General features: G+C 38.2%; 1 protein-coding gene and 1 pseudogene across 1 annotated transcript; one reads left to right on the top strand and one right to left on the bottom strand.

The window, feature by feature from the left end:
- Window positions 1-13766: 13766 nt before the first annotated feature.
- SPACA1 (sperm acrosome associated 1) lies at window positions 13767-29546 on the bottom strand. The gene is made up of 7 exons (XM_004454503.3): window positions 29246-29546; window positions 24081-24137; window positions 20626-20727; window positions 19821-19927; window positions 19045-19180; window positions 14556-14676; window positions 13767-14005 (listed from the first exon to the last, which is right to left on the bottom strand). The coding sequence occupies exons 1-7, from the start codon at window positions 29457-29459 to the stop codon at window positions 13849-13851; spliced, it is 894 nt and encodes a 297-aa protein (XP_004454560.1). The 5' UTR covers window positions 29460-29546; the 3' UTR covers window positions 13767-13848.
- Window positions 29458-50512, top strand: LOC101420324 (repressor of RNA polymerase III transcription MAF1 homolog pseudogene; annotated as a pseudogene).
- Window positions 50513-72089: the final 21577 nt, after the last annotated feature.

The raw sequence follows: 72089 nt of genomic DNA, 5'->3' as shown, positions 1-72089 counted from the left end.
ACTGGGAGGACAGTGATAACACAGAGGAGATGTTTTTGCTCTTTTATGTATAAAAGAAACCTCAGTTTTACATATGTTGAGGTAATAGCAGTATATCCATGAAGAAATATCCATCCAGCAGAAATGCAAATGTGGAGCTCTGAGAATCTGTTCTTGTTGGAGATATAGAATTAGAGGCATCCAAAAGACAGATTAAAACCAGAAGAAAAGGGATGACAGACAGGTAGCTAGACAGCAGGAAAACAGTGTCATAAGGTCAAGGTGAGCTTTTATTTTTTACAAAATAGGAGCTGTTTGACACGGGAGTAAGTGAGAAGGAAGATAGCTATGGAAAGAGATTAAACCTGACTCCTGGGTTCATGTTCTCTTTATCTGTATATAAACACATCTAGCTTTTCTTAAAATCTTTTTTCTCTAAAATCTGTTCTTTTTTATTTCTTCCTGCTGCCAAAATACTCATCACATCCTGCCTTGATTTACACAAACTCCTTCTCATTGGCCTCTTTCTCATCAGTTCTCTGCTCCTGTCTTTGCCAAATGTTACTGCCAAGTCCATTTTCCTTTCCTGCTGTTCAGACTATGCTTCTCCCACTCTACTTTGGCTTCTCTTCACCTTCCAGCCTCCCCATGACTCTGCACCTGCTTACGATTCTTCCTCATCCTTCCCACATCCATCCTGCACCGCACCCCCTCTTCTTCCTCTGGCCCTGTCATCTCCTCTGGCATCTTTAACAATTCTATTCAGGCACTGATAAGTTCGGGCCAACACCCTACGTAATCCTCCCCCACTGATCTCCCAACTCGTGCCCATCAGCATAGCTCCTCTTCCTGCTGCAAAGAAACTCAGCACATCTCCTTCCTTTATGAAGCTTTCTAACTCCACTAACTGTATGCTGTGCCCTGCCTTCCCCAGAGTATACAAAAGAGTATTGTTGTACTGGACTCTTTCTTGTGCCTATTACCTCTAGGGCCTTATATTGTTTGTTCTGCAAGAACATGATTTCATTACTGTCAGATGATTTCTGTCCCTTGTAAAGCACTTCCTGCTGTTACCTTGGGGCACTGAATAAATAATACAACTCTTACAATTCCTCTTTGATGAGCGAGAATAAGCCCAACCTGGTTGTCCAAAAGTACCTTGAGTTTTGTTTCAGTAATGCCTGGAAGAAAACCATATCTGTCTAGAAAATGGAGAAGATTAATGTACAGAAGGGAAACTGTGATGTTTCTGTTGTCCTCAGCAACTCATGCTCACAGAAAAAAATGTATTTGAGTGAATACATTCATTAAGCATTATAGGTAGCTCAGCATAAACTTCTTTCCACTTATGGAATCATGCCTCGAGGACATATTCTACAATCATCATATTAAGAGGCAATTTGCATTGTTACCTCTGAACTTTTAGTCAGGCCAGCTCCACTTACTACATACGCTGCTGAAATTCATTTTTGGTAAAAATACTCATTATAGATCTTAAAGTATTTATTTCAAATAGACAGGTAGAAAAATATAATAAAGGAAATTAGTATTTGTGTTTCTCAGCATGATTTTAATGATTATTAATGAATTCTAAGTTTTCTTCTCAACAACAAAAAAAAGATGAGCACTTATTTTTAAATGCACTTGATTATTTCATAAAATGCATAAGTTGAACATCAAAAAAGGGCTTGCTCCCTTTTTTGCATTTTGTTTCTTTTAAATGTTGAAAAAAATATTTGATATCTAGCATCCAAGTTACATTTTCAATGATAATCAGAAAACTGCCAAAGACAAACTGTTTTCCATTATACAAACAATTTGATCACAGATAATAAAATTGTGCAAACCTCAAAGTGTAAATAACATGTAAATGGGTTCTGAGTTTCTTGAGACAGATGGTAGATCACAACAGTGATGGGTTATAAATTCTAAAAAGACTGTCCTCCAGAATGAAACAAAAAGTGACTGGAGAAGTAGGTTTAAAATGAAGTTAAGTGGAACCAAATCAGAAAAATCACATCAATTTTTAAAAGATCTCAAGAAGAAAATAAAAGAGCATATATATATATATATATATTAGAACCATTCTGGAAAGAACTGTAACATTATGCTTATTTAATTGAAGGAAATTGAAGGAAACTAGAATGTAATTCAACAAAATGAGTGACATTATCTGCTTCATTCCGTATCATGTTCAAGATGACAGAAAACTGCAGTATACTATATCAATCACCTTGCCGTTTGATGCTGGCCTAAAGGCATGCCTGCCAACTCTGGTTGTTGTTAAGAATTCTTAATCTGTTTACTTAGTTTTTAGCTGCATAATATGAAAGCAAATTAGGAACTATAATGTAGTGGAATTGAAGTCTAATTAGTGAGGTATTTCATTCCCAGTAGGACTCAAAGAAATCTAGGCTAGATTAAAGCATAGACTACACTATCTAGGTAAAGGAGTTTGTCAAATAACCAATAAAAAATGAACTCCAGGAAGGCATGAGCAAGTATGATGTAGCAAAAAATCCGGAATGATGTGTATTCTTGGGTTATTTAATCTAACCACTCTTGGTATGTTTTCTCATGTATAAATAGGGTACATTCACAGCTATGTTACTGTAATGATAATTAAATAAAATTGAATATGTAAAGTGCTTAATTCACATACTTAATATAAGAGCTCCATACAAGATAGATGATATCTTACCCTGGAAGAAAATGTGCTTGTTGTACACGAGGATTTGTGATGCTGTTAGATTTTTGTGTGCTTCCATTTATTCATTTATGGGCTCATTCATCCAATGTTTATTTCTTAATTTTTTTTTTTAAAGAAACTTTAGATTACATAAATGCTACATAAAGAATATAAGGGATTCCCATATACCCCACCCCCTCCCTGTCCTACCCCTTCCCACATTATCATCTTTCATTAGTGTGATACATTTGTTACAATTGATGAATACCTATTGAAGCATTGCTACTAACTGTGGACTATAGTTTACATTATAATTTACACTCTGTCCTGCACATTTCTGTAGGTTATGGCAAAATACACAATGGCCTTTATCCGTTATTGCAATGTCATGTAGGACAATTCCAATGTCCCAAAAATGCCCCCACATTAACCTATTCTTCCCTTGCCCTCCCCTCAGAACCTCTTGTGGCCACTGCCTTTATAGCAATGATAGAAGTTCTTCCATTGTTAGAATAATAATAAGTCTATAATAGAATAATAATAAGTTTACTTTAGTCCATTGTTCATTCTCCAAACTTGAGGATTTGGGGGTAACGATGCCCACTCTTTCTAGCTGAGAAGGAGCTGAGACCCCATGGGGTAGATGGATGGAACTGTCCTGCTTGCATTGCAAACACTCTTTGTTCCTTGGGATGGGCATTGTCCATCATCATCTCCTTGTTAGTTGTCCTGGGTGAGCCCAATGAACTGGAGCATAGGTGTTGATTGCAACTCACTGAGATTCAAGACTCAACTGGCACATGAATGGACCAAAGATTTAAGTCTCTGGGACATATTTAACAAGTATAGTGCTAATTATAGGTTCAAATAAAATGAGTAGAAGAGCCAGGTTTAGGGAAATTAAATAAGTCTAACCCTTTTACACTGGGGGACATAAATTCCAAAGTTAGGCCCACTGACAGGGTACTGAATTCCTGAGCTTGTCTGGATCATCCAACATTTATTGAATGTCAACTATGTAACATAACTGTGTAGATGCTGGTGACACAAACATGGTCTTTACACTCAAGGAACTCATAATAGAGGTTGCTACAAAACTATGCTTTTCTTTGGGAAGTTTTTCATAGTTCTCCCTTCATGGAATCTATTATTTTATGCTAGCAGAAGCAGGATATGGATGGTTCATGGTTTGTTTGTTTTTTTCATTTTAATCAAGCTGTGTAGCTGAAATGAGCTTGCTTTCAGACTCTGGTATCATTTCCTTTGTTGCATCACACCTGCCACCACATCTACAAACCATTCAGAATCTGTGCTGGTCCTTTCTGAGTTCATCCCATTCTAAGAAGTGTACCAAATGTACTAGATATCATCTAGAGGGCGGCAGTGGTTAGGGTGTCCGTCTACCACATGGGAGGTCTGCGGTCCAAACTCCGGGCCTCCTTGACCAGTGTGGAGCTGGCCCATGTGCAGTGCTGATGTGTGCAAGGAGTGCCCTGCCATGCAGGGGTGTCCCCCACGTAGGGGAGCCCCAAGCACAAGGAGTGTGCCCTGTAAGGAGAGCTGCCCAGAGTGAAAGAAAGTGCAGCCTGCCCAGGAATGGCGCCACACACATGGAGAGATGACTCAGCAAGATGACACAACAAAAAGAAACGCAGATTCTCATGCCGCTGACAACAACAGAAGCGGACAAAGAAGACGCAGCAAACAGACACAGAGAACAGACAACCAGAGTGTGGTGGGACAGGGAGAGAAATAAATAAAAAAAATAAAATAAAATAAAAAGATATCATCTAGAGCGGTCAGTCTAGCATCCACTGTCCCTTCATCTGAAAGCCCTGATTTTCCTTTAGGCTAATTCTTTTACCTCGTTCTTAGACTATATATTTAGCCTAGGAGTGCTAAACCTAACTCCATGCTCTAGGCAAACATTTGACTAGGGCCTGGCAAATCAGCAGATGTTTCATTCTGTTGGCCATAGTGAATAGATCAGGTCAGACAAAAGACTCAAGTCATTCCGATGGGAGTTGATCCAGGACTTTTGCTGAATGTATTGAGAAAGAAGATGCTAAGTTGATACAGCGTTAAGTTTAGTACATGGTAAGAGCTGTTTGAGAATGACACCAGGTTTTAGGAAAGCAAAGCCAGGAGAAAAAGAGAAAGATCAACAGTGAGACAGTCACAATGAAACTGCTTATACCTTTAGAACTAGCCATGCCTGATCTACCCAAGGAGTTTCCAGTTATATGGGCCATATTTCATTTGTCATTATTGTTTAGGCTGTTTTGAAGTGGATCACTGTCACTTTCCACTAAAAGAGTCCTAACGCACAATTCCCTTGTGCCTAGCTCCTTTTCTCTCCTCTATTTTCAATCTTTCTCTTAAAGTCTCATCCTTATAGTTCTATTCATATCCATACTGTAAAAGAAAAAAGGAAAACCCTCCCTGTCTGCCTTAGCCCTTGAACTAGTGCCTTATCTTTCCCTCTCAGTCAATCTTATCTAACCTTTTCCACTTTCAATACAGTGAATTCCATCCCCTTCTTGAAACACTCTGGTTTCTTCCTTGGCCTCCGTGAGATTGCACTCCTCTAAACTTATTTCTATTCCCTTAGATATCCCTTTCCAGTCACCTTTGGGGTCTTTGACTCCACTCGACCATAAACAGTAGAAGTCCTTGAAACTTGATGCTCCACCTATTCTCTTTACATGATACTCTTTCTCCCTAGGTAATCTCTTTTGCTTTCTTCAAACACTTCTGCTTCATCCTCTCTTTCTTCTCATCCTGGAATTCCAACCATGCTTCTGTTAGACCATTGAATATTGCCCTACAGCTTTGGATGGTCTTTATTCCTTCACTCTTTTTTCTCTTTGCATTTCAGTTGGAATAATTTCTTCAAGCTCACTGATTTTTTTCCTTTCCAAGTCTACGATGAGCCCATTGAAGGAATTCTTCATCTCTGTTATTGCATTTTACAAATTTCTATCATTTTCTTTTCATTATTTCTTATAGGTTCCATTTCTGTGCTGAAATTACCAATCTGATCTTCTACTGGAGCATTAACATATTAGTCATCATTATCTTAAATTCCCTGTCTGATAATTCTAACATCTGTGTCATCTTAGTCTGGTTCCGTTGATTGCTTTGTCATTTTAGCCTATTTTTTCTTGCCTTTTTGAATGCCTTGTAATTTTCTGTTGAACTCTAGTCATATTGTACAGGAAGGTACAGATTTAGATGTATATATTTTATGCTTGATAATGAGCACACTTTCTTTCTGTTAGACCTTTAGTGTGGAGGTTGTGTTAATTCAGAACAGAAGTTGGCTTAGTTTGAAACTTGTTGCTCTGATTCCCTTCAGTGCACCACAGGCTTCAGACTCCTCTGGGGAAAACTTATGTTTTAGGTGTAGACTAATTTGCCAAAGGGTTTTTCCCCATGTCTGCATTGGACCACTAATTTCATTTGAGGATTGTTGGCATGGTGGGGTAGGGGTGAGGTCTGTTTCCTCGTGTTCTGATTTAGCCTCAGTCATAGGCAGGCATTGTGGATGTGGATCTGGAGGTGTGCCTTCACAAGTGCTCCAGCCCCTTCTCCAGCTGTGGTACTGGTCCTTGCAGGACTCCCTGTCCTTCCCCTGGGGGTAGACCTTGTTTCCCCCTGACTGGGTTTCCACTAGCACCCTCAGGCTACTGTTTTTGTTGTTCTTCCCTCTACAGAAGGCTTTTGTTCTCAGGGAGCTAGGGGTTATAAGTGGGGGAGGAGTTTAGCACTGGTGTACGTTCCCTCCCCCAGCCAGCACCACAGGGAAGCCTTCTCAGGATTCTTCCTCATCTTCCCTATGCTGGAGTTCCTGAAGGAAAAGCCTCTAAGAGGGTGAGAACACCTCTGTGTCTGCAGCCTCCAGGGGCTTCCCATCTTCTGACCTACTTGAATGGCATTCTGTGCCTGCCCCAAATGCACAAGTCCTGTTTTTCCTTACAGGTCCCTCTCTGTCTCCAGATTTCAGGTTAGGTTTTTGCTCTGCAACCTCAGCTCTTTGAGAAAAAAAGTCATTAATATTAAGTTTGTGCCGATGGGGTGGTGGTGGTAGGGCAGGAGTGACAAGCTTTCTAGATCTCTTCATCTCTGAGCTGCCTTATCTTAGCATACCATCTTTTTTTTCTTTATTTTTTTTTAATGTTACATTAAAAAATATGAGGTCCCCATATACCCCCCCACCCCCCTCACCCCACTCCTCCCATAGCAACAACCTCCTCCATCATCATGGGACATTCATTACACTTGGTGAATACATCTCTGAACACTGCTGCAACACATGGTCAATGGTCCACATTATAGTTTACACCTCCCCCAGTCCACCCAGTGGACCATGGGAGAACATACAATGTCCCTGCAGTGCTACCCAGGACAACTCCAAGTCCTGAAAATGCCCCCACATCACATCTCTTCTTCTCACTCCATACCCTCAGCAGCAACCGTGGCCACTTTCTCCACATCAATGCTACATTTACTTCCATTACTAATCACAATAGTTTCAGAATAGAATATCAGTAAGTCCACTCTAATCCATACTCTATTCCTCCATTCTGTGGGCCCTAAGATGGTTATGTCCACTCCGAAACTGAGTATACCATCTTTTTGCTAACAGTTTCCTTCCTACGTTTGTATTTCCCATCCAGACCTCTCTGCTGAGTCCCAGACCCATGTTTCAAGGGCTTATTACATTTCCATTTGGATGTCTCATAAACACCTAAAACTGAATGCACACACAGCCTTCCCACCTGTGCAGCTGAGGAGTGATCCTTCACACTTCCCTCAACTTTGCTTCCTATTTTTGAATAGTTCAACTTCTTGACACTAGTAAATCCTGCCTTCTGCCCCCTCCTCCCCTTCTCTGATGGACTACTACAGTAGCCTAATAACTGGTCTTCCTGCACATAGCTTTGTTCCTTCCCGATTCGTACTCTACACAATATCCAAAGTTGTATTGAAATATGAATCTGATAATGTCATTCCCATACTCACAACCCATTAATGCCTTCTCTTTGAACTTGGGATAAAACCCAAAGTATTCAACATCATTTTTAAGCCCTCACATGATAACCTGCTTCTACCTATATCTCCAGCTTCATCTCCCACCACTCTTTTCCTCTATCTCTACAGACCAGCTCCCTCAGCCCTCTCTCATGATATGCCATGCTCCTTACTGACTCAGAGCCTCCACAGCTGCTACTCCCCCTGCCTTTAATCAGGTTCATTCCTATTCAGGCTTCTAGTCTCCTTCAAATGGTATTTCCCCTACTACATTTTCACAGCAAACTTGTAGGTTTCCTTCAGTGTATTAATCACAGTTGGGGTTAATTGTAATGTCTGTCTCTTGGGTAAATAATAAGTTCCAAGAGAAGAGGGAAGCTTTCTTTTGTTTTTATTTGCACAAACTCTATTCCTAGTACCTAGTATAGTACTTGGCCCATAGGAATACCTCAATCAATATTTGTTGAGACTAGATAAAGGAAGGATTCTCTCTAAACACTTCACAAAACCCTTCTGCTACAGATGCAGAGACCAATAACATAGCGTCCAAAAGGAAGGCCTCTTTTTGATATTTTATTGCTTAGTTTTATTTCCCTCCTGGATACAGAGGCAAACGTCAAGGATTCCTCTATGGTTAGTTTGGGTGACCAGGAAAAAGGATATTTGCCTTGGATTTAGGAGAAGATAGAAACTGGAAGAGGCCTCTGGTCAGGTCTTCTAGGAATTGCCTGGCTCTATTAACTTTTAGTAGCGTGCAATGGAGACCTCATGTACTAGGGCAAGAAGAGAGCCCTTCAACACAAGCTATAACTTAGTGCGGAGAGATGGTGGGTCTTCATGAGACCCAGAGTGACCATGGATTCTCAGTATGTTATATTTGAGATAAGAATTGTTATTTTAACTTAATGCAGTGCTGCCATAACACTTAAAAGAGGAGCCCTTCATTTTCTGAGTAGGATGTTTTCAAGAAAGGCCATCAAGGTGCATCTGGGCCAATGGGCCTAAGTATCATCTAGGGATCTATCATTATGTGTATTGCTGATTTACTGTTATACATTATAAAAGAATAGGCTAGTGAGTCCTGGCTCCTTATAGTAGGCAGACCTATCAGGGATAGCTCTACTTAAAATGTATTTCTGAGATGATACAGAATTAAAGTTCATACCTGCTTTTATCTGTTCCACAGATCACCAATAAGTTTGGGAAATATTGTATATATATGCCCTTCTTGGAGAGTGTTATAATGAAATGTATCCCCCCTAAAGACATATTCAAGTCCTAACCCCTGGTCTGTGAATGTGACCCTATTTGGAAACAAGATCTTTGAAAATGTTACCTTACATAAGAGGTGGCAAAACTAGATCAGGGTAAGCCCTTATCCAATATGACTAGTGTCCTTATAAGCAGCAGAAATTAGGACATAGACATACACAGGGAGAAGATGGCCATGTGATGGAGGCAGAGATTGGGTTATGCCACAAGCCGAAGAATGACCCAGTTTGCTAGTAAGCCACTGCCAGAACCCTATAGACTTGAGGAATCATGGTCCTACTGACGCCTTGATTTTAGACTTCTAGCCTCCAGGACTGTGATGCAATAAATTTCTATTGTTTTAAGTTACCCAGTTTGTAGTTCTTTGATGTGGCAGCCCCTAGAAAACTACGACAGAGTCAGAATGTGCATAGCACATTGAAAGTTTTGACAAGTCCTGCTCTAAAGAAGGGTCTTCGACTCATTTGATCATGCAAACTTTTTTCCCAATTGGCATAGTCTTAATAAGGCTGCTGTAACGAACATCCTCGAAATCTTAATGGCTTAAAATAAAGGTTTATTTCTCACTTATATTATATGTCATCATTGGTTGACTGGAGGCTCTGTGCCACATGGTCTTTGCTGTGGGATCCAAGGTATCAGAGCAGTCACCATCTGAGCATTGCTAGTTGCTCTGGCAGAGAAGGATGAGCTCTGAAAGTTCTCACCATTAAATGTTCCATCCTGAAAGTGACACTTGCAATTTTGGATTATAACTCATTAGCCAGAACTAGTCACTTGGCCCCATCCAACCACGAGGGGTCCAGGATCTTACCAGATGCCTGGAACGCAGACAGGCAGAAACATTTAGTGAACAGTGAACAACTCAAACTATTAACCCCTGACTGAACACTGGTGTGGACTGAAGCACAACTGGAAATCACTGCTGTTCATGGTTTTGAAAACAAGATTTGATAATTCTTATTCAAGAATGTGCAGCACCGACTGTAATGTTACATGACAATACTTAATCAGGAAGAGGATTTGGAGGGCTAATATTTATCACACTGATCTGCAGGAGGAGCGGGTAAAAAAATAATTCTTTTGGAAGTTTATGAAATTTTTTTTCCACTTGAAATCCCCAATAGAAGTCTCACAAGAGATAACAAAATTATTTTCCAGGCAATTCCTCACTGTTTCTCTCAACTACAAATGCTATATAGTATAAAACATGGATAATTTCACAACACAGCCTATTTCTAGACCATTTACAATGTCTTCTTTACAGGTGTGAAAAGAGTTAATGCTGTCATCAATCCCAAAGTAACAGCAGTGAAAGTGGCATAAAATTAATCTAAACAGTAGAACTATATTTAAGATGCTATTACAGGATATAGGACATTTTAAATTACACCAAAAATATATAGGGGTTGATAGACTAAAAGGAAATTCATAATGTAAAACATAAGATAACTAAAAATTTAGAAAACTGTATAGTCTAAAATATAAACTACAATGTAAACCCAAATGTTACCTTGTTTGAAAGCTATAGTCTCAATATCTGTACATCAGTTTCAGTAAATATAATATGAATATGTAAAAAGATTATTGCTGTGGAAGGGAAAAGGGTTTTATGTTGGATATGTGGGAGTATTGTATATTGTATATATGAATTACTGTGATCTAAAACTTTTGTGAAGATAAGCTTAATAATTAGGAAAAAAAAAAGAAAAAGATAGGATGTAGACACTGAAGAAAAGACAGAAGTAGTTGCCTTGCCAATTTGCATACAGGGCAACACTTATTGCAGTGATGGAAGGCAAAATATCAAAAACAAAGCTTTTGCATTTTTAAATTTTTTGATACCCCAATTTATTTTTACCTTAATTTTTCCAAATTAATATGTATTCTATATCTAACCTTTAAACTCATCACTACATTCCATTTTACTATTAATGGAACTTGGCAATATATTGGGCTTCACTTTTGAAGAAGTTTTGGATCACAGAGAGGTTTCATAACGGCAGGGGAAGAATACTGGTGTGGGATGTTATTGACAGGGGACACATGGTTGGCAGGGAGTTCTCCAGGGCATATATACAAGGTACATAAAAATGTTTGGATATTTTCATAGTGGTTACAATTAAAAGTAACAACTGAGCGAGTGCTGAGTTCCTAACCAGGGGAGCTCTATCACAGTCCCTAAAGGAACAGCAACAATCCCCCAAGTGCAATGGCAAAGACCAAAAAAGAACGAAGGTCCAACAATGAGCCCTTGATACTAATGACTATGCTCGTGAGCCTGTGCACCTGAAATAAGAACAAGGCCTAGAGCTGCAGGGTGCCAAGAGTTACCTCTTGAGAGCCTCCATGTTGCTCAAATGTGGCCAATCTCAAAGCCAAACTCAGCATGTAAATGTGTTGCATTCCCCCCAGCGTGGGACATGACTCCTGGGGATGAGCCTCCCTGGTGCCGAGGGATTACTACCAAGTACCAGCTGATGATGTAACTAGAAAATGACCTTGAATAAAAGGTTCAACTCAGACCAGCAGAATATCTCAGTCTACATATAATACCAGCAGTTAAAAATGCTTTTTGACCTGAAGGAAAGGGGGAAATGGAAAGGACAAATGAGTTTATATGGCTATGAGTCTCCAAAAAGAGCCGGGAGGTTATCAGAGGGGTTGCCCTTATGCACACCTCAGCAGAGTCCCAAAGACAGCTAAAGTAGATGCAACCCCAGGTATTGGTTCTACTGAGGACTACAGAGACCCACAGGTTCTATGGTCATGGCAGATGGAGTTCAGTGCCGTCTCAGTTGGCCCTACTTTGGAGTTTGTGTTTCTGTGTGATAGAGCTGGACTTAGATGTGATCTTTGTCCACAAGACTCTGTTACTTTTACCAGAACTGTAGTTGGTGCTGGGGGTTAATGTATATCCAGGGGACCTGAATCTCTGGACTGACCATGTGATAGCCAGGCCCTGAGCCTCAACAGACTTGCAACTCCTACACTCTGGTTTATTGGACTTCTCCCACTCAGGTAACATGGAGGTGAAGAAGGTCAACCACCACACCAGGGAGCCAAGAGTGCCTACAACTGAAAGCAGGAGAATTGCATCCAGCATCCATGTGGAATCTAAGCCCCCTCTTGATATAGATATGGAGTAGACACAACCATTCTAAGGTCCACAGGATGGAGAAATAGAGTATGGATTGGAGTGGTCTTACTGATATTCTATTCTGGAACTATTGTGATTAGTAATCAAAGAAAATGTGGCTTTGGTGTGGAGAAAGTGGCCATGGTGGCTGCTGGGGGTGGGGAGTGAAAGGAAGAGATGTGAATGTGGGGGCATTTTCGGGGTTTGGAGTTGTCTTGGGTGTTGCTGCAGGGATGGTTACCAGACATTGTGTGTCCTCCCATGGCCCACTGAGTGGACTGTGGGAGAGTGTGGGCTATGGTGTGGACCATTGACCATGAGGTGCAATGGTGCTCAGAGATGTATTCACCAAATGCAGTGAATGTCTCATGATGATTGAGGAGGTTGTTGTTATGGGGGGAGGAGTGGGGTGAGGGTGTGGGGACCTCATATTTTTTTATATGGAGACCTCATATTTTTTTAATGTAACATTAAAAAAATAAAGACAAAAATAAAAAATAAAAATAAAAATAAAAAACCAAGTCATCTCCTGAAAGTTGAAAGACTAGTTGGGAATTTGAGGACAGTGAGGGTTTGGATTAAGTGCCAAAGGAAACAGAAGGATCTGACCAAAACTTAAAGTACTGCCAACTGGTGCTAAGGGCAATTGACAATGGAAATCATATATTCATTTTGGCACCAAGTGTGGAGGTCAAGGAAATAAAACTATAAATAAAAGGAGATGTAAGTATAAGGCTGTGGGCAGCAAACAAGATATTAAAGTCTGATATTTTACATGATGACAATGTTCAATGTGTTGTCATAAGAATTGATGAAAAAAAATTGGTAAGAGAAAAAGAGGTAAAGTAAAAAACTAAAGATGCTATTACAACCTCTGAAAAATCAATTTCTGATGAAGTCTACTGAATCAAATTATCTAATGTTTTGGTGTCTTATCTGATAGTTGTGATAACTGTATCTCGTAATGACAGAACACAAAAAGGCAGTGGTGATATTCAGAAATAAGTACCTTGGTTCTGAATTATCACCTGCATACCAAGCAGAAGGATGGTATTTATTTGTGGCCATCCAAAGTCTTTATTTCAATGTTCTCGTGAGAAATACAGAGCATGTTAAATTTATGTTTCCTCAGCCGTCTCCAAGTTCCACTTCAGTTCTTCCTTACCTATTTCCTATATGTAATCATAATTAAATTACCTAATCTATGAAAAGTTTTCATAGCTTGGCAATGCTTGGCACAGAGTATTCGCTGATTAAGTGTTGGTTGCTGTTTTTCTTATTTTTCATTTCGTGTCCAACAAGTGATGCTATGTATGTCCATGCCTACAGAGATTTCAAAGTGTGATTTGTTTTAGCAAGTCCAATCCACTGCTCCCAGGGGATAGAGAGTCTAATTTGCAAGGAATCTACATTATGTTTTTCTTTTTCAGGGCACAACAAACAAATCACCATTAAAGTAACCAAAAATGAGTTTAGAAGTTTTTTGTGTGTGTGTCTGCCTTATAAATGTCCCCAAGGTATTGTCTGAAATGGTAAATATTGAAAATAATCTAAAAATACTTTTTGATATCTCTATCATAAACTGTTTAAAACAGTTCTATCCTCACTGCAAAACCATCAGACTATGGTAAATCACTTGTCAAAACATAGAAATATTTCAGTAAATATTTTATTTTTATAATAACAAATCTGATATGCTCTTATATCCTCTGGTTTGTTATATATCATCCATACATCATTCATTCCATTCACTTAAAGCATCATCTTCATTTCCAGGTATTTCTGTTGGTGACTGGTCAAGAGAAGTAGAATCTTTATATCTCATAGAACTCAACTCAGAATGGATCTCAGTTGTTGATGCTTTGGACCCCCAGAAAGTCTTGACTGCAGACCTGGGAGTATAAAAACAAAACAAAATACTTTGTGAAGTTAAAACTAAAACTAAACATGTTTATATTTTTTATATAGAGAAGGACCTTTTTCAGTCACAAGATATTTTTACTTTGTGATGCATCAGCTACATACATCATGCCATAGTAGATGTACACTCCAATTTACCAGGGTATAATACCTGTTTAGGTTTCGAAAGTATTCTGATATAAATGAATTAGTATAGTAGCAAGGTTTAGAGTTGTGACATCTGCAATTGGATAACACAAATATTCATTCAATAAATTTAACTATTATAAAATTGTAAAAATTACATTTAGGAACTCTCTGGTAGCTGGCAAATCATGAGATAGGTTTCTTTTGTTTTTGTTTTTAAATCAAGGTGAGAGATGAAGTAGCCTGAACTAGGAGAGTTGAAGGAGGAGTAAAGGGGACTGGACAGTTTCAAGATATATTTAGGAGGCATCAGCAGCAGGGCTTTGAGATTATTGGATGAGAGGAGGAGGAGGAAGTTAATCAAGAGTGACGTGGCTGTTTCAGCTGTTCACCTACCAGTTTACGATTATGAAGATCAATACAAAGATCACAAATACACACATAATGACTCCTACAGTCAGGACAAAAATCAGGACTGCATCAGTGTCTGGTCGGCTTATTTTTCTCATCTGCAGTTCTGGAGAAAATACACACAGCTGGTTATTACTACTGGAAAAACAGGCAAATGGATATCTAAATAGAAACTTGATATTTGAAAAAAACTCTAGAAAAATACAGAAAGAATTAGTGAAAAGAAAGCTGTTAATCAATTTCCTTCATGCTTTTTGAAGTGCTCTTTATAAACATGTAGGAAAGTTGAAGGAATTTCCATGAATATCCTGAATATCCCCTTCGAGACAGTACCATTTAAATTTACTATCCATCAATCCACTTTATTTTTTTATACTTTTCAATATAAATTACCAACATCTGCACAATTACCCCTAAATACTTCAGCTGGCATATCATTAAAAGGAGTTCAGGGGAATGGATGTGGTTCGAACTGTGATGCCCACCCCCCACATGGGAGGTCCTGGGTTCAGTTCTTGGTGCCTCCTGAAAAAACACAAACAACAAGCAAAACAAATGAAAAACCAACTCAGGAAAGCCAACGTGGCTCAGTGGTTGGGCACCACCTTCCCACATACAAGGTCCCGGGTTTAAACCCTGGCCTACCCCCTCACTGCCCAAGTATCTCCGCCCCCCCCCCCCCCGCCCCCCAGTATCTCAAAAAAAAAAAAAAGTTCAATATTTGTTTATAGTATTTTTACCATTTGATATGAAATTTGCATGCAATGAGTTGCACAAAATATTTAAATGTACATTTACTTAGTTTGGGCAACTGCAAACATACCTCTGTAATCACCCAAACTCCTATCCCTTACTGGAATTCAGAAAGTCCCCTCCAGCCCCTTCCCAGTTAATCGTGATTTTCTTTTCCACCTTATGTTAGTTCGGCCTGTTCTAGAACTTCATATAAATGGAAACATATGCTACTACTCTTTTGTGTAATGCTTTTTAAAATTCAACATAATGTTTTAGATATTCATCCATCTTGTTGCATAGATCGATAGTTTTATTCTTTTATTACTGAGTAGTGTTCGCAATGTATTTATTCATTCTCTTACTGATGGACACCGAGGCTGTTTCCCATTTGGTGGTATTATAAAGCTGCCATGAACATTCTCATACAAGTCATTGTGTGAACAGTCATTTTTCTTGGCTAAATACCCAGGAATGGTATTTACTGGGTTGTAGGACAGGTGTATGCTTAGTTTTTAAAGGAACTACCAGACCTTTTCCAAAACTGATGTACTGGTTGTTCATGATTTGTGAATGTTTTCTCCCAGATTTTAGCTTGCTTACTCATTTTCTGAATGATTTCCTTTAATGAGAAGAAGTTTTTAATTTGGGCAAGTCTAATTTTTATTGTTTCCTTTTATGATGATTGCTTTCTGAGTCATTTCTAAGAAACCTCAGTCTACTCTCAAATCATAAAGATATTCTCCTATATGGAAGATTAATGGTTTTAGCCTTTACATTTAATACTATGATACATCTCAAATTAATTTCCTGTATATGGTGTAAGGTAGAGGTTGAGTCTCGTTGTTTTTAAATATCTACACATCACTCTTAAATCAAGCATTCTCTCCCATATCTTTTTGCTCTTTCTGCAAATAAATCAAAGAGAAAAAGCCAGTCAATGTTTTAAATGAAAAATGTTATATCACTGTTACGTTGTAAATTGGTGAAAAGCTAATTTACATCAAATATTACTTAGTTTGTGAATTATATCGCTTTCTTATAACCCTTCCTGGTCTCAAAATTATAGAAGCATAAAAGATTCATGTGGGAAAGGACTATAAAGATCATCTGGTCCAACCATTATGTTACACATATAAGTGAACCAAGGTCCAGGGAGGTTCACCAATTTGTGCAAGTTATGCTTTGGCTAATGGACAACCACAACTGCTTCTTTTTCTGGATTTTTTCTCCTACTCTCTGAACATCATGGGGTATAATTTTCCTTTTCTTTAAAATAACTGTAGAACTATAAACTCAACTTGGTGATCTTGTAAAGGTCTCACTAACTAGTTCCAAGTACCTATATTTATATTCCAACATATGAGATTTAAAAACCCTTTTATTTTGAAATAATTTTACAGAACTTGGATAAAAAACACCCTTTAGAACTAAAACCTGAACAAGACAAATGTTGAAATTCCTTTCTATTTATCCATTAGCCTGTAATACTAGCAAACAAAGTGGAGAGTGAGGAGTAGGAAGATTTTAGTTCACCTGTAGTCTTTTTACAAGGGTCACTTATTTTAGCTAGTAAGAAGTAGGCTGAATTTCCTTTTGAAATTTCCTACTTGAAAATAGGCTGAATTTTTATGCCCCTACTTTTTAGAGAAAATAACCTTATGCCTAAATATGAATGAGAGCTACTGTATGAATGAAACATCTGATGTATAAGAGAATGGATGGGGATTTTTCATTAGCAAAACCATATTTACCCTAAAAATATTTCAATGACATATTTTTTTTCAAGCCAGTATATTCTACCATATTGTGTGGACATTTATAACCAAAACATTTGTTTGATGTATAAACAGCCAAGAGGTTCTGTTTGCAGTGGTGTGCCCAATTTTCATCTTAAAAAGAAACGAATAGATACTGTAATGTTCTTCTGAAAATATTTTGTTTAACCAATGCATGTGCAGAAATGGGCGAGCTATTCCACCAACTTAGGAATGCTGTAAGACAGAAGTCAACTTCATCTCATTTGAGGCCTGACATTTTGTGATCTGTGTTCCAGCCCTTAGCTTATACATCGCCTTCTAATGAAAGGAGCTGATCACTAGACTCCTACCAAAGCAGTCAGGCTGTGGGGACAAAGACTGAGAATGATCCCCAACAACTTTAATATCGTGAACTAAGGCTAGTTGAGATATTTTTTCAGTTTGGCAATGTTTTGGTCCTATTAAAAACATTTTATTAAGATTGTCTTTTCTAAGGATGCCTGATATCCCAACATAGGAGTAAGATTATTATTAACTTTCACCATGAAGTATTCTTTTTAAAAACATTAAACGATGCAGCAAATAAAGTTTAAATAGTAAATAGTGTATTTTAAGAAATCACCCAAAAGAAACTTTAGTGGGTTTTTTGTTTGTTTCAATAAAGGACATTATGTTATCTCTAGACTACAGTAAAACTTTTTACTTAGGGTACATAAATGGCTTCAAAAACTCCATGAACTCCTTAAAATTACATATAACTTTTAGCTTGTTTGTACATGTGGCCATTTTCTGGGAAGAGGTTCCTGAGCTGCTTCTTGGCTGGATTCTCAAGAGAACTTGTGACCACCCTCCCAAATCCACAACAACAAAGATAACAATAATAGAAATAGTTAAGAGCAACTGACTTGGCCCAATGGATAGGGCATCTGCCTACCGTATGGGAGTCCGTGGTTCAAACCCCAGGCCTCCTTGACCCATATGGAGCTGGCCCATGCACAGTGTTAATGCGCACAAGGAGTGCCCTGCCACACAGGGGTGCCCCCGCCTAGGGGAGCCCCATGCACAAGGAGTGCGCCCCGTAAGGAGAGACACCCAGTGCGAAAGAAAGTGCAGCCTGCCCAGGAATGGTGCCGCACACACGGAGAGCTGACACAACAAGATGACACAACAAAAAGAAACACAGATTCCTGGTGCCGCTGATAAGGATAGAAGTGGTCACAGACGAACACACAGTGAATGGACACAGAGAGCAGACAACTGGGGGGGGGGAAGGGGAGAGAAATAAATAAAATAATAATAATAATAAATCTTTAAAAAAAAAGTTAAGAGCAACTGAACCAAGGGAAATAACTACCTAGATATAGAAGACATAATAGATGAAATTGAAAGACTTGTGCATGGATCCATATCACAAGGAAAACAGTTTCTAGTATGTAAAATTATGTTCAGGATAAGATTTGCCTTTTGTGACAAATATCAGGACAGTACTATTGCTTCATCAAAAAATACTTTCTTCAAATGAGAAATTTTTAAAGAAACATGTTTCACTTTATTTGTGTCACTGTACCAAAATTTATATAGACATCCATGAAAATTCCATTTATCCATTTTCACTTTTATAATGGAAGTAAAAGCAAGAATATAATTCAAGTTATATGACTGCTCTTTGGAGATTCTTCAAGAATACAGCAGTTTTCCAAAGTGAAGCACATCTGATCCTACTTTGTGAAACATAAATTAATTAGTACCTTACAGAAAAGTCTAAATGGTATAAAGCAGCGGTTCTCAATGGGTGGTCCCTGGACCTCCAGCACCAGCAGCATCCAGAAACTTGTTAGAAATGCCAGTTCCACCCCAGACCTACTGAATCAGATACTCTAGGGGTGAAGTCAGCTATCTGTGATTCAAAAAGCTTTCCATGTGATTTAAGTGTTCTTTAAGGTCTGAGATATAAGCAAATCAAAGCATTGTTAGGCACTTACCGCTTGTTGTATAGACCATGAATCTAACAGTTGCAATTATTTCATTATGATCCAGGGTGCTACACTCTAAAGCAACAGGATAAGTTTCTCTGCGTACATCCAGGATTGCTGAATCATTTCCAAGTATAACAGCTTGCTATTTAAAAAGAAAAAAAATTACAAAGTATCAAATTCTTTATGTATACTTATGATCAGAAAATAATCTATTTCCTTTAACAAAAGAAGAGTCACTTTCTCTCTTAGTTTATTTCAGTAATTATTGTGTACATGGATTTTGGAGTCAGACAAATCAGACTTTAAATCCCAACCATACCATTTCGTGCCTATGTGACCACAGACAAATTACTCTCTGTACTTCAGTTACTTATCTATAAAATGGGTATACCAATAAGCTCCACCTCATAGGATTGTTATGTGGATTAAAAGAAAATATAGTGCTTGGTGAGTGCCCCACACTTAATAAGCCCTCAATTAATATTAGCTAGTATTTTCATTACACAACCCGTATGTAAACCTATGAAAATACTGCTTCCAAAATAGAATACTTTCTATACAATGGATGTTTTTAAGTTCTGATCATAATTGATTCTAAGATGTTTGTAAAATGTCAGTCATACTAAATAATTTAAAATATTAAGATTACAATGATAATAGTGACTTTACTGTCATTTTTGCAAACTGCTTTTAAAGAGAAAGTTTTTTAAGAGTCATCAGGATTGGGAAAAATAAATTTTATCACTTATTAGAAGCACCAAATTATTACACTCATTACTCACTTGTTCAGTCCTTAGAAGTTTCCACATATATTTGAAACGATTCACAGGAGATATATGAATACACCCCAGTCTAACAGTTTCAAGACTTTCTGAAATTGGTTTTCCCCCTGAAAAAAGAAAAAAATATATACATACCATTGAACATTGTAAATTACTTTTTAAAAAAGTTAATTATATGCTGGAAGTTATCAAACATATTATTAGGAGTTTGAATGTAGAGGGGCAGAAAGGAATGACAGATGCAAAGAAAAAAAATCACCAGAAGCAGGTGAAGAGATGTCATAGCTGTTTGCTCTTCCTGAGGAATAAATTGTGGATAAGAGGCATAGCAAGGGCAATCAATTTGGAGATTTATTAAACTTTTGAGATGTACTAGAGGCTTCCAATTTATTGGTTAGGGACCCTGCCCCTAAGATATTGAAATCTCATCATAGCATAATTTGATAGAGAATGGCTGTTAGAGTTCCCAATGTAAAGGTACCAATCTACCAATAAAATGTCTTAATAAAGAGTCAAAATTGTTTCACTCAATCATGGATCCTGAGTACAGTAAGACTCTAGTTTGTTACAAAGAATATGTTAAATTTTAGACCTCACTGAAAAATGTAAAGCAAAAGCAGAAATTTATTCAGAGATATAATGGTCTAAGAAGAAATAGTATTTTAAATTTTATTATGATTTCATTTCACTGAATTCATTGATCATCTTCCACTCAGAGGCACCCTGAGTTAATGGCCTGAGTTAAGGCTGTTCCCCTGGGTTAACCCATTCCCTCAGCCTCCCTCCGATATAGAGTCCAACTCACAGCCACAATCTACTGGTCCACGGCATTCTTCCACCCGCACAATACATTTGGATTCACCTCCAGGGCATCCATTTGTTAATATAATTTCTCTAATACCAACACCTTTGGTAAAAGAAATTAGCAAATGTTAAGACAAACTAATTCCAGAGTTTCTTTACTTTTCTAACTTAGGGTTTGGTTTTGGATAGACTTCTCTCCTGATTTCAGGATTTAAATTCCTAAATTCAGGATAACATTTTAAAATTCTTTTATGAATTATTTCATAAAGCAGCATTTCCCAAAGTGAAACACTAGATCCTATGGTTGTTACCACAAGCAAAAGGATTCTACAATGATACACATTTAGAAATGATATGGTTAAATAAAATTAAAGGAACTTGGGAAGCGACTGTGGCTCAATCAGTTGGGCTCCCATCTACCATATGGGAGGCCCAGAGTTTGCGTCCCAGGGCCCCCTTGTGAAGGCAGGCTCGCCGGCACGCTGCGGAGAGCCACCCAGCCCGTAAGTGCCATGGAGAGCTGACTCAGCAAGGTGAAGCAGCAAAACACACAGAAGAGCACACAGGGAATGGACACAGAGAGCAAGCAAGCCACAAAGGGGAGGGGAAATAAAATAAATAAATGCAAACATAGAAGAATGCACAGCGAATGGACACAAAGAGCAGACAGCGTGCAAAAAGCCACAAGGGGGGGAAGGGAAAAAAAATTAAAGGAACTCTGAGTACAGGATTTTTGAGAACTTTTAATAGACTAATCAACTAGTGTGCAATTGTGTGTAAATTTTCATTGATCTAAAATGCAAAATTTTTAATCTAACATCTTTGAAATCGGAATGCCTTTAGAATAGATGGCATGTCATAGACTGACAGCACTTTTCTTTCTTAGAGGTACATAAAATGCACCTCTTACAGTCAACAGTCTTAGATTGTATTAAATACAGTAGTACAAAGGATTTCTGAAATTTATTTTACCATGAAACAATTTTGGGTGGGGGAGATAGAACTTCCGGAGGAAATTCCAAAATCAACTTCTATCGTAAATGATACTTAGATTGGTAAAGTCTGTATCAACCATAGAAGGGACAACCTGCGAAGAGTCAGATCTCCATTTCCAGTAAGATATTCTTTTGAATAGCTAAACTTGTTTTGTAACAGGAAAGCATGTCCTTACCAACCAATCACAGAGCTCAACTGCACTTGCCTTTCATGGAGAGCCATGATAAAAATGCTGGGTCAGAAACATGTTGGACCATGTCCTATGGCAAAATGGCCTGTATACGACTATGGGCACAGGTAAAAGAAGAGTCCACCTTGATTTTCTCATCTCCCAGGTTCTCTCTTTCAATCCCTACAAGGTGTTAATCATAAAACTCATTCTCAAGGGAAAGCTGAAGACTGGGGGTGGCTTACAGCAGCACTTCTTGCCTTCAAAGTGCATGTGAATCACCTGGAGACTTTGTTAAAAGGCATATTCTGATTCAGTAGGTCTGTCTAGGTCCTTAGATTCTGAATGTCTAACAAGTTCCAAGAGGATGCTGAAGCTGTTGTCTATGGAACACACTTTGAATAGCAACGGAGAGGACTCCATATAAGGCAAAGAGACAAAAGAGGAAAGGTTTCTCTTGATTAAGAGATGACTGAGAAGGACTGCAGTGAGAATCCACTGAAATTTCTAAAAGGTATCTCTATAGAAGCATTCTCTAAAATGCATAAATATCTTCCAAGCAGGTATTTGTGTTTATCTATTTAGCCAAATAGAGTTCATTGAGATGATGTGTTTGGATTTTCTGTAAATCCAAGTCCCACCTACAAATCTGCCCGTGTGCTCTATGAAAAGAAACTTTTGACTAATAAAATATTGTTTTGAGTGTTAAACAGGATTTTCTCTAAAGCATTTTCTTCTTCTAAATAGGCCTCTTATAAGCTAAGAAGTTTTTTAATATTTTAGATATGAAATACTGGCTTTTCTGGCTTATTTTTCTCCTTAGAGCTTATCACCATCTAACATATTACACCTTTTACATATTATTTATTTGTCTAACCCTACTAAAATACATGCTTCTTAAAGGCAGCAAGTTTCATCTGTTTTGTTTATTGCTGTATCCACAGCATTTATAACAATGCCTGGCACATAGTCAACATTTTTAAAAAATCATTTGTTGAATGAACAAATATACAATTTATAAAATACTTTTTCAAATAATAGAGACAATATCAATTACTAAAACTGTCATTAAAATAATCTTTCTCTATCTGCTGAAGATTTCTCAAGTAAGCAGCAAAAGAAAGATGCAAGTTGCAAATAAATAATCACAGCCTTATTATATGGATTACTCTCATTTTGAGACTTTGACCCACTAAGATGCCTAGGTAGAAAAAACAGGTTTAAAACCATCTCAAATAAAAACAATTCAGGCTCTTACATTTTTTAATGTAAACTTTTGTGTGATTTATGTATCTTTAAAAGAAAAAGAAAAAAAAAACATAATTCAGGTATAATTTTTGACAAAAAAAATTCATTCTGATCTATACCTGCAAGGATTTTCTATCTTCTTATCCTCTGGTTATTGTGCTCCTTTCCCTCCCCTCAACTGTCCTTTTTTCTACCTCTTTTATCAGTTGTCAAACCTCCAGCAAGCAACCTGCTGTCAGGCAGTTAGAATAACTTAATAAAGAGAACTTAATTTCATTGTGAACTATCTATTGCCTTCTCAGCACCCTATCTATAGTAGTGATTCTCAAAGGATGGTCCTCTAAACAACAGCATCAGCCTCACCTATGCACTTGTTAGAAACGCAATTTTTCAGCTCCTCCCTAGACCTAGTGAATTAGAAACTAGGGTGACTTCAGCAATCAAACCCTTTAGGTACTTAGGATGCAAGCTGAAGCTTGAGATCCACTGGTCTATTATAGCATTTGTAGCCTTAATTCCACCCCTGTGCAGGAGATTTTATATCCAATTTCTATCTACGGAATGATCAAAATAAAACATGGTCTTTGAACATTGTCTTCCCCACAAAGCCAATACCTTTTTTCTAAGACATGACATACAAGTTAGAGAATGTAGAATTTAGCATAGACTATTACAAATAAGCAAATTTCTTGATAGATTTGCCAACACAGTATGTGGGAAAGACATCTGTGAGATATAACAGAAGATCTTTCTTCTTCTGAACATCTGTGAGATAGAGAAAATTTTACTTCGGTGAAGGCAGTTCCTGTGCCAAAATATACAGGGAGCTGGCTTAAAATAAGAGTTAGAGGTTATGAGGTGAAAATATCTTACCTTTTAAAGACAATGAGGCTGAATTCTGTGTTTAAATTATAGTTATTAGATATAGAAATCAATGAAAGATGAATGAGTATACAAGTAACAAATTTTAAAATTCTACACTATTTTAATCTTCCCATCCCATCCCAAATTCTATATTGATTTCTATTCTCTATGCTACTTACCACATGTAACAGTGCACATTCCAAATTCTACTTCTTTAACTACTGTCGAATTTGTAACTAAAATAAAGTGCAAAGATAGATTATTTAATCATATGAAAGTTTTTCTAAGTGAAAATTTCTTACTTGGGTATGGAAGATAAGAGTACTTATCATATGGACAGCAGAAAGTTTTTAAGTTTTTTATATAAACCAGAGAAGATGTACCTTTCCTAGAACATGTCCTGATCTTGTTTAAAACAAAAGAAACCTAAACCTTTAAAGAAATGGATTAAGTTAGGAAATAACGTGTAAACAAAATAACCTGTAAACTATGCTTATACTTATAAACTTTGTATGTAACAAAAACTTTTTTCTTTAGTTAGTACATTGTGAATTATAGTTTTAGAGATCAGAAAAGCACATGAAGATGTGCCAATTGAAAGGCACAATTATTTCTATTCTCTATTTTTAAAAAAAGAAAAAGGGTATAATTTCCATCCAAAAGAGGTTGCTTTATACCAAGTGTTCATTAAAATTATATAAGGTATAATAGATTAGTTCTACTCATTTTCAAGATTAAGTTGGTAAACTTAAATATTTCTAAGAATGTATTTCAACACTAGATTTAGTAGGATAACCTAGGAATATACAAATTCTTAAGAAATTAAATATTCATGGTTCTAAATCACATAATAAGATTTTCTCTTTTTCTAATTGTTCAGCAATTTGGCATTAATTTCAGTAGCTCAGATTAGCATCAATATCTCAATAGAAAACTATATAAAATGAAGTGTTAGAACATAAATTTTAAAAGCAATTTGTTAAAGTTATATTCATATTTACTTAGGAGCAACAATATTACAGGGGAAAATGCATCGTACTTGAAGTCCAAATATCTGCTTCTACCCCAAGTTAGCTATTTCAGTCTGAACAAATTATTTCAATTGTTCCTCTATAAGAGACCTTACCTCATTTGATTATTTAAAAAATTAAGTGAGATAATCTGTGTGAAAACATTCTGGAACCAGATGAGCACTATAAACATGTTTAACATGTCATCATTACCCAATTCAAACTCATGCTGTACCTTTCTGAGTTCATTTAATGCTATACAAGGTCTTTTTTCTTCCTATTTTGATTACTGTACAACCTTAATATTTTCATAAATACTTCTACTCTGTCCTTTCAAGCACCAAATACCAGTGCCTTGACAACAAATAGGCACTTGACGTTAAATCAACAACTGAATTTGTTAAATAAGTGACTTTACTATCATGATGATCAATTTTGAATTGATATTTCTATGCTTGAAATGCTTGGGTACTTACTACTGGCACATTATGAGATATAAATTAAAAGCCAATCCAGAACATGGAAAATGTAGATAAAAGAATGGTGGACTACTTTAAAATATAACCTCTTTTCAAAAACTATTCAAAAAACACTTAGTCAATCAGCTCTGCTATTAACTAGCTATACTACCCTTACCCTAGGAAAGGTACTTAATTTCTCCTCACTTCAGTTTCCTTATAGAAAAAAAAAAATGGGAAGATTGAATCCAATTTTCTCTACAGTCCCTTTGGCCTTAATGATCTATGATGTCTTAAACCCAGGGAACAATTTTCTTTATGGCTAGGAATCTTACAGTGGTAGATCAAGGAAATTACATGTTTCTGGACTTCAGGGTGGCATTTGTCAAAATTTCCCATGATATACCTATGAGTAAAAAGGAAAATAATGGTCTGAATGTCACTGAAGTTGGATGTGAAGCTGGTTAAATAGCAAGACCTACAGATGCTAACTAACTGGTTGGTGTCACTGTGGAAGGAGTTAAGTGTCACAGGGCTCTGTCCTGTTCAACATTTTTATTAATGACCTGGGTAAGAGTACTGATACCATGCTGACTAAATTCAGGGATTCTGCAAAGTTAGGAAGGATAGCTGATATGTTTGATAATAAATTGGGATCTAAATAAAGACAGGCTGGAAAAATGGGCAAATCTAACAAAATGAAAACTAAGAGGAATAAATATTAAGTTCTACACATAAAGCTGAAAAGCCAGCTGTTCAAAAATACTGTATGTGTTGACTTGGTTTGGTAGAAGCACAAGTAAAAATGAACCAGTGAGTTCAATAGGAGTCAAGAGTGTGATGAAGCTTCTCTATAAATCCACTGAATCTTATCAAAGCCTGGCATTCAACAATGCAGAAAATGATCCTCTTCTTTTTTTGTGCTGAACAGATGATGTCATGAAATGTTCTCTTCAATTCTGGACAGCACACTTTAACCTACTGGTATACCATCAGGGTCCACTTTTAATTTTTGAGGTTCTTTTTTGAGGTTAATTTGGAAGGATTGATATTTCATGACTTTTATTCTCTTTTACAGGACTTCTGAAGAAAAAAGAATACAGGGCTATACTAAATAAAACTTATTCTATCTTACCATTAGATCTATTGGACCCTTTTATGAATGTAAGATACATAATGAGATAATATATATATATGATCACCATAATGATGGTGATTTTCCCTGTATCTTGAAACAGTTTGCTATTTCACTATCTATAAGGATGCTATTATTTCATTATTACCCATCAATTTTCCCAACTATGTTTTTAAAAAAGACTGAAAAATAAGAAAATGGAAGAATGATTGGAATTGCCAAGGATGATCCAATCATGAAATAAATCATGTGTATATATATAATATGTCAAAGTACTGTAAACCTTTCAAGAAGATATTAAAGAAATCTAGACTCCTTGTAGCCTAGTGTTCTACTTTTGCTTTCACTGAACAGATGAGAATTTTTGATTGGATGAATCAGAAAATGAACACAGATAACAGCACTTTAGATGTTGATCATGGTGAAATTGATTGTAAAAGCAAAATTTCAGATGGTATAAGATAATATCTTAAGTTAATATCCTAGATGAATTTTCTCTAACTCAAGAATCCATGACTGAACATTATAAATCTAAGTATGAAAGGTATATATGGCACCCTCATCCCATTAGTTTTTCAACAGGAAGGACTTCATCCTGAAATATCGTGACAAGAGCCTGCATCACACTTTTGTTAAAAGGACGACATTATTTTCCTTTTTACATTTATGCACCGTAATTTACTTGATAAGGTTTGTAAAAGGACAAATGATGATGGCAGGTGTATACACTAAGGTGACTTGAAGGAAATAGATGATGGGAAATGAATAAAATTCATTGGACCGCTCATAACTCTAAAAATGAAAATGTTTTTCAATAGTGGAGCAAAGACGATGGCAGCACTCTCCAACAAAATTATGAACCTTCAAAGTTTTCAAAAGTATTGTCTCTACAAGGGAAGTACAAGAAGAATCAGAAGTAATGAATTAGAATCTATTTAAGATGTATTTGAAATCTGCGATCATTATTTATAACACAGATGCATGTCAGGATTATGCATAACAGTTGATCAGCAGTTAACTGCATTCAAAGTCTAGCCCATTTGGGGTCTATTTCTTCAAACCCTGCAAATATGGATTAAAAACATTGGGTTTTCCCATACTAGATTCTGATTAAAATTTCTGATACAATTGTTTTCATGGTCCCTTTATTTTAACTTTTGTAAACTAATTGTAAAATGATTAAAAATATTAAAAAATAAAAAATATTGGTGATGACAGTTTGATAGTACATGGAAGGTTAAGAGGGGCTTTGCTAAATTATAATAATGGTTCTGGAATTTTTCAGTTCTTAGATCACTCAAATTGTTTAAAGTTCTGAATTCTTATACTCCCAAGGAAAAAGCACCCATGCATGAAATTGTATATATAAAATTCCAGGAGGTTCATGGACTCCCTGAAGTTCATCATTGTCCCTGTTTCACAGATGAAGAAAGTGAGAGGCAGAGACATTAATTTGCCCACATTTGAATTTGAATCCAAGGAAACTCCACTTATCATTTTATAGCTAGAATTATTCCTTCATGAGGTTAATAATAAAATTGTTAATGTTAATTCAACCACTTTAAAAACTTAGAGGGAAGCAAGAGCTATTATGCTTTCTAATATGTTCTTTTCTTCCTTAGTCAATTTTTATTTTCACATTTCCAAAGCCAAGAACCTTTTCAAACTCTCTGTAATGTAATGTTATCAAGGTAGTAGAAGCCTTGATCCCATTAACCTGTCAATTTTTTTCTCTTGCTGAAGGTCATTATCTGTCATCAGGAAATGAAAGAAAAGCTGATAAACAGAGCACCCATTCTACATGTATGGATTAAGGAGACATCAGACTGCTAAGGATATTTTAAAAACTGCTGGGACACTTACAGGAGAAGGGTATCTCATTTCCCTTCAGAAAGCGAAAATCTGCAACTGACCATTTACTTAACAGCCTGTGAGTTACTAATCAATATAACATGTACAACAGCTTGTCAAGTTTTAATGCTTAATGAGCCAGCATAATAAGGCAAATTTACATACCAAGCACAAGCTCATTCTCCTTTGCTTAACACGTATAACCTAACAAAGCCAGGAGTTGGTTCCCTTGATAGGTGTTTTCTACTGCTACTGTCCCTCTATGGTTCGAAGTGACAATACAAATAAAACACCACCTGGCTGCAGAGATGCTAAAAGGTGAGGCAGTTTGCCAACATACTGGTCTACCTAGGTGAGTTCCAGCATGAGGCATTCTGAATTTCACTGAGTTACAACTCAAGAGTTCAAATGTGGGGAGGAGGGCCTCAAACAATTAAGAACTTAAAAAAAAAAAAACAACAACACTAAATTGGAAAGGAAAAATTAACTTCAAGGAGTGCCAAAATTATTCGCCTTTGTGGGGAGGCTACCTCCCTCTTCCTGCACCTTAAAAAAAAATAAAGCCATCTTTTTCCATGTCCAGAGCAATATTCAGCCGCATTTCTGTAGCACCTCCTATACGTGTGCTTTTTGCCTTATCTTATTGTGCCCTTGGAGAATTAGCACATCTCCCTTCAAGGCCATTAGGTGCGTGAAATGTACAAAACCCGGATTGCTGTACTGGAGACCCCTACGGAGGTTAATACCGGCAATTCTTACTGTTCTTGGGCAACGGGCGGGGTTTAGCCCTCAACAGGGGCCTCTGGGGCCCCGCGCTAAGCAACCCCCCTGGGCGTCCACACGGGGCGCGGGCCCCTGGGAAGGGCAGCCAAGGAGCCTCCCGCCCTCACCATCATCCTCCGGCTCAGGCATGCTCTCGGCCTCGGCTTCGGCCTCGGCCTCGGCCTCGGCCTCGTTCTCGGCATCTTCCTCGCTCTGGTGCGCCAGGCCGGGATCCTGGATGTAGGAGGCGTTCTTCCCGCAAGCGGTCTGGAGGCCCGCCAGGAGCAGCCCGCCGACCGTCAGCAGCAGCCCGGCGGAGCAGCCCGCGCTCCCGGGGCTCATGGTTCCCCGTCCCGACGGCCGCCCAAGACGCAGTCGCAGCCGCCCGCTCCTGACGAAAGGTGCCTCGAAAAGAGGTGCGACGTCCTGCCGCGGCCGACAGCCTCCGAACCCCAGAGCCGCGCCCGGGCAACCTTTGAGGCGTCACCGTTCGTCACCGCCGTCCGACCTTCGGGCCTTGGCGCTCCTGGAACGCGCGCGAAACCGATTGCCCTCGGCGCGGGCCTGGTGCGTCTCGCCCTCGCGCGCTCCGCTGCGGTTCCCAGCCGAACTGGAATTTCTCTTCCGTAGTCGCTGTCCAGAGCCCCTCAGCTGAGCTCCAGTTTCTTCCGTTAATCAAGTAACCCTACCAGCCTCTGCGCCTGGACTTTGTGGCACACCTAGCTTTCTACTGAAAGTTATTCCTTTTTCTTCCTTCCTAAATTTAATCTTCGACAAACTAGATCCCCACTAATCTCAAGCATTCTTCATGTGACTTGTCTTCAAATTCCTTATCCAGAATATCCACCTGAGATGTATAAATAATGATTCGTAATAGTCTTATTAAGTATGGGGCCCCAAACTAAATCCAAACACTACTTTAAAAACAGCCCAAGCATTTTTTTAAATTTAGTGCTGCACCATCAGCTGCGTGTGGGACTTCACTGTAAAACCGAGGAGCGTTAGACAGGGATGGGGGTGGGAGAGAGTTGTCAAACTAGTTTTCCCTATACCGTGTTTAGAGAGCTGCTGTTTTTGGAACCAACGATGAGACTTAACCAGGTTTGTTTGTGTATTAATCTCCATCTTTGTGTGGTGGGCCTATTTTTCTAGCCTCATGGAGATTCTTTTGAATCTTGCTTCTGCTGTATAACATATTAGATATCTCTCCCAGTTTTGATTTGGAAAATGTCTCCTTCAAGTCATTGGCAAAAATGTTAAAAAGGGCAATGGGGGAAAGATAGAACCCTATATGGTCAATGCGATCTACTAATCCACAGTGATTTAACCAAATAATTCTTTTATGCAAAACGAGTTATATCTTTTACTAAGGCTGAATCAGACTAAAAGACTGATTTCAGATAAAGTAGACTTCAGACTAAAAGACTACAGTTAGACTAGTCCTACTTGAATCAGTAGGAAATTTTTTATCCAAATGTAGCTCCCCACTGCCTTCTTGACAGTATTCAGTGTCAAAATGTCCAGTAATGTCATAGAAAGAAATGAAACTCAGTTAAATTCCTTTTCAAGTTGTCTGATATAACTATTTTGCATTTCTTCTTGAGGAATAGAATCATAGAAATTTTGAGTCAGAAACTCAACAAACAGTAAATAAGATAAATGGAAACAAACCCACAAACACATCAGAGTAAAAGTACAAGGAGAAAATCTTGGAAGAAGCAAGAGAAGAATGGCTTGTCACAGGGGAACCTCTATAAGATGAACAACTGACTTCTCATCAGGAACAGTGGAGGCCAGAGGGCAGTGGGTCAACATAATGAAAGTGCTCAAAGAAAAAAATAAAACCGTCAACCAAGAATCCTATATTCAGCAAAGCTATTCTTCAAAATAGGCAAAATAAAAACATTCCTAGATGAAAAAGAAAGTGACAGAATTTGTTACTAGAAGATTCATCTTACAAGAATGTTAAAAAGTTCTTCAGGATGAAAGTATTAGGATGGAAATTAGATGGAAATTTGAATTCACACAAAGAACACTTGTAAAGATAAATAATTATGAGACACTATTAATGCATATTTTCCTCTTTCTTCCCTTAAATGATTAAAAACTGATTGTATAAAAACAATATATATGTAGTAAATTTGGGGGCCTATAAAATATATAAATGTATGATATGTATCATATATTTGCCAATAACAGCATAAAAGGGGTGTCTGGGAGGAAAGTTGTAATGGGCTGAGGTCAGAACTACAGTTAGAGGTTTATTCCAATTATTAATTTCATATTGGGTGAGTTGGAGTAGTTTGTTTTAGAGGATCTGGTTCATTTGTCTAAGTTGTCCAACATATGAGGGTAGAGTTCTTCAGAACTCTTACTACCATCTTGATGTCTGGAGTGACATCACCTGTTTCATTCCTGGTGTTGGTCAATGGTGTCTTTTCTTTTTCTCTTTGTCCGTCTTGCTAGAGGTTTGTCAATTTTATTGATTTTTTTTTCAAAGAATGAGTATTTTGCTTCATTATCTCTATTTTCTATTTTCAGTTTCATTGAGGTATGTTCTTATCTTTTCTATCTTTCTATCTTATCTATCTTTCTTTCCTTATGATTGATTTGGGTTTATTTTCCTCTTCATTTTCTAGGTTGTTAAATTGGGAGCTTAGATTATTGGTTTGAGATTTTTCCTCTTTTCTAATACGAGAATTTAGTGCTATAAGTTTCCTTCTCAGCACTGTTTTAGGTGTGTCCCACAAATTTTGATTTGTTGTATTTTCATTTCCATCTTGTTCAATGGAATTTTTATTTCCTTTGAGATTTCATCTTTGACCCACCAGTAATTCGGCAATGTGTTGTCTAGTTTTCATGTATTTGGAGATCTTCCTGTTATCTGTTAATCATTTCTAGTTTGATTCCATTGTGGTGAGAGAACACATTCTATATTATTTCACTTCTTTAAATTTGTTGGGGGTTATTTTATTCCCCAGGATAAGGGCTATCTTGATATATGTAGTATAGGTGGCTGGAAATAATTTGTATTCTGGTGTTATCAGGTGGAGAATGTTCTATACATGTTAATTAAATCCTGTTGATTGATGATAGTGTTGAGTTTTTCCATATCCTTGCAGATTTCTACTTAGTTGTTCTATCCATTGTTGAGAGGTGTAGAAGTCTCCAGCTATAATTATGGATTGTCTATTTCTCCTTTCAGTTCTGTAACATATTTTGCAGTTCTCTTATTTGGTGTATACACATTTAAGATGACTATTTCTTCTTGATAAATTGACCATTCATCATTACATTATCATTATTTAATGTCCTTTTGTGTCTCTGCTAATTTTCTTTGCTCTGAAGTCTACTTTATCTGAAATTGACATAGCTGCTTCTGCTTTCTTTTGATGAATTATTGATGATTTATCTTTTCTTCATCCTTTTGCCTTTAACATACCTATATCATTATACTTGAAGTGAGTTTCTCATAGCATATAGCTTGAACATGTTTTTAACCTACTCTGACAATCTCTGTCTTTTTTTTTAAGATTTATTTTTTATTTCTCTCCCCGTCCCCCCCCGCCCCCATTGTCTGCTCGTGTCCATTTGCTGTGTGTTCTTCTGTGTCCACTTGCATTCTTGTCAGCGGCACCAGGAATCTCTGTCTCATTTTGTTGTGTCATCTTGCTGCATCAGTTCTCCATGTGTGCGGCGCCACTCCTGGGCAGATTGCGCTTTTTTCACATGGGGCAGCTCTCCTTGCAGGGTGTACTCCTTGCACGTGGGCTTCCCCCATGTGCGGGACACCCCTGCATTGCACAGCACTCCTTGCACACATCAGCACTGTGCATGGGCCAGTTCACCACACAGGTCAGGAGGCCCTGGGTTTGAACCCTGGACCTCCCATATGGTAGGTGGAAGCTCTATCAGTTGAGCCAAATCTGATTCCCTCTGTCTTTTAATTAGTTTTTTTAGATCATTTTCAGTTAATGTAGTTGTTGATTTATTATGGCTTAGGTCTTCCTATTTCTTTTTTTTAATCTCTATTTCTTTTTTCATTTATTTTTGTTTTCTTTTACTGCTTACTTGTGGGTGGCTTGACCATATTTTAAAATTCCATTATTTGTGTTTAGTTTTTTTTTACTCTATCTATGCAGTTTTTTAAATGGTTGCTTTAGGTATTACATCATCCAATAGGCAATTTATTATGCCCTACTAGTGTCAACGTTTTACCAGTTCCAGTGAGGAACAGAAGTTTTATCTCTCTTTACATGCCTTTATCTCCCCTGTTTAAAATGTAATTGTATTAAATATTTCCTCTTACATACATTTAGAACCACATCAGGAAGTGTTACAAGTTTTGCTTCAACTGTCAAATGTATAATAATTTAGAGAATTCTAATGGAGAAGGAAAATATATTGTCTTTAACCATATTTTTTCTCTTTCCATTGTTCTTTCTTCTTTCCTGATGTTCCAATAATCCTTCTTTTGTTATTTCCTTTCTGTTTAAGGATCATCCTTTAGCCATTTTTAGGGAGGTCTATGACAAATTCTCATAGTTTTCCTTAATCTAAAAACACCTTGATTTTCCATCATTGCTGAAGGCTGTTTTTACTGGATATAGAATGCTGGGTTGATGATTCTTTTCTTTCAGCCCTTGAAAAATGTCATGCCACTTCCTTCTGGCCTCCATAGATTCTGATAAGAAATTTCCTTTCATTCTAATTGTTTGTCACCTACAGATAAAGATGCCACTTCTTTCTCACATCTTTTAAGATTTTTTTCAGACGTTTGACTGTGATGTGTCTTCATGTGGATGTCTTTGGTTTATCCTGTGTGGAATATGTAGGTTTATATCTTTTGCCAGATTTAGGATTTTTTAGCTATGATGTCTTTGAATACTTTTTCGGCCCTGCCCACTTTTTCCTTTCCTGCCATTACTTCAATGAAACAAATATTAAATCTTCCATTATAGTCCCCCCAGGTCCTGTGTGGCTCTGTTCTTTTCTTTTGGTCTCTTTTCTCTATGTTGTTAAGATTCAGTAATTTTCCATGTTCTATATGTCAGTTAATTAATTTTTTCTTCTGTCCCTTACATTCTGATATTGAGCCTATATGTTGAGTCTTTATATTTTGGTTGTTATATTTTTAAGTTCCAGAATTTTCATTGGTTCTTTGTATCATTTATTTCTTTGATAAGACTCCAATTTTTGCTGGGGCTTTCATCAAATTTGGAAAATTTTCAGCCACTTCATCTATTTTTCCTGTCTCTTTCTTTGCAGATTCCAATTATACACATATTGGGCAAATTAAAATTGTCTCGTGGGTTTTGAATTTTCTTTTCCATATTTTGAATTTTTTTTTCTTTGTGATTTATTTTGAATAGTTTGTTATTATGACTTCAAATTCACTGATTTTTTCTCTTCCATGAATAACCCCATTATGTGTATTTTTATTTAATACAGCAGTTTTATCTCTAGAAGTTTGATTTGGGTCTTTTTTATATTTTGCTTGTCTCTAACTTTTTGGACATATGGAATACAGTTATAAAACCCATTTTCATGTCCTGTCTTCTAATTCTAACATCACTGTCAGTTCAGGCTTGGTTCTGATTGATTGATTATGGTCATTATGTGTCCTGTTTTTTCCTGCTTTTTTATGTGCCTGGTAATCTTCATTTTTTTTGCCAAATATTATGAATTTTACCTTGTCAGGGGCTGAAAATTTTTGTATTCCTATAAATATTCTTGAGCTTCATTCTGGGATGTAGTTAAGTTATTTGAAAACTATTTGATCTTTTGAGGTCTTGCCTTTATGATTTGTTAGGTAGGTCAGCAACAGTGCTTAGTCTAGGGCTAATCATTCCCCACTATTGAAACAAGTCCTTTTTAAATATCAAACACCCTAGGAATTTTGAGCTTTTCCAGTCTTGTATGAATGCTGGGGATTGTTCTCTAGACTTTCAGGTGTTTCTTTCTTCCGTTGGATTCAGGTAATTTCCAAACCCACATGTGTTTATCAGAAGTCAGCTCAATGCGGACTCTGCAGATCTCTGTAGTTCTTCCATTGTCTAACTCCCTTCACTATACCATTTAGTCCTGCACATTCTAGCCACCTTCATTTCCCTGTACTCTCAGCTCCATATCTTCAACACAGAGAGCCCACCAGGCTCTGTCTGACCTCACTGTCTCTTGTGCCATAGTCTGGAAACTCAGAGAAATATACTAGGGAAATTGTAGGCTCATCTTATCTTTTTCCCATCTCTCATGGGTCACTTTTTATGAATATGGATGCAAAAATGCTCAGCACAATACTAACAAACTGCATCCAGCAACATATAATAAAAGAATTACCATGACCAAGTGGAATTTATCCTAGGTATAAGGTTAGTAAACATCTGAAAATCAATTAATGTAATATATTATATCATTAGAATAAAAGCTTTAAACTACATGATCATCTGAATACATACAGAAAAAGCATTTGACAAAACCAAACACGCTTTCTAAATAAACACTCAACAAACTAGGAATAGAAGGGAATGTCTTTAACTTGACAAAGGGCATCAATGAAAAACCCACAGGTAACATCATACTTAATGATGAAAGATTGATGCTTTCCCTCTAAGGTCAAGGACAAGACAAGGATGACTGCTCTTACAACTTCTCTTTAGTATTGTACTTGAGGTTCTAACCAGGGCAATTAGGCAAGAAATAGAAATGAAAAAGCATCCTGATTGGAAATGAAGAGGTAAAATGATCTCTGTTCACATATGGCATGATCTTGTATATAGAAAACCCTAAAGAATTCACTAAAAAAAATTAGAGGCAATAAAAAATTTAGCAAGATTGTAGGATACATGATCAATATACAAATGTAGTTGTACTTCTATACATTTTCAATGTATAATCTTAAAATGAAAGTAAGAAAATTCCATTTACAATAGCATTGACAATAAAATACTTTGGAATAAATTTAACAAGTCAAAAAGTAATATTCTATAAATTATGAAATACTTTGAAAGAAATTAATGAAGACTAAATTAATGAAAAAACATCTCATTTATGGATTGAAAAACTTAATATTATTAAAATTGCAGTTTCCCCCAACTGATCAACAGATTGATTGCAATCTCTGTTAGAATTCCAACTTGCTTTCTTACAGAAATTGACAAGCTGATTTAAAAATTCATATGGACTTGTGACTCAGAATAGCCAAAACAACCTCAAGAAAAGAATAAAACAGTAGGATCTTTACCTCACAATCTAAAAATTTACTGCAGGGGAGGGGATGTGTCTCAAGCAACCTGCTTCCCACATGGGAGGTCCCAGGTTCAGTCCCCGGTGCCTCATAAAAACAAACAAAACATACTACAAGCAAACCAACAGAAAAACAATTCAGGAGCTGATGTGGCTCAGTGTTTGAGCACCGACTTCCCACATATGAGGTCCCAGATTCAATCCCCTGACCCCAGAACTTAAAAACAAACAAACAAACAAACAAAAAAACTTACTACAAAGTGACAATAATCAAGACAGTGCATTAATGGCATAAGAATACAGATCAATGAAACAGAACTGAGAGTCCAGGAATAAACCTGTAGATCTATGGTCAACTGATTTTCAACAAGGATGTTAAGATAATTCAATAGGGAAAGAATAGTCTTTATCAACAAATGGTGCTGGAACAACTAGATGGCCACATGGAAAAGTATGAAGCTGGACTCTTACCTCGCACAACATATATAAATTAATTCAAACAGATCTAGATTTACCTAAAAGAGCCAAAACCATAAAATCCTTAGAAGAAAACATAGAGTTAAATATTCATGACTTTGTATTTGGCAAAGGATTTCTAGATAAGATGCCAAAAGCATGAGCAATGAAAGAAAAACTGGATAAACTGGACTCATCAAAATTTAAAACTTTCTTGCTTAGAAGGATACTATCCAGAAAGTTAAAAGACAACACTTGGAGAGAGTGTTAACTACAACATAAATTATAATCCATGCTGTGTAGCAATGCTCCAAAATGTACTCATCAAATGCAATGAATGTACCACACTAATGAAATAAGTTGTCCATGTGGGAGGAGTGGGGGTGTGGGGAGTGGGGTATATGGGAACCTCTTATATTTTTTAATTTAACATTTTATATGATCTATGTAACTTTTAAAAAAAAGATAATAAGAAAATGAAAAAAAAAAAAAAGACAACACAAAGAATGGGAGAAAATATTTTCCAGCCATATATCCAATAGGGGACTTGTTTCTATAATATTAAAGAACAATCCTTACAACTGCATACTAATAAGACATATAACCCAATTAAAAAATGGTCAAAGGATCTGAGTAGGCATTTCTCCAAGGAAGATATACAAATGACCAATAGGCACATGAAAGTATGTTCTACATCATTAGATATCAGGGAAATGAAAATCAAAACCACAATGAGCTTCTGGGGAAGATGGAGCAGAAGGGAGCCCCAGGACTCAGTCCTTTCACCAAAATAACTATCAATCAGGCAAAACTGTCTGAAACAACTATTTTGAAACTCCAGAGTCAAGAAGAACAACGTTCAGCATACAAAGAAGAGCAAAGAACCTGATAAATTATGGTAATGAACTGTAAATTGTTCTCTCTGTGCAGTGGCTACCGGCATCCATCCCCCACTCTTGTGGCAGGACATCATGGGGACTAGTCCCTGGCTAATTGCTGGTGACAGAAAGGGACATAAAAATCCTCTTCCCCAAGAATATTGTAAAACAGTGGAAAGACAATAACTGAGATTATAGCTGGGTGAATTTAGCCTGAAACTATTATTTAAGTGTAAATTCTACACTAACCTTTCCTTTGTTTATGGTTACTTCAAGCCTAACCTCACCCTTTGCCTTTGCCTACGGTTATTTCATAATTGAGAAGAGCTGGGACAGCACTGTCTCCTCTCCTGGTATTAGTAACCCTTTCTCTCATGAATTCAAGTGTAAACTAAATAAATTGCTGCCTGATAGAATAAGGTTAAATGACCACTGGAGTTTTATTATCTCCAAAACCAAAAGGGGGGTGGAGGGGGAAAAGTCTCCTGCCTTGACGGTCAGTGTTCCTAAGAGTGGCAATTCATGAGAGAAAGCAGTCTGTCTCCCTGAGGCTTCAAATAGCCTCAGTAAATATATATAAAACTAATCTTGTTGCTTATCCAAAATTCTGCTAATTTCAAGGTAAAATATAAAGTTCTAAAACAAAATGGTGCTAAGGCATTGAGAACATTTTGGTTATTACAATCCATTAAGTAAGAAAGAAAATTCTTGTGGTAAACTGCATGGTCATAGTGCAAATTAAGAAGAGTTTCAAAAGTCTTTGAAAAGTTTAAAGTAACTAAAGTCATGTTGTTGTGTCAAACTATTCATGTCTGCCTATTTGCTCAAATTGTTAAAAATTAAATATGCAGTTATATTTATAAATATTCTTAAAGCCCAAATTGAACTAAGCAGGATGAAAAAGTCATAGAAATCTGATTATGGAAACAATTGGGAAAGGGCCTCCTCTTTGCAAGAGCTTTTAAGGCAAGACTAGGTGTGGCAGATTAAACCTATCTACTAGGCTAGGGAATTAAGAATCAGTTTGCCTGGTAATTTCCCAGTTTAAACCTTTGTCAGCCATAAATGGGAAAAAAAAAAAACAAAACAAAGATTAGGTTAATTTTCACAGAAGAAAAATGTTGATGTAACCCGGTGGCCTGCTGCCTCAGTCTCCCACTCCCGGGTTGACAGCAGTGGAGGAGACCAGTTTAGGCCAGTCCTATGGGCAGTGGAAGGATGCCCAAGAAGGAGCTAACTAAGTCGGTGCCATTTCAGCACTAAATTCTATTCCTTATTTGACAAAGGGGGGGGAGCAGGTAAAAACTAAAATGGTTGGAATGTGATAGAAGAAGCAGTTAAATCAAACTTTTGCGTGGGAAAGTTAAATCTCAGATAAGCTGTAACTTCTGAAGTATCCAATCTATGGAAAAACAGGAAGAGCTTGCATGCTAGGCTTAGGGGTATAAATTGTGTCATTTTTCTTTGTTCGGGGCACCAGCCATATCTGGCTCTGCGCCCCTTCTTGCAAGATTGAGAATAAAGTATTTTCTTCTCCACAATCTGGTGAGCCTTATTTTCTTCCAGAAGATTTCTTTCCAACAAAATAAGGTAATTAGTGGCTCTATTAACAAATTTCAGTAAGTAAAGGAAAGTCCATAAAAACTATGGAGATCTTTCCTAGGTTATGATTTTTAAAAAAAATTAAGTAATTGTGTAATGTGTTTTAAAACCTGGTAGTCAGTATGCTTTTAATTTAATAATTTTGATAACTTAAAGAAAAGAAGTTTTTAGCTTCCTGTAAGGGAAAAAGAGAACATTCCTTGCATAAACTATTATGGTTTCAATTTTATTTAACTTGAGTGTAATCTCCCATAGTTAATTTATAAACTAAATTAACATATGTACAAAATCTTTACAGTAATGAAAATTGTAAGTGAAAATTGTAAGTTCACATTGGTGAAATTAGGCTAAAGGGAAAAGATTGTAGATATGCTCTCTTAAATAGAGAGTAAATTTCTTTCATTGGTAATTGTAATTTAGTAAGTTTATTTAAACATGAGGTGTCTAGTCAATGCGGTTATAGTCAATTATAAAGAGTTTGTAAAACATCTTCCAAACTGAAAATGTTTAAATAATTCTAGTTGTAGAAGTCATTGTTAACTAAAGAAACTTAGATTGGTATTGGTAGCAGAAATAACTGTATGATAATAAACCTGTCTGAAGGCCACTGCAAAATACACATTTAAGTAAATGGTAATAAAAAGTTGTCTTGATTCTATTGGAAATATTCTGTTTTCATTCTAACAATGAAAAGTATTTTTCCTCTATTACTAAAGTAAAGTACCTACTGTTATCTTCATAGTAAAATTGTGTAAGTAAATAGTCATTTGATATATGTATTGCGTTAAGTTGTTTAAAATATATATAAAACAAGGAATAAACTTTAACATTGTCAAACTCTTGTGCATTCGAACCAGGCCTTGTATACATTACAGGTGGCCTCTCCATGTGAGTTATTGGCTAGGCTGGTCACTGACCCCTCAATTAAAAATATGTGCTATATCAGTCTCTGGTTCTGCTCCTGAAGTCGATGGAAACTATATTGCAGTTTCAAGCTCCTGCAAGCAATAATGACTCGGTACAGCCAAGTGTACAATGGATATCGCCTCCAGACTGGCACTGTTCCATGGTGCCAGAGAGCACTATGCACCAGGCTAGTAGAATACTGGAAAATCTCTGGAATACTGGAAGGATGCTGCAACTTGCTCACTGCGTTGAAGAACATGCTAAGTGGAGCCATGATACCAGGAGACTGTAAGTAAAACTTAAACACAATTGGCATTATGGCCTGCTCTCATGGAGAGATAACATGTAAAGTATTACAAACCTGAAACTCAAAACTAATAATGGCAACTCTGAATCCTTATGCATTAAGTAATACATTAGTTAATATTAAGTGCTGTACTTTTATCCTGTACTAAATATATGCCTAATAATTGTAATGTTATCTTTTCTATTTTGGACCAAGTGCAGAAGTATATTAGACATGTTAAATTCCTGGTAAAATCATTTTCTAAACAGTTAATAACATGTCTATAGAATAAGGTGGCAGTCTCAGCCAGTCTCAAGTTAGCAAAAGTGAGGCTTGCTTGCTGATGGTGAGTCACCTATTGAACAAGTCAAAATTGCTAGAAATTGTACAATGAAAACCAAGGTGTAAAAATCTTTATTCTGTAGTTCTGATCACTCCCACAGGTGAAAACTAAGAGTATTTCCAAATTAGTGTTCTAATCCTGAGTGAAGCCAGTTGCCCAAGGAGTGCCAGTTCACCAGGAGCATCTGACAGAGCGAATGAGTGTCAATCATTGAACAGCTTGGAATGTGTCTTCAGACAAAGCTAAGTGTCTGTTGCAATTTCTCTCTAAAGATGGATAACTTAAAAAAGAATATATGCTGTTCCCACCAGCTTTTAAGGAGTGCCATCTTTATAGGCACCTAACCTTGTCTACCTCTGTAATCCAATGTGTCCTCTTTTAAAAAAATGGGTATTCCAAATTTTTAATTAAGTTTGTTTCTTTCAGAGTGAACATCTTATTAACCATATGAAAACTTCATCCAACTTCGTACAGAATGCCAGATCCATCTTCCTCCAGTTAGAATAAATTAAAGAGTTTTACACCTTATTAGGCAATGACTACAGCCCATGGCCAGCAGGAAGCAGTTACAGAAAAGAGATCGTCTCCCTTCAGCACCCCTTTTAAATTAAAGGTGTAAACTCTTTTAAATAAAAGTAATAGATGGATCTGGAACCTGACTGGAAATCCACGTGAGTGCCAGTGGCAGCAGAATAACTGCGGGAGGCCCCTGCCCAAGATTCTGCTGTCCAGAATGAAAAGCTCTAAACTTCTAAAAACAGTCCTGGATGCTGTACTAAAGACTGATAAATAATCAATCAAAACAACAGACAGCCATCCACCTCATAGCTCCAACAATAATTATGCCAAAGCTTAGCAAGTTAATCTTTGGCAGAAAGGGGGGAATGATGTGGGCTATGGGTGGAAGGCTCTTTGTCTCTTCAGAAATAACTAAGCTGTTTGACTTGTGTCTCTTCAGAAATAACTAAGTTGTTTGACTTGTGGGTGTGGAACGGTAAGAGGCTGCAGTCCTGCCCTTAGGGACGGTGACAGCAGGCTCCAGTCCCAGGAAATGTTTAACAAAGCAAGGGCTATAAACTTTAAGTATTTAGGGGAAATGCAAAAACCAAGGCTTATCTAAAATGTCTGGAGTCCTTGCTAAAAGCTTACCTAAGATGTGAAAGAGATATATGCTAATTGAAGCCTATTGAGAACTGAAACAAAGGGACCATTTGGCCTTTCTTCTCTGTATAAAAGATGTTTGAAAATCTTGTTCGGGGCTCGGGATTCAAACTGAAAGCTCCCGAGTCCGGCCGGCCGTCAATAAACCATTTTTCCTTCTCAAAATCATTGCTGAGTCCTGGCCTCTCTATACTCAAATAATTGAACTTCTCTTAAATTCCACAACAAGAAGAGGGGTGGAGATAGCTGATCACTGATCATGGTTTTGATTAATGAATTCAGATCCCTGGGTCCTCACTCTGAGGGCAGCTATTGTTTCAACCTACCCGGGACAAAGGCAGTGGCAGACATTGTTGTAGTCTTACACCAGACAAAGGCAGAAGCAGCCATTGTTTCAACCCTCCCTGGACAGAAGTGGAGGTGGTGAAGATTTAAAGACTAGGGCTACCTTAGGGTTGTTGGGGAAAGTTAGCTGAAGGGCTGCATTTTCTGGGCAGGCCAGGAAAAATCAGTTTTGGAGGGCCACTGGAGAATTTTTTTTGCTTTAATTAAGTTTTGTTGAAGTATATCATTCATAAATGGACATACATAAACAATAAATGTATAGTAAAGTTTGTGAATTTACAAAATAAACATGCATACCATCATACAAGGATCCCATACATCTCACCACCATCACCAACTTGCATTGTTGTGAAGCATTTGTTACAAAGTATGCAAGAGCATTGTCAAAATGTTACTACTAACTATAGCCCATAGCTTACATTCGGTGTATTTTCCCCCAAACCTACCCAATTATTAACACCCTATATTAGTATTTTATATTTTTTATCATTCAGGAGAAAATGTTCTCATTTTTATCCTGATAACCACAGTTCATCATTCACCACTACATTCTCTGTGTTAATAGTCCCATGCTTTGTACAACATTGGAGAAAATGGTGTCTTTTCTGATCCCTTTCCAAAGGGTACTTTGGAACCTGTCTGCTCAAGCTTCATGGGTCCCTGGCCCATTTTGTCTGAGAAAGACCAAATTGGGAAAGTCCTCTGCAGTGTCACCCTCCTTCCAGAATTTTCCCATGGAAAGCTGACACAACAAGATGATGCAACAAAAAGAAACAGATTCTGGGTGCTGCTGATAAGGATAGAAGTGGTCACAGAAGAACACACAGTGAATGGACATAGAGAGAAGACAACTGGGGGGGAGGGTAGAGAAATTTTTAAAACAAGACATACTAGCATCAGATGCATGGGAGAGGGATATTTGTCCCCTGGAAAATGGGAAAACTGAACTCCTCTAAAAAAAAGGAAACTCCAAACAACTCAAAAAACAAAACAAAACAAGAGGCCTCATTAGATAGGGAAACCCTGCATAGTGCATTAGTCTTGGGCAGACCTTCCTGAGAAGAGGGCTGAAGCTCAAGAAAATCTCTGCCTTAACACCAATTATTTACAAAGCCAGGAAACAGGCATCCCAGGGAGCAAATCTCAGACATAACATTTTAAAATATTGAAGTGTAGAGTGTACAAAGAGAAAAATGATGGCCCATCCAAAGGAAGAGGGTAAAAAATACAGAAAACACCAATGGAGAAAAAAGAATGTGGACATACCAGACAAAGCCTTTAAGAAAATGATCTTTAAAATGCTTGAAAAAGAAAGTACAGAGAAGCATCTACAGGATATCAGGAAAACAATGAATGAACAATATGAGGGTCTAAGTAAGAAATTTTAAAAAGGAACCAAATAGACTGCAGGAGGCGAAGACCACAATAATTGAAATGAAATATGCTCAGGCTGGTTTAAAGAGCAGAATGGGACTGGCAGAAGAAATAGTTAATGAACGTCAAGACAAGACACTTGAAATGAGTAGAATGAAAAAAACATTAAAAGGAAAAATTGCCTAGCACAGCTACAAGACACCATAAAGTACACCAATATATGCATTATGGGAGTCCCAGAAGGAGAAGAAAAAGACAAAGGGGCAGAAGGATAAGTCAGAGAAATAAGGAGTAAAATTCCCAAACTTAGCAATAGACCTGAAAATGCATACCCAAAAAGCTCAGAGAACACCAAACAGGATAAACATGAAGAAAAATACACCCTGTCCTACATTGATTACACTATCAAATGCAAAAGAAAAGGAGAGAATTCTAAAAGCTGCCAAAGAAAAGCAATGTATTACAAACAAAGGCATCCCAATAAGATTGAGTGCTGATTTCTCATCAAAAACTATGGAACCAGGGAAGCAGCTGTGGTTCAATCAGTTGGGCTCCTGTCTACCATATGGGAGACCCTGGGTTCACATCCTGGGGTTTCCTTCTGAAGGCAGGCTTGCCTGCACGCTGTGGAGAGCTGTTGGCCCAGGCGCCACAGAGTGCCGCCCAGCCCGCAAGTGCTGTGGAGAGCTGATTCAGCAAGGTGATGCAACAAAAAGGAAGACAAGCAAAAACATGGAAGAGCACACAGCAAATGGACACAGCAGACACCAAGCACGCCACAAGGGGGGGGGGAGGATAAATTTTAAAAAGATAAATGCAGACACAGAGGAATGCACAGCAAATGGACACAGCAGACAGCACACAAAAAGCCGCAAGGGGGCGTGGATAAAACAAAAACAAAAAACTATGGAGCCAAAAGATAGAAGGTTGAAATACTTCAAGTGCTGAGGGGAAACAATTGCCAGCCAAGAATTATATATCTGGCTAGAATCTCTTTAAAAATGAGGGATATTAAGACATTAGCAGATAAACAAAAACTGAGGGGGTATATCACTGTTAGACCTGCCCTACAAGCAATGCTAAAAGAAGTTCTTTAGACTGATATGAAAGGACACTAGACAATGGTTCAAAGTGGCATAAAGAAATAAAGACCTCTTTATTTCTTTATGGTAAATAAAGGTAAGTATTCGGGTAATTATGAATGCAAGTATTATTTTATTATATTGTTTGGTATGTAACGCCACTTCTTACTTCCTAAAGGTGCTAAAATGTAAATTCATAAAAAGTATTGATAAATCTTTGTTTTTAGACATACAATGGGCAAAAATATAAGTGGTAGCAAGTACAAAAAAAATGGTATGGGACAGCGGGGTATAGGAAAAGTGTATGTGTGTGCTATGAAGTGAAGTCGGTATCAAACCAAATATGATTGTTATACATTTAGGATGTTAAATTTTAACCTATGGTAACCACAAAGACAACAGATAAATATATCCAGAAAGAAATGAGAAGGAACTCAATATGGTACAACATAGGAAAGCAAATAAATATAAAAGGAGGCTTTAACAGAAATAAGGGACAAAAATATATAAAACTTACAAAGGCTAAATAGCAAAATGGCAGAAGAAAGACCTGTATTGTCAGTAGTGACTTTAAATGTAAATTGATTAAATTCTCTAGTCAAAAGACAGAGAATGGCAGAATGGATAAAAGAACATAACCCAACTATATGCTGTCTCCAAGAGCCTCAATTTAAAGTCAAATATACAAGTAGGTTGATGGTGAAAGGATGGGGGAAAATATAACATGCAGTAGGAATCAAAAGAAAGCTGGGGTGGGTGGTGGACTTGGCCCAGTGGGTAGGGTGTCCGCCTACCACATGGGAGGTCCACGGTTCAAACCCTGGGCCTCCTTGGCCCATGTGGAGCTGGCCCACGTGCAGTGCTGATGCACACAAGGAGTGCGCCCCATAAGGAGGGCCGCCCAGTGCGAAAGTGCAGCCTGCCCAGGAATGGTGCCACACACATGGAGAACTGACACAACAAGATGACGCAACAAAAAGAAACACAGATTCCTATGCCACTGACAACAACAGAAGCAGACAAAGAAGACGCAGCAAATAAACACAGAGAACAGACAACTGGGGTGGGGGAGGGGGAAGGGGAGAGAAATAAATAAATAAATCTTAAAAAAAAAGAAAGAAAGAAAGCTGGGGTGGCTATACTAATATCAGATAAAATAGACTTTAAGTCAAAAACAGTTGCAGGGGATGATGATGGTCTTTACATAATGATAAAGGGGACAATTCAAAAGGAACATGTAAAAATTATAGATATATATGCACCTAACCATAGAGCCCCAAAATATATAAAGCAAATACTGAAAGATTTGAAGGGAGAAATTTACAGTTTTCCATTAATAGTAGGACACATTAACATACCACTCTCAATAATGGACAGAACATACAGTCAGAAGATCAATAAAGAATTACAGGACTTGAATGATACACTAAACCAACTAGACCTAGCAGACATATATAAAACACTGCACCGAACAAAAACAAAATACACATTTTTCCAGAGTGCACATAGATAATTCACCAAGATAGACCATAAGTTAGTTCTCAAAACAAGTCTCAATAAATTCAAAAATATTAAAATTTGATGATGTATATTCTCCAACCAAAACAGAATAAAGCTAGAAATCAATAACAGAGGGAGAAATGGAAAATATGCATATATGTGGAAATTAAACAACATACTGTTAAATATCCAAAGAGTTAAAAAGGGATCTGAGCAATATTAGAAAATACCTTGAGGTGAATGAAAATGAAATTACAGTATACCAAAACTATGGGATGCAGCAAAGGCAGTTCTGAAAAGCAAATTTATAGCTCTGAATGCTTATATTGAAAAGAAGACTTCCAATCAGAGACCTAGCCTCAAAAATAAAAGAACCAGAAAAAGAAGAGCAAGCTAAACATAAAGCAGAAAGAAAGAAATAACAAAGATTAGAGTAGAGATAAAAGAAATAGAAAAAAAAATAGAATCAACAAAACCAAAAGTTGGTTTTTTGAAAAAAATCATCAAAATTAACAAACCTTTAGCTAGTCTAACAAAAAGAGACAGAATAGAAATAACTAAAATCTGAAATGAAAAGGGGGCATTACCGCTGGCCCCACTGAAATAAAAAGGGCTATAAGTAATGTGGCAGTTTGATAGTATTTATGAATTCCAAAAAGAGATATTGATTATGTTTGTAAACTGGTCTGTTCCTCTGGGAGTGATACCCTTTGATTGTATTAAATTCAAAGATTGTGTTTACTTGATTAACTTAAAATTAGGGCTTTGATTCAACCATGTCAGTAGGGCATTCAATCCCTGCCTCCTTGATGGGTGGGTACTCACACAGAAAAAGACACCACAGAGGAAGAGAGACAGCTCATTAGACACATCAGAGGCCCAGAGAAGAGATATGAGCCTGATAGTCTACAGCTGACCTTGTGAAGAGACTAGAACAGCTAAGCCTGAAAAGAATTGAGCCCTGGGGAGAGAGTTGAGCCTTATGCCAGCCTACAGCTGAGATTGAAAAAAGCTGGGTCACTGAGCCTTAAAAAGGAAGAAGGAAGGCCAAACCCTCACAGACATCACCTGCCATCTTGCTTCAACATGTGGCCAATGACTTTGGGTGAGAAAGTACCTCTTATGTAACCTTGAGTTGGACTTTCTTGGAGCTTGTGACTGTAAACTTCTATCCCAAATAAATATTCTTTATAAAAGCCAACAGAGTTCTGGTACTTTGCATCAGCACCCCTTTGGCTGACTAATGCAAGTGGATACCATGAACAACTGCATGCCAATAATTTAGATAATCTAGATGAAATGGACAAATTCTTAGAAACACTCAAAATACCTACCTTGACTCAAGAAGAGATAGAAGAGTGCAACAAGCAATTACTGTAAAAAAGAATGAATCAGGAATAAAAACCTCCCAACAAAGAAAAGCCCAGGACCAGATAGTTTCACAGGGGAATTCTACCAAACATACCATGAAGACTTAATTCCAATTCTGCTCAAACTCTTAAACAAAACTGAAGAGGAGGGAACACTCTCTTTAGCAGTTTGAATATGGATACAAATTTCAAAAAATAGATATTGGATTATGTTTGTAATCTAGCCTGTACCTGGGCATGATTAAGTTATGATTAGGGCTTTGATTGGGCCACATCATTAGAGCATTGAGTCCCTGCCCCTTTGTGGATGGAGACTCACAGATTAAAGGCATGGCAAATGACAGAGTTGAGGCATTTTGATATTAGAGTTTTCAATTGGAGCCCCAGGAACTAAGCACACAGAAGAAAGAGAAGCAAGCCCCAGGAAGAGAGGACTGGAGCCAGGAGAAAAACATGGAGGAATAGAGATGGCTCCTTAGACATGACAGAAACCCCAGGAGGAGAGAGATAGAGTCATTTGCCTGATACTCTACAGCTGACCTTGTGAAGAGGTGCAAAGCATAGAAAGCCTCTTAGTCTACAGCTGACCTTGTGGAGAAAACAGAGGACCTGAGCCCAGAGAAAAGCAAGACCTGGGAAGAGAGAAACCCAGAAAGCCTAAACCCTCACAAATGTTGCCAGCCATCTTGCTCCAACACATGGAAATAGACTTTGATAAGGGAAGTAACCCATGCTTTATGCCTGGTGTCTGTGAGCTCCTACACCAAATAAATACCCTTTGTAAAAACCAACCAATTTCTGATATTTTGCATCAGTACCCCTTTGGCTAATACACTCCCTAATTCATTTAATGAGGCTATCACCCTCATACCAAAGCCAGATAAAGATATAACAAGAAAATTAAATTACAGACCAATATCTCTTAATATAGATGCAGAAATCCTCAGCAAAATATTTGCAAAATGAATCCAACAGCATATTAAAAGAATTATATACACTGTTCAAGTGGGATTTATCCCTGGCATGCAAGGTTGGTTCAACATAAGAAAATCAGTTAATGTAATACACCACATTAACAGAATGAAGGGGGGAAAACATACATGATCATGTCAATCAATGCAAAAAAGACATTAGACAAAACACAGCACACTTACTTGATAAAAAACACTTAGAACACTAGGAATAGATAGAAATTACTTTAACATATAAAGGACATATATGAAAAGCTAACATCTTACTTACTGAAAGCTTTTCCTCTAAGATCAGGAGCAAGACAAGGATGCCCACTGTCACCACTGTTATTCATCATTATACTGGATGTTCTTGCCAAAGTAGTTAGGCAAGAAAAAGAAATAAAACACATCCAAATTGGAAAGGAAGAAGTAAAACTCCCTATTTCAGACAACATGACCCTATAAAGAGAAAATCCTAAAAAGTCCACAACAAAATTACTAGAGCTAATAAACGAATTCAACAAAGTGGCAGGGTGCAAGATCAATATGCAAAAAAATAAAATAAAAATAAATTTTAAAAAACAGCATTTATTTACACAAGCAATGAACAATCAAAACAAGAAATCACTAAAAAAATTCCATTCACAATAGCCACTAAAAATATAAAATATCTAGGAATAAATCTAACCAAAGGATGGCAAGGACTTGTACACAAAAAAACTTCAAACATTGCTAAACAAAATAAAAAATGACCTGCATAAATGGAAGGATATTCTGTATTCATGGGTGGAAGACTAAACATTGTTCAGATGTCAATACTACCCAAAGCAACTTAAAGAGTCAGTGCGATCCCAATCAAAATTCTAACAACCTTCTTTGCAAAATGAGAAAACCAGTCATCAAATTATATGGACGGGTAAGCAGTCTGGGGAGGCTGCCAGGTCTTAGAGTAACGGAACTTCACTGCGGAGCTTCTTCCTCCCATACAGTGTGCCTGTGGGGAGGTTACAGTGGTACCCACCGCTACTAAGTACCCTGCAGTCATAGCACACAGTGCCTTCTCACCAGCGCCATCACCACCGTACCTGGCCATGCCCAGCCTAAGCAGGTAGCACTAGCCCCTGGCAGCCTGGATTCCCCAAGGACCGTGAAGCTGGTGGAGGACTCTTGATTCCAGGCCATTGACTTGCAGCTGACCGTGGAGACAGGAGATGCTCAGGACATATTCAGGATCGAGAGCTACTCATGTAAGATGGTGGGAGACAACAGCACATGTTCAAGCAGTTCTGCCAGAAGACCAACCATATGTGCTAGAGGCACTGTCTCCATCACAGACCTCGGGCCTCAGCCCCAGAGACTGAGCAAGAACTCAGATGGCGAGGACGAGCACCCCCTCAGTGACAAGTGCAGTTACAAGACCCTCTTCCACCTGACTGCAGCTCTCAATGAGTTCTCCTGACCGACTGTGACTTCTTCACAACCCACAGCCATGAGTTCAGCCATGAGCCCAGCTCAGCTGGGTGGTGAATGCAGTCAACTGCAGTGTCTTCCTGGCCATGCAGGAGGACTGCAAGGCCCTGAAGCCACAGCTGTGGAACGCAGTGGACTAGGAGGTCTGGTTGGCTGAATACAACATCTAGCTATAACCCAGGCTTGGACTCAGACCCCTTTGCAGAGGATAGCAGTCTCTGGTCCTTCAACTGCTTCTTCTACAACAAGCAGCTCAAACAGATCGCCTTCTTCAATACCTTGCCATTAGGCAGGCAATGAGCTAGACATAAAACTAAGGGATGAGGAGAAGGAAGAGGACGAGAGGGGAGGGACAGGCCATGAGGCCAGGGCCAAGGAGACCAGAGCTATGGAGAAGGACAGGGTACAGGTGATCTGTATGTGACAAGGAAAGCAGAGGCCCCAACTCCAACTGATGCCTGGACCTGACCTCCAAGAGGTCCCAGGGCCTCCCCCAACTGCTTGTCTGACACTGTTGCTACCACAGCCGTCGTGCTACCAAGGCCCACTTAGCCCTTCAGCTCTAGCCTGTGACTGTCCTCCTAACTGCCCCCAACCCAGGCCCCTGCTGCCCACACTGCAGCTGGACTGGACAGCAGGGGCCTTGTGAGAGCTCACCCAAAGGAACTGCCAGAGGCGGGGACAGCTGGACCACAGACTTTATTTTTGTATTTTGTACTGGCAAAACCTGGGCCTGGGACCAGCCAGCAGGCTCCAGCATTCTGCTGAGCCTGGGCAAACCCTGTGCCCACCTATACACCCCCACCCCAACCTCACCCTCCAGCCACTGCTACATGCACTGTCACTTTGCTGCAGTTCACTTGTTTCCTGTAAAAGTTTCTATGATTCGCACTGATAAAAAAAACAGCCAAGCAAACCCAAAATGAGATATCATTTCACATCCACAAGAATGGCTACTATTAAAAACAGAAAACTACAGGTGTTGGAGAGGATGCAGAGACAGGAGCATTCCTTCACTGCTGGTGGAATGTAGAACGGAGGAGCCTCTGTGAACGACAGTTTGGCTGTACTTCAGGAACCTAAGTATAGAATTCCATATGACCCAGCAATCCAGTTACTAGGTAAATACCACAAAGAATTGGAAGCAAAGGCTCAAACAGATATTTGCACACTGATGTTCACAGCAGCATTATTTGCAATTGCCAAAAGATGGAAGCAATCCAAATGTCCATCAACTGATGAATGGATAAATAAAATGTGGTGCATATATACAATGGAATACTATTCAGCCTTAAAAGGGAATGAAGTACTGATTGATGCATGCATCGACTTGGATGAACATTGAAGACAACAAGTTTAGTGAAATCAGTCAGACACAAAAGGAAAAACATTGTGATCTCATCGATCTGAAACAATTAGAATAAGCAAGCTCATAGAGTCAATCTAGAATATAGGTTACTGGGGGGTGGGGTAGGGATAGGGAATGGGAAGTTAAGGTTTCAAATGTATTGGATTCCTATTTTTCTATTTGGAATGATGGAAATATTTTGGTAATGGATGGTGTCGATGGTAATACAGCATTCTGAATGCAATTAACAACACTGAAATGTATATCTGAATATGATTAAAAGGAGAAATGTTCTATCGTATATATGGTAATAGAATAAAAGTTTTTAAAATATCCATGGAACTACACTACACAAAAGTGAACCCTAAGTTAAACCATGGACTTTAATTAATACACAAGTATAAAAATGTGCTATTATCAAATGCAACAAATGTTCCAAACCAAAACAAACTGTTGGTGTTAGGTTGATATATGGAAATCCTGTATTTTATTCATGATAGTTCTGTAAACCTACAACTTTTCTAGTCAAGGGGCAAAAAAACCACAGTGGGATACTACTTCATACACAGTAGGATGGCTAGAATAAAAAAGTCAGATAATAACAAGTGTAGGCAAGGATGTGGAGAAATTAGAAATCATATACAATGCTGGTACACAAGTGAAATGGTGCATCCACTTTAAACCATCTGGCAGTTCTGCAAATAGTTAAACATAGATAATATGACCCAGCAATTCTACTTTTAGATATATACCCAATAGAAATTAAAACATATGTCCATATAACAAATTTTATATGCATGTTCATAGCAGCATTATTTATAATTGTCAGAAGGCAAAAGCAATCCAAATGTCAATCACCTGATGAATGGATAAACAAAATATGAAATTTTTGGCTGAATGCTGCCATAAGAAGAAATAAGGTACTGATACCTGCTAAAACAAGAGTAAACCATGAAAACAATGTTCTTAGTCAAAGAAGCCAGTCACAAAAGACCAAATATTATATGAATCCATTTATATGTAAGGTCCAGAATAGGGAAACCTATACAAACAGAAGGTAGATTAGTGGTTGCTTAGGTCTGGGAAAGCTAGGGGAATAGAATGGTGACAGCTACAGTGTACAGGGTGGGTTTTTTTTGTTGTTTTTTTTTTTTTGAGTTGATGAAAATGTAAATCTGAGAATGGTGAATCCTTCATTTAATATCGGTGATTTGTATGGTATGTAAATAATTTTTAAATAAAGTTGCTAAAAAATCAAATAAAGGAGGAGAACTAAAGAAGGGAAGATGGCAAGCTTAAGACTATACTTCCTAACCTTTCCCTACTTGTATGTGGTTGGAGGTGACCATCTAAGAGATTCTAGTCACCTCCATCCCCTTCAGTGGATTAAGGAGCTTAATAGCTCAGCACATCTGGAACACATTCGTGGCTTGGGGCACAGAATACCTGTTGAGACATTTTGCTTTAAGAATGAACAAAAAAGACTGAAATATCCACATTCTTTTCCATCTAACCTTCACAACTTCACCCATACTTACCCACTTACCCTTGAACTTGGCATAAATGAATCAGTGTACAAATATAACTACATAAACATGATGACTACTACAAAAACTGGCAGGGATAGATACTGTGAAAACTGCATGGTGGGAAGTAGCTGTGGTTCAAGCAATTGAGCTCCTGTCTACCACATGGGAGGTCCGGGTTTGGTTCCCGGTGCCTCCTAACAAAAATGAGCAAGACAGTGAGCTGACACAGTGGGCTGGTGCAGTGAGCTGACATAACAAGATGATGCAACAAGAGACACATGGAGGAAAAACATAATGAGAGATACAACAAAGCAGAGAGCAGAGGTGACTCCAAAAATTAGGTACCTCCCTGCCACATGGGAGGTCCAGGTTCGGTTCCTGGTGCCTCCTAAAAAAAAAAAGAGAAGACCAGCACACAACACAGACACAGGGAATGCAAACAACAAGGGGTGGGGAGAAATAAAGTAAATCTTAAAAAAAAAAAAAAAAGTGCACTGTGAGATTTATGATTTCTTTTACATTTTTAAATCTCCAGCATTGTTTGTCTAATAAATGAATTGTATTTAAATGATGAGCCATACTATACCTCCCTTAGTTCATCAGATATTGAAGAGACTTGAATGATCACCTCTGAACAGGTCATTTAGCAGTGCCCATAGTAGCAGAAAAAATGGAGAATTGAGGTACTTATAAAGATAATCTAATATCATGACTATTCCTACTTTACCTCTGAAATAATCACTTTTTAAATCTTAGATAATTGTCTCAACTTACTTTCCTGGTTAAAATCTGAAGCATCTGGAAATGCTTCTCAAACTTTAGTGTGCATACAGATCACCTGGGGATCTTGTTAAACTGCAGGTCTGATAGGTGTGGGATGGGACCTGTGATTCTTCAGTTCTAACAAGCTCCCAAGTGATGCCAATCCTGCTGGTCCACAGATCACATTTTGAGTAACAACTTATACAGCATTTGAGAAATTTACTTATCTCATCAATCCAGATAGTTTATATACTTACATGTGTGTGTGTGTAAGTATATTTGAAGTGCCCTGACAGGTTTGACCATCAACATTAAACAAATTAACTGGAAATTGCCCAATTTATATGGCAATTTATGCTATATAGACAGCCTAGTTTCCTTAGTTTTGTCATTTTTGAAACAAAGATAATAACAGTAGGTAATTCTATGGAAAAATGGAAAGGAAGAAAGAAATGAAATGTTGTTGAGTTAGGTCATTCTAACTCAGAAGCTTGAATATTTCAATAATAAAAGCAAAATCTAGTTGTAAATATTCAAAAAACAAAAAATTCTGGTAACTTTTGCTGATGGAACTGACATCTAGCACTATTCTTTCTCATAGACTATGCTCAATAAATACTTTTGAGTGAATGCCACATGAACAAATCATGAACACCTACAGTCATATCTTTACAATAAATCCTATGTAGCAATTTTCAGCTACAGTCTGAAAATATTATCTTTTTTTCATGGTATTCTCAAGTGATACCTGATCAACTTCAAGTATGATGAAAGTATTCATTTCTGTGGAAGATCTTAAATCAGCGAGATGCTATTTTCTATGACATGGTGTTTGAATAGATGATGTCTTCCAGAGTCAGTGAGTAACTCTCAACAAATTTTATTTTCCATTGTCCTCAGCAAAAATGATGCTGAGAGGTCAGGGTACATCTGCAGGGTGTAAAAAGGCAGTATCTGAAATATTCTTTTCTCACTTCTTTCTTTGCATAGATAATGCATTGCTCTCCCTCACTGATAGGGATTGTTGCCATAGAAATGTTTTAAGAACACTCTTAGATCAATATTAGAACTGCAGAAAGTATCTCAGATAGTCTAGGCAGTTTATAATTCTGAAGGTATCTTATTTCTTTGTTCAACAGGGAAGTTCTGTGACGTGAAGAATTAATCTTCCCACAAGTGTCCTGTGAATGCTTCCCAAGGAGAAGATTATGCTAGGTGCTAAACAACATCAAATGCAGAGACTGAGTGTCTGCCAATCTGAAAAAAAAAGTGCAACGTGGAATGCACTAGGGGACTGAACTCACTGCTGCCCCTTAAAATGCACACTCTGAATTTCACCATGTTTTATTTCAAAGTTCACCTAAGAAAATAAAACATCTTTCCTTTCCTCACTTGCTTATTTGTCAGCTTCCCATCACAATCACCAACCTGTTCACACAAAAATATCTCAGTATTAACAAACACTGCACAAAATAGGTAAAATGAGTTGCAGTTCCTTACATTACAAAATGTTAAGAAATATTCTGATGGTTTAGAATCAAGAGCCAGAAGAAGAAACAATGCCAACTATTTGTCTCCTTTCTTCTGTAACAACACTACACATATCCAGGCAGTGGTTATTATAACAAGATGTATACATTTATTCCTAAAGAACCCATTATCTTCAAATGCTGTTACACAAAGCTCCTCAAATGACCCCAATAATGAATGGGTTTCTCAGGAGGTGTGTAAGAAGAGGCCTGGGCTCCAGCTACAGCCCTGCATCCAGCTGTAGGATCCTGATCAAGTCATTTCCCTTTCCTCAAGCCTGGTTTCCATTTGTGTGAAAAAGATGGGGCTGTACATCACACTCTCTGAGTCTCCATTGGACTCTAAAACTCTACGACTCCATGAAGCAGAGTAAAATATGGAATCCCTTCGTGCTCCTTTGGTCTTTTGCTCCATTTTTATATCCCTTGCTGGTGTAGTGTGCAGGACTCAGTATCTGTTCTCCAGGAGACTTGGCAGTAAACGCAACCTGTCTGTCAAAAAGATTTAACTCGTTTCCCTAGCTATGCATATTATAGGAACAAATTCATGAATTCACTCTGGGAGCTATACCTTCAGAAAGGACACTTGTTATTTCAAATATATGTAGTTTAGATAACTAAAAGGTAGGTGTTACCAAGAAACAGCTCAAGTTGTGTTAATTTTCTGTAGGTCCATGTTTAGACATACAATAATACTCTGATAGGTATAGCTTTTATCCTTCAGTTCTACGTTATTCCCCCATTGTGACTTTGATTGAAATTGTGTGAAATTGGACCACTGACCTGTAAAATAAGAGTCAGCCTTTAAAATGCACAGCTATTTTCAATATGAATCAACCTTTATTTGACTGGTTGTTGCTGTCACTTTAGTGATATGAATAGTGCTCAATTTGTGGGCTCACAATGTGAAATTATAATTTAAGCATTATTTGGAATAGAGTTGACTGTGACATTTAGTGAATTCCTGGTTATCTACATTGGAGCACTCACTGTGCCATTGGCCTACATTAATTGAAAATTGACAATGTTTTCATTAGTCAGAAATTTCCCTTGGTCTCCTTCTTTCCTTCCAGTCATCATGGCCACTTACCTTTCCTCCTCAGGATCTCCTTTTTTTTTTTTTTGACCTTAGAGTTTATTCTAAAACCCCCATTTGACAAATGAGGAATTAAAGACACAGAAGATTATAAAAGTTGTCATTGTGACCCAGCCAATATAACACATATCTGGGAACTACAATTCAGGCAATCTAAATCATAGCTCAGTGATACTTCCTTTATTACATATATCCTATAGTCTAGTAATAAGTTAAATATTGCTTTATAACATAGTACTAATAACACTCCATATAAAATATTTTAAGAGAAAAATTTCTTGGGTACAAGGTGAAATAGTGGAGGCATGTATGCAGAAGAAAGGCAATGGCATTCCAAGAAACACAAATGGCCAAGGAAACCTATCATATCCTTTCTTTTTTTTTATAATTGATTTAATATACTTTTTTAAAAAAAGAAACTTAGACTACAAAAATGTTACACAAAAAATATAGGGGGTTCCCATATGCTCTGCTCCCTAGCCCTCCCAAATTTTCCAACATCTACAACATCCTTTATTAGTGTGGTACATTTGCCACAATTGATGAACATACCTTGGAGCATTGCCACTAAACAATGATTATAGTTTACATTGTAGTTTACACTCTCTCCTGCACATTTTTGCACGTTATTACAAGATATATGATGGCCTATATCTGTCATTGCAATGTCATTCAGGATAATTCCCAAGTTCTGAAAATGCCCCCCAGTTGCACCTATTTTTCCCTCCCCCTCCCCTCAGAACCTCCAGTGACCACTCCCTCCACATCCATGATAAAAGTTCTTCCATTGCTAGGATCACAACAAGTGTACTCGAGTCCATTGTTCCATTCCCCAGTCCTGAGGATTCTGGGATGATGATGCTCGCTCCATCTCTTAATTGAGAGAGGCCTTAGATCCCATGGGGCAGATGGATGGAACTTTCTTGCTTGCAGTTGAGGACTCTCTCTCTGATCCTTGACATTGTCATTGTCAGTCATCATCTCCTTGTTAGTTGTCCTGTGTGAGTCCAATGAACAGCAGTGCAGGTGTTGCAACTCTCTTGAGATTCAGGGCCAAACTGGCACATGGACAGCCCAAAGATTTAAGTCTCTTGGACATACAAATATCAACTCTAGTACTATAGGTTCAAATAGAAGGGGTAGAAGAGCCATGTGTAGGGAAACCACAACTGAGTCCAACTCTGTCACAGTGGGGAGCATAAATTCCGAAGTGGGACCCACTGGCAGGGCACCCAATTCCTAAGCTTTCTGCCCTGCCTATAGTGTCTGGATGTCTCCAGAGCCCTCAGGAGCCCTGATATTTGAGGTAATATTTACTTCAGCTGTCTATGAGTTCTTGCTGAGACTCACATAGGCGTAACCTCTGAACTGACTCCGACTCACTTTGAAGTCCCTTAGCCATATAAGCTCATTTGTCTTTACCCTTTCCTCCTTTTCAAGGTCTTTTTCCAGTTGCATTGCTAGTTGGTGCTTGGTAGTAATCCCTCAGTGCCAGGGAGGCTCATCCCCAGGAGTCATGTCCCACACTGTGGGGAGGGTAATGTATTAATACATTGAATTTGGCTTAGAGAGAGGCCACATTTGAGCAACAAGGAGCAATCAGGAGATAACACTTGAGCACCCTACAATACTACGCTAAGTTTCAATTTCAAAAGTAAAGGTTCATAAGTATAGTCATCACAATCAAGGGCCCATCAGTGGTCCATCCTCCTTCATTAGCAGGATCTAGTTCTTTAGTTTGAAAAATTCAGAAACAATCTTTCGTGGGGCACCTAGATATCTAGATGTTAGAAAAGTAGTGATATCGCTTAAGAAGTAGAGACAAGTTGTTTCTATTTGCTCAAATTAAATGGAATGAATAAATTACAACAATTTCCATAGTTAAACAACTTTATACAGTTCTGTGATCATCAGGCAATAAAGCAGAATGAGCTGACATGAGTGGTCTCCCTCTGCCTATCACCAGCCTTACACCCAGCTCCAAAAACATTGAATACTAGGTAAAATAAGACAACAACACAATACAATTGTAATACATAGCCAAATATGAAATAAAGTTAAAAACACAAGAGGCAGAACCAAAGACTGAAAACCAAAACAGAGCAGTTTACAGTGGCATCCTGGCACATCAGTTGCGCACAAGGGATAGGATGGGATGGAAGCTCTAGGAATAACCAACTAAAGGGCGAAAAGCTCAGCCTGTGCCTCACATTAGGCTGGCAGGCTAACTGGGCTTTTGGCATGAAGGTCGGAGTTATGAAGCATTGCCTCTTCTAGGCAAAAGCACCAGGAAAGCACACCACCAGTCCGGCCAAACCCTAAGGAACATTGCTGTCCCTCTAGGGCCTTGGGTTAGAAAACAGTCAGCTACAAGAAATCAAAACCTGGTTCTGTGACACATTTGGATATATGACTTGAATTTTCACACTCTGCGGGGTGGGGAGCCTCAGATCCAGGAACAAACCTAGAAATTGACCCAGGACATTGCAACCCAGGGGCCCAGAGGGACAGAGGGAGGGATTCCAGCTGAGGGTAGCTGGGAAGGTTTCCTGGTAAAGGTCATATTGGAGTTGGTGTTTGAAGAATAAACAGAATTTCAATAGACAGAGTTGGGGGAAGGGTGTTCCAGGTGGGGGCCTACCTGAGCAAAGGCAAAGGAGAGGAGTAAGGAGTTTGTGAAGGACTGTAGTGGGGGGAAAAGTCAATGAGGTGGTAGAGTAGAGGGAGAATACAGTCAAAGATACTCATTTCTAAAATAACCAGTATTGTATTCAAGTTGGTTGCAAATGTCACAATGTAGAAGTCTAGTAAAAAAGGCTTGTTTTTTTCTGCTATATAATGAGCAGTCTGAATAATGAATGGTATGAATGAGTGAAAAGGTTGTTTAGTACTGGCTAACCTCCCCTGAGTTTCCTTGGTGAATTATTGCCTGTCATCTGATAAATAAATCGTTGCTGCTACTCATCCTGCAGCTTGCTATAAAGATGACCAAATGAGAAGCAGTTCTATTTTGATATAATTTAGAACACCAGTCCTTGTTACTTTCAATTTGGGGCTCATATTTGCAACCATTGTCTGTCTGATATGTCTCATTCAATCATAAGCAGTCTCTCACTGAATCTCAGTTTCAACTACTTTGGGAGATCATTCCGTATCCTTTGCGAGCCTCCTTGGTATCCCCCTAAAGTATATTTCATGTATTCCACATTGCCTATACTTACAGTAAAACCATCTGAATAAGAGTCTCTAAATTGGGAGGACATAATGGCTGGCTATTTTGCATGATGGAGTGTCACATAGACAATTTTAATAATATAGATAAGTGGTCAGGGAAGTGGATGTGGCTCAAGCAACTGGGCTCCTGTCTACCATATGGGAGGTCCTGGGTTCAATTTCTGGGGCCTCCTGGTGAAGGCAAGTTGGCTCATGCAGCCAGCTGGCCCAAGAGGAGAGCTGGCCCGAGTGGAGAGCTAGCCCACCTGGAGTGCTGGCCCACGCAGGAGTGCTGGCCTGCGCAGTAAACTGGCCCACTAGGAGAGTAGTGCAGCAAGATGATGTAACAAAAAGAGACACAGAGGAGAGACAATAAGAGACACAGCAGATCAGGGAGCTGGGGTGGCACAGAGATAGAATACTTCTCTCTTACTCCGGAAGGTCCTAGGATTAGTTCCTAATGCCGCCTAAAGAGAAGGCAAGCAGACACAGAAGAACCCTCAGTGAATGGACACAGAAAGCAGACATTGGTGGATGGGTGGATAAATAAATAGATAAGTAGTCAGCAAACTTTTTCTATAAAGGACCTGATAGTAAATATTTTAGACTTTGTGGGATATATATGGTCTCTATCACATATTCTTCTTTGGGTTTTTTGGGTTTTTTTTGTTTTTTTTTTTAATAACACTTGAAAAAATGTGAAAAACAAGTCTTAGTTCACAAGCTATATGAAAACAAGCTAGGACTGGATTCGGCTCACCAGGTATAGTTTGCCAACCCCTGATATAGATTAATCCAAGGAATACAGTATTTCTGGCATTTAATTACAAAGAAGTCCAGAGCTAGTATGAGTGAATGACGGAGACCCTGAGGGATGGCTGTTGGGGTGCTGAAGCTGGCTGAAGGGAATGTTAAGAGCACAAGACTGTGCTTGCCTGAACAACCAGAGCATCCATCAAAAGGAAATCATTTTCAAAGTGAAATCATGCTTGCATGACGAACAGAATATCAATCCAAACAGACATGCAGAAGGCAATGGAAAGTCAGAACCATGGAACAGTAGATTTTTAAAAGCAAGGAAGTGAAGTGTCACAGAAGATGTATAAAAAGAGTCTGGAATGGAAGTTTAAGGAAGACCCTGCATCAAAATGAAATGTACCCTGCAGCATCACCCTTCAGTTTCAAATCATTCAAGATGAGCTGATCACCTCTAGTCTAACTACCTATTATAATTGTAAAACTTAAATAAAGCTGCTATCCTGGAGAAAAGGGGAAGAGAGAAGACAGAGGTGAGATAAAAGAGAGGGGGGAAGGGGAACAGGTGGGAGGAAAATGGAAAGGAGGGAAGAGAAAGAAAGAGAAGAGAAAGGGGGAAGAACTATAACCATTATAACGACTAATCTTTAAGTATAAGATGACTATTGACATTTGCATTTACCTTAAGCCTAAAGACTGACTACAAAAAAACCATCTTTTTTTCCTTTTTCTTCATTTATTTCTCATTGAAAGGTGATGATCTATTAGCCAGGACAAGTCACTTGGCCACACCCTACTGCAAGGAGGCTGGGAAATGTATTTTAGATAAGCACATTGCCTCCTCTGATAAAATCGGAAGAGAAGGGATGATGAATGTTGCCACAGGAAAGTGATATTACTTTCACTATATTGTGGTGATCAGAATACATTTAACCCATGCCAGGGCTTGGAAACCACAGGAAATTTAAAAATTCAGAGCCACAGGTGTGTGATTGTCCAAAGTATTCTGGTGGATGGCCATTAGTAAACGTCATTGTATTAACTGAGCAATGGGAATGAATGCACATAAAATACATTGCCCTTTTAAACTATGCAAAAGAATGTGACATGAAACTTGAAATAACAGGAGTAGGCTTGAACTAAGCAAAACATAGTTGATAAGAACTTTGATATTTTGTAATAAAAACTATTTAAAAAGCCAGTGCCGTTGTACTGGGGGAAATACAATACATATATCAGAGAAAGGACTTGTATCCAGATTATCTGAAGAATCATGCAATTTAGCAATAAAAAGGCAAATAACACAATAAAAAAAAAAGCACAACATTTGAACAAGCACAAAAAGGGATATGCAAATGGCCAATAAGTAATGAAAAAATGCTCAGCATCAATCACAAGAGAAATGCAAATTAAAACCACAAATATATAGCATTCTACATCCACCGACATGGCTGTTAGTAAAAAGGCTGACAATACCAAGTGTCGGGAAAGATGTTTAAAACATGGAACTCACATTTCTGATGGGAATATAACATAGTAGAGAACAATTTGGCAATATGTTATAAAGTTAATATAAAACTCAACAATTCCATTCCTAGGTACTTAACCAGAAGAAATGAAAACATATGCCTACAATGAGACCTGCATATCAATAGTAATTTTATTTATAACCTTAAAATACCTAGAAACGATCCAAATATAATCAAATTGGATGAATAATCAAATTGTGATATATCCCTACAGTAGAATTCTACTCAACAGTGAAAAAGAACAAATTACTACACTCAAAGACAGGGATGAATCTCAGAAAATCATTATATTATGTGAAAGAAGCCAGACACATCAAAGTACATAGAGTGGTTCCATTTACACATTTCTAGAATAGATAAACCTAATCTATAGTGACATAAAGGGGATCAGAAGTTGCCTTAGGGCCAGGGGTGGGGTGGGCAAATTGATTGCAAAGGAGCCTAAGAGAACTTTTTGAGATGTTTTAAACGTTCTGTGTCTTCATTGTGGTGGTGGTTACAAGGGTATATAATTTAGTTAAAACTCATCAAGTTATACACTTAAAATTTGAGTTTTTATTGTATATAAATTATACCCTAGTAAGTTTATTTTAAAAGAAAATAATGCTGTTATATTGCAATTTAAAGGTAAAAGCAGTGTTTATGTGGTGAACAAATTAAATTGAGATCAGGAACATGGTTCATTTATTCATTCATTCATTCATTCACCAAATATGTTTAAACCAAACACCTGCTATATGTAAAAATTGTCCTAGGTTCTGAGAGTTAAAGGACACATGGCATAGTCTCTATTGTCCAGGAGCTCAGGCTCACAGAGAGGACAGGCATTTAAACCAGTAAGGCCCATGCAGGGGTAATGGCTGCTGCAATGGAGGTGTATGCACAGTACTGTGGGATTTCAAAGAAAGTAGTCACCACCTCTACTTGAGGACTTTAGAGAAAGCTTCACCAAAAAGGTGTTTTAGTTGGGCCTTGAAGGGTGAGTGTGACCTTCCCAGGAATCCCATGGGAAGAAGCATGCTGAAAGGGAATTCTGACAGTACATGGAAAGAAGCACATAGATGTGAAAAGGCTTGGGTGGGTTATAGATTTCATGCAAGTGATGTGTATGAGACATAGATGTGTTCCCAAGAGGAAGAGTTGTGTGTGTCATGTTGCATAGTCTGAACTTTTTCCCACCTTTCCTGAGACACATTACTCCCCTTCCTTAAATGCAAGATTTACATCTCTGGCAAAACTGTGCCGAATGGATTGGAGGGGAATATGTCTGAAAGAAGTCTAGGGTGTGTTTTAGTTTGTCAAAGGGCTGCTGATGCAAAGTACCAGAACTATGTTGGCTTTTATAAAGGGGGTTTATTTGGGGTAATCGTTTACAATTCCAAGGCCATGAAAAGTCCAAACTGAGGCCCCATCAGAGGGGCTTTCTCACCAAAGTGAGCTGCCACATGTTGACACAAGATGGTGGGCAATCTCTGCCTGGTTTCTGCCTTCCCCTCTGAGCTTCCTCTCTCAGGCTCAGTTGCTCTGCTTTCTTCTCATTTCAGCTGCAAGCTGGCACAAGGCTTGTCTCTTTCCAGGCTGCTTATATCAGTCTCAGCTGTTCTGCTCTCTTCCCAAGATCAGCTGTAAGCTATCAGGTATACAGCAGGCTGGTATCCTCTTAAGCTGCTCTGTGGGCCCAGCTTCTTGGGAGATTCGTGCTTAAGCAATCCTCTCTCTCACATTGCAGAATCAAAAATATGCCGGCTTCCTTTTTCCTCTGAGTGAGTCCATTTATGTCAGACTCAGCAAGGGGGCAGGGACTCAATATGAATCATGCCCCACTGATGTAATCCAGACAAATGGGTCTCACACCCAAAGGAATGGATTAGTTTAAAACATGTCTTTTTGGGGAAATGGATGTGGCTCAGGCAGTTGAGCACCTGCCTCTCACATGGAAGGTCCTGGGTTTGGTTCCCGGTGCCTCCTAAAAAAAAACAGACAACAAGTAAAAATCAACAAGAAGGCAACTAGCTAAAACAACAAGCAAATAAATGAGGGAGCCATGGTGGGGGGGCATATCTTTTTGGGATTCACAAAATTCTAACTGTCAAAGGAAAGGATTGGACTCGGTTGTTGGGAAAGAATTTAGCAAGAACAGCGAACAGCTTACTTTATCATAGCCAATGATGCTCCACAAGGCCTAGTCAATTGCTCTCCTCTCCAGCCTCATTCCCTTCCACTTTCTCACTCACCATCCTCTAGCCACACTGGTCTTCTCGCTTTTCCTTGGATATTCCAGGCTCATTCCTGCTTTGGGATTTTGAATTAATTTTTGCCTCTGTCTTGCCTTCTGGTTCCCCCTTATTACCCTTATCAGTATTCAAATGTCACCTCTCATAGAAGGTTTTTCCCTGACCTCCTTATATAATGCTTCCTGCTTCCCCATTCACTCTTTATTATTTCCCTACTGAATTTTCCTCCCAACAAGAACTGTGAAAAATCTGAGATTTTCCTCCATTGTAAGCTCACAAGCTTTTCCTCACTTGCAAGCTCACAACCTCCACAATTCACAGATGCTGGCAGAAATATATGGAGGTTTAACAGCACACCCCTAAAGGATCAGTGAGTCAGTGGGTCAAGGAAGAAATAGCAAGAGAAATCAGTATCTTGAGATGAATGAAAACAAGAACACAACATATCAAAACTTATGGGATGCAGTGAAAGCAATGCTGAGAGGGAAATTTTACAGACCTTAATACCAACTGCCTTCTTACAAATACCATTTCCATTTCACAAGCTAGGCCTTGTTGGGCCTTTCCTGTTTTGTTAGCGGTTGAGCCCAAGTTGGCGCACTCCACAAAGAAAATATCAGGCTAGGGAGTCACAAGGTCTCCAAAAACCTGGTACTCAGTGTGCACAAGAGCCAAATAGCAAGCTATTATCTGCCAAGTTATAGAGACAAGAAGTCCAAAACCCTGAGAGATATCTTTAGGAAAGGCTGCCTCCATTTGTCAAAGGTTCCAATCAACAAAATCCTTCGCCATAGAGATTTGTAGCTTGAAAGGATGATCATGGCCTGTTTTTGTTTGTTTGTTTGATCCCCACTCAATGGATGCTGATTTGCAAGTTAGTCAATATAAAGGACCAAGTGAAATGCTCAAGTGAAGTGGAATAAGGTGCTGGATCTCCTTTTTGGTACGGGGGGGGCAGGGAGGTGGATGCTAAAAGACAGCGTTTGTTTTCCTTCCTTGACTGATGGAGAAACTGAATATTGTGAAACCACTCCCATAGTCCTAAACCTGACTTGGTGAGCAGGTCCCTGAATTCTGTCAGGGTTTATAAGGTACCTCTGCTGGCAGATGTGTGATAAATATCACAGTCAGGACCATTGAGACTCAGGCTTCTGACTTGCCAACCAACAGGACATCAAAACTTTGAACATCAGAACATAGGTATTCATGGCAAACCCTGGCTCACCCACTGATGACAAATGACAGGGTAGTTTGTTCCACTAGTCCGTCCTTACATGTAGCTCTTCCTGATCAGGAGAATCCCCTCTGGCACTTCTGGGACAGGGAAGTACAAGCATTTAATGCGTCATTCCATAAGCAGAAGCAACAAAAATACCACATTGAATTGGCCAAAATGGCCATATCCACAAGATCATGTTGGCTTCCTTTCTCCAATCTTAACCCTACAAAACCCCATCAACTGGGACTTCACAGAATGGTAACTTGTATGCCTGTATCCAACAGAACTTAATGTCTGAGCTCTTTCTTCCTCAGAGTTTCACAAAATACCCAGATGGGTGTGTGTGGCCTTCAGTCCCCCTTAGGAACAGAGAGGACTGGGTCCAGTCCCAATAATATCTCTCTCTAAAGTAGCTGAGGTCACAGTGAAGGAAGAAGAAAGGATCCAAGGGTGAAGACAGAAAGGGTGACTGCACCCATGAAAAAGGTTTTGCATTTATTTTTGGTTTCAAGTGACCACACATGTGGCCTAACCAAATTAATTTCCAGTGGCTCCAGACAGTCTGAAGTTTTATATTCTCATTGATGACACTTTATTTTAGCTTGAGAACTCAGTGACTCACAGCTGTATCCAGGTATATAACAGGTAAGACAGTAGGGACCATTATTTGCCCCACCACCCCAAAGCACATACCTTGCTCACCAATTGGATAAAAGCATTACCTACTGGATCCCAGGAATTCCTTTAATATTTTTGAAACTAGCCCATGTGGTCCTCATCTTTTTTTTATAGAAAGCTAAGTCTCTGTCAGCATATTATACATTAGCCAAAATTGCCAAGAACCGTGAAGGGTCTGAGATTTTACCCTCCTTACAAACCAACACCAGACTCACGGACGCTGTCAGAAGACATGAGACTCCTGAGTCAGAAACAAAGGACCTTATTACTCACAGCACAGCAAGTAGTATGAGTTTCATATTTGTGTGCTTCCTCTTGCCCTTTAATCCAATAGAAGCAATGTGAGGGCAGGGCCAGTTGGATGGTATACACATAGTGGGTGGAGTCATAGCTGAGGAACCCTAAGCTTAGGGAACCCATATCTTTTATACTGTACAATAAGCAAACCTACTTACCCTCTGCTCCAGAGAGACACACTGTCTCTTCCAAGGCTTTCTACTATATGAACAACCTTGAAAATATAATCTGGAATAAAAGAAAATTAGTTCCTCTTCTCACAAGACATGCAGAAATGCAAGAGCCCCATGGAGAATTGTCTCTGAACACCCAGTGCTTTTCTCTACTTGATATGCTCTCTTTGTTTACTACTTTATTGTCTTTTGCCTCCACCAGAACATAAGTTCCATGAGAGCAGAGACCTATGTCTTAATCTCTGCTCTACCTCTACCATCAAAAATAGTACTTGACATATAACAAATGCTCAGTAATCCTTGTTGAACAAATAAATCTCTCAAAATCTTACCTATCCTTCAAGACCCAGCTTAGATGATCTGTTTTCAGAGAGCTATACTAGATTCCTAGAATTGAGATTTATTCTTCAAATGTCTGTGCTTTCGTAAGACCTTCTTATACTTTTACCATAGCACTTATAGTTGGACCTCTTGTGATCTTTTTATTCATGTTTGCCTGACTAGGTTGCAAAATCTTTGAAGTCAGGATCAGTGTCTTATTTACAGGGTTGGGACTAGGATGATGCAAGTGAAACACTTTGGGCACAAAATTTAAGGAAGCACTCACTCTCAGGTTCACACAAGAGTGCGCTAAGTGCCTTTCTTGCCACTTCCTAGTTCCTGCCTTGCTTATTCATCATTGTATCCTCAGAACCCACCTAAGTGACTAATATTTTATAGAATGTTCATCGATGTTTTTTCTATTAAAATGAATAGAACTTAAAGGATCACTAACATGTGGGGAGCCAAGTACTCATGTGAGTGCCCGCACGGCAAGCCAAGTGCCCACGCTAATGCCCATGTAGTGAGCCAGTGCCCGCGCAGTGAGCCAGTGCTTGCACAAGTAACTCACACAGCAACATGATAACACAACAAAAAAGAGAAACAAAGGGGATAGTCAAGGTGAAGCACAGCAGAAACTAGGAACTGAGATGGCCACAAGTGACCGGGAACCTCTCTTTATATTAGAGGTCCCCAGGATTAAATCCCAGTGGATCCTAGAGGAGAAAAACAAGAAAAGAAGAAAAAAAGAAATAGATACTGAAGATTACACAGTGAATGGACACAGACAGCAAAAACATCAGGGTGGGGAAAGGGGGAGGGGTAGAGGAAAAAAAATAAAAGATCACAAAGAGAAAGTGTTCAAGACCCATCTGCTTGGTACCTATACTTGACTTATGCCCTTGTCCCCTTCAGAGTCCTGGCTCTAGGAGCCTCTGTGCTGCAGGAGGCTGACCTGTATGGATGGCATCAAAAGGAACTCTTGCCTCTGGCTTCTAGGTGGGTTTGGTCAGTGGGGATCCCCAGTAGGAGTTGGAATGGCAGCAGGAGAATGAGCTGGGGTATTTATCCCCACCCCCACACCCTCCATTCTTTCCCTGAAAGTTTACCTTGCCTAAGCTATATCTCCCAACAAAAGTCACAGCTCCTGTCAGTTGATTCTCTCTTACAGTTACAGCCTCTCTCTTCAGGTTCCGATAATTGTCTCCTTCTTGTTGCTCCTTCATGCTTAAAATCCCCCCACTGTGGCTAGCTCTGGAATGCATTCCCAAATGTTTTTGTTTCCCTCAACCTTGAAGGCATCTTTTAAAATAGCTCATTTATTAAAACTCTTTCTATTTACCTCATTTGAGTGTGCCATTTGTTTCTGACTGGGACCTTGAAAAAATAAAAAAATATCAGACCTCAGTAGATAGTTTATAATAGATGAGGGCAAAAGATATAAAATATACCACTTATATTTTTAATATAAAATATGCCATTTTAAAAGAAAACTTGACAGAAACTATATGGTATTTTATTGATTTCAGCCAAATGGATTTAATTTCAGTGGATCATGATACCTAAAATTGATGAAGTAATGAAATCAGGTTAAAGGGGAACTTGTTTGAAGACAGGAAAGACTGATGATGTAATGTGGATGATGGATGCTAGAGGGTGGGCTATTTTTATAATTCACCTTTATGTTATTAGTAAGTATAGCAAATCTTTTTTTTTTTTTTGTCTTTATTTAGTATAGCAAATCTTATATCACAATGAAAATTCTCAGTTATAAGATTACATAGGGCTTTAGATAACTGAAAGAATTATTAGGGCATTAAGGCTTAAAAGAGTCAAGAATCTAATGGGTGCCCAGGAAAAACAATTTTAATGATCAGCAATATAAACATAAGCAGTCTTAATATAAAATGACATGAATGGTTCCGGCGAGTAAAAAGGAAAGCTTTAATTGAATAGAAAAGGGTTAAAGTTGATATATTGTTCCATCTAGTAAACTCAATTACAGAAAAGCAGAAGAGCAAATTGATTAATAGGTGGTTTTAATAACAGTTTTATGCCTTGGCCACTACAAATAGAGTGAGGAATGATGAAAATCCTACTAACTAAATTCATAGCATACTAATAAACCTAGAGAATCTTGGATAATAACAGTGGTTTTATTTTTATGTGATACTGACATGTTACATTAAATTCCCTTTCTTCTAATAGAACCGTGGTAAAGGAGAGGGTGATGGCTTTGGATAAAGGGAGAAGAGCAATTCCTTAACCCTTTTTCTCCTGGAAGTAATTATGGGTGGAAAGAATGTGATCACCTATTACATTTTAAGCTTGTTTAGAAGATCAAGAGCAGAAAGGAGTAATTATGCTGATAATTGAATCTTTGAGTCTTTCTCTTTATGCATAGGATCCAAATAATTGATGCAAGGATGAATTATCTAGATTATTATCTCATTTCTGGACTTTGCTTTAGTAATTGCAGATTAAAATTCAACCAACATTGATTGAACAGTCATTGCCAAGGTTTTCAATATGCTCTCAGGTTTCAATTAATCTTCCTAACACCCTGTAAAGAAGGAATCATTAATTGCCTCCTACAGATGAGGAAACAAGTTCAGAGAGGTTCCTAACTGGCCATGGAGCTTGGATGTGAACCCACATCTTCTGACTTGACACCTGGCAGTTTCCTCTAAACCATGCTGATAAATAAACCAGAAATGAAATGGCAATAAGGGAGTCAGAGCCACAAACTCAGGGAAAATACCAGTAACCAAGGAAAGAGCTTGCTCCTCTGCGGCTCTCACTGAAAGACCTTGAGTGTTGCTGAGGACATGGTCAACCACACTCAGCAGCGTGGAAGGAAGCTTATAGCAAGACTGCTTTGCCTTTTTTCACCTGTCACTTTCTCTGAAACTATTTACCTTCCCTATCTGATTTTTGAGAAATAGAGAAAATAGATGCCATTAAATGGTCAGTTAAAAAGTGACTCATCATTTCTTTATCTAAGGAATATAGAGCGGCTTTCCTGAAGAATGCTTTCCCTTTGCCAATGTTACAGATAAACATTGTACTTTACATATAGAAAATCAAAGCTCTGAAAGGGAACAAGCAACAATTTGAAATTCCAATGCCTGAGAAAAATGTCTCCAAAGAGATAATTCCTCAGATGCTTACTGTTTCCTATTCAGGAGAATGAATGCAATTGAAAACACACAAGAAAACTCAAAGAAGCAGGAGGTGGAGAGAGCCAGAACAGAATAGCTGTTGTAAGAGCAGATGGTTCTCAGTTGGTAAGAATACCAATCACATTCCATTGGTATGTGACTTGGTAGAACCAAAATAAATGACATATTGATCCACATAGAACACTGCCTCAAGTGAAAGCTGACCAGAGAAATGATGAACTGTAGACAGCATTGAAAGAAATAAAATTTTCATTTTCCTCTTGGTTTGACTGTATACCTCACACCTCCAACCCTTCACTTCAGACAAAGAAATGAACTTCTTTCTAGACCCTCAGTCAGCGAAACACCCAAAATATGATTCAGTAAGTGCCTGGCAGAAACCGACCTGTGTGGAAGCCGAAGAACCCCCAGCAAGATTCATAATGTTTTCCCCCATTTCTTAGCCCACTTTCTCCTTTTCTTTCTAGCTCCATAAATTGTGATGGCCTTTATCAGAAATAGTGTTGAGTAAAACACATGCTTTCACATACTAGAACAAGATCCTTATAGAGAAGGATCAACTATTCTCTCAGGATAAACATATTCGAAGTAAGACAGTTCCTATGCTTCTTATTCATTCATTCAATGATGTTGAATGCCTCTTCTATTTCCAGACATGGTGCTGGGTTCAGAAGGAATGACATGATCTGAAGCTTTCAATGTAGATTGGAAGATAAAACTCAGACTACACTGTAGTTAGGGCACCTCACAGATAGCAATGTTGAAATAGGATAGCACAAAAGATAGAAGTTCTAAAACTTCATTATTTAATATATGTTGCTTCATGATTTGGGGGTGTTGGTTCTTGAAACTAAATGTGCTGCAAATCCCAATTGGGCTCTGGCCATAGAATGTTGCCTGCCATGCCCTGCCTCTGCTTATAATTCTGAGATTACTTTGGACAAACTGAAAGCCGTCGCTGTCTCGTGTGGTGGCTCTGATAAACAATGCTCCTTGACAGTAAAGAAATTACCTCTTTACCTGACCACTTTCCAACAGAGCAAACCCTTGGCTTATTGTCACAGCCTCCTACTAAATCCCTTTAAATGTAGTAAGCACTCTTTTTGTTTTAAGCTGTTTTTTGAGGGAAGCTTGAATCAAGCAAAAATGTATATGTGTATTTAACATTAATTGTACTCTAATTTGTATCATTTCTTCTGACAGATGAAGTACTATAGAAGATAGACAAGCATGAGGTCAATTTTCCCTTTGAAACTTTTAAGAGTCCTGAAAATGGAGACTCCTGAGCACAGAGAAGAAAGATTTCCCTTCTTCCCTCAAATAATTTCTCTTTCTGTTAAGTTTTCAAGGTGGGAATACAGTCCCTGGCTACCAGGAAAAGAGCAGTATTCTCCCACTTCCATGGAGTTGCTAATGCTTCCCTGGAGGGGGGAATTATGGGGGGTGGGAGTGGTGGGAAACAGAAGAGGAGAGTCTCTCACTGCGGTTTAGCCTTCATCCAACTTTTCCTCTCTAAAACATCATCCTGCTGCCGGGATGGCAGGCATGGCAAACAGGGGTATTCCCTTGACTCTTCACCACCCTTTCATTCTCTTTGCATAAAATCACAAAAGGTCACCAAGCGCAGAATCCATCACAGTGTTTTGACAGAAAACCCTTATCCCTGCTGACGAAAGACTGGGTCATTAAATGCTTTCAACACAGAGGAGGAGGAACCAGATTCTATATGAACCAAATTACCTCTCTCGGCCTTGAGGGACACTAATGTTGAAATGGATCTCATAGAGGCTGTTGCAGAAGCTTCTTGCCAGGACATCTTGAAGAAGATAGATAGTAATGACGTGTCCAGTACTAGCTGAAAGGGAAGAGAAGAGCTTGGGGTCAAACAACACAGCTCCCCAAATTTTCTCCCAGCTTTAGGCTTCTATTAAACTTGTGTTCGTTGTTGGTCTCCAAGTGGTTGTTTTTGTTGTTGTTTTTAAATATTAAATATGAAGTGAAACAAATCACTGATCACTTATACTTAGATCACCTTTGGGTATATCAATTGCTGATGAGAAATAAAATTAATGGAAACTGTCTACCGAAGAGAAATTGCTACCTACTTTTCTTCCCCTGTAGGTTTCCATAACCAA

This window comes from Dasypus novemcinctus, chromosome 11 (assembly GCF_030445035.2).
Source record: "Dasypus novemcinctus isolate mDasNov1 chromosome 11, mDasNov1.1.hap2, whole genome shotgun sequence".
Lineage (NCBI taxonomy): Eukaryota > Metazoa > Chordata > Mammalia > Cingulata > Dasypodidae > Dasypus > Dasypus novemcinctus.
This window is presented reverse-complemented; position numbering and strand designations above follow the sequence as displayed.

Excerpts from the sequence above, each read along its gene's own strand:
- SPACA1 (XM_004454503.3), bottom strand. The coding sequence starts at position 29,459 with ATGAGCCCCGGGAGCGCGGGCTGCTCCGCCGGGCTGCTGCTGACGGTC. Across the intron at positions 14,677-19,044 it reads CATGGTCTATACAACAAGCG|AACTGCAGATGAGAAAAATA; the intron begins GTAAGTGCCTAA and ends TATTTTCTCCAG. Across the intron at positions 14,006-14,555 it reads ATCTTCATAATCGTAAACTG|GTCTGCAGTCAAGACTTTCT; the intron begins GTAGGTGAACAG and ends TTATACTCCCAG.